The sequence below is a fragment of the Leucopleurus acutus genome (genome assembly GCF_964270905.1).
Source record: "Leucopleurus acutus genome assembly, chromosome: 6".
NCBI classification, from domain to species: Eukaryota; Metazoa; Chordata; class Mammalia; order Artiodactyla; family Delphinidae; genus Leucopleurus; species Leucopleurus acutus.
In genome coordinates, this window is record NC_139149.1 from 3,660,990 (window position 1) to 3,721,937 (window position 60,948).

At 45.5% G+C, this 60,948-nt stretch overlaps 3 protein-coding genes across 4 annotated transcripts; 1 reads left to right on the forward strand and 2 right to left on the reverse strand.

Moving 5' to 3' along the window:
- Positions 1-9,508: 9,508 nt before the first annotated feature.
- On the reverse strand, positions 9,509-33,514 carry PTPN18 (protein tyrosine phosphatase non-receptor type 18; the record flags this gene model as incomplete). 2 transcript variants are annotated; one of them, XM_082841403.1, is made up of 15 exons in its annotated part: positions 9,509-9,675; positions 9,901-9,975; positions 10,414-10,622; positions 11,296-11,384; positions 11,648-11,737; positions 11,836-11,913; positions 11,991-12,057; positions 12,449-12,591; positions 12,813-12,875; positions 13,614-13,682; positions 30,486-30,524; positions 30,638-30,733; positions 30,813-30,889; positions 31,177-31,285; positions 33,422-33,514. In XM_082841403.1, 15 exons carry the CDS (start codon positions 33,512-33,514, stop codon positions 9,608-9,610), a joined length of 1,365 nt encoding a protein of 454 aa, XP_082697529.1. In that variant the 3' UTR covers positions 9,509-9,607. The 2 variants fall into 2 exon arrangements, with proteins under 2 accessions (XP_082697529.1, XP_082697530.1); XM_082841404.1 differs by lacking the exons at positions 30,486-30,524; positions 30,638-30,733; positions 30,813-30,889; positions 31,177-31,285.
- Positions 33,515-37,209: 3,695 nt separating this feature from the next.
- IMP4 (IMP U3 small nucleolar ribonucleoprotein 4) lies at positions 37,210-43,654 on the reverse strand. Its single transcript, XM_082841303.1, has 11 exons — positions 43,560-43,654; positions 43,072-43,188; positions 42,818-42,926; positions 41,112-41,195; positions 40,288-40,397; positions 40,077-40,209; positions 39,836-39,990; positions 39,659-39,753; positions 39,466-39,539; positions 39,224-39,385; positions 37,210-37,426 (listed from the first exon to the last, which is right to left on the reverse strand). The coding sequence occupies exons 2-10, from the start codon at positions 43,072-43,074 to the stop codon at positions 39,273-39,275; spliced, it is 876 nt and encodes a 291-aa protein (XP_082697429.1). The 5' UTR covers positions 43,075-43,188; positions 43,560-43,654; the 3' UTR covers positions 37,210-37,426; positions 39,224-39,272.
- Positions 43,655-43,758: 104 nt separating this feature from the next.
- Positions 43,759-47,608, forward strand: VMA22 (vacuolar ATPase assembly factor VMA22). The gene is made up of 5 exons (XM_082841304.1): positions 43,759-43,974; positions 44,046-44,149; positions 44,237-44,319; positions 44,972-45,103; positions 46,646-47,608. Exons 1-5 carry the CDS (start codon positions 43,864-43,866, stop codon positions 46,756-46,758), a joined length of 543 nt encoding a protein of 180 aa, XP_082697430.1. The 5' UTR covers positions 43,759-43,863; the 3' UTR covers positions 46,759-47,608.
- Positions 47,609-60,948: the final 13,340 nt, after the last annotated feature.

Here is a 60,948-nt window from a genome sequence, read left to right on the forward strand (position 1 = left end):
TGTAGATGCCTCAGTTCAATCTGTCTCCATCTTCAATAGCCTTTTCTCTCTGTCTCTGTGTCTCAAATCTCCCTCCCCTTTCTCTTGTAAGGACATCAGTCAGTGGGTTTAGGGCGCATCCTAAATCCAGGATGATCTCAGGGCACTTAACTTAATTACACCTGCAAAGACCCTTTTTCCAAATAAGGTCACCTTCACACGTTCCCAGAGTTAGGATTTAGACATCTGGGACAGGGGAGGGGCAATATTCCACTCACAGCTAGCAAAGATGTTCAGGAAAGGAAGAGGCCCACAGAGGATGGCTCTCCCAATGCTGAGTACCTTCTCAACAAGAGGAGGGCTGTGTGTCAGCCTGAGGCAGTCACTAACATGGAAAGGCTAAGGGCACATTTGAAACAAAGTGTGATATTTTCCTAGAAATTGGGAAGCCTAGGAATAGTGTGACATAAATTAACTTGCACACCTACTAAGTGCTACACACTGTTCTAGGAACCAGGCATAGAGCTGTTAACAAAACAAAAATTCCTGTCCTCATGGAGTTTACATTCTGGTCAGGAGAGACAGATAGAAAACAACATAAAGAGGTAAAATTTCTAATATACTAGAAGTGGAACGTGAGAGAAAAGCTTCCCAGGCAAAGAGAATAGCCAGTGCAAACACCTGAGACAGGAGTGCGCTTGTGAACAGACAAGGAAGGAGGCCAGTGGTGAATCCATGAAGCCTCTGAGGGTGGCCCTTCCTTGCGAGCTATCAGGTTAGCTGCCCCAGTTTCATCTATATGTGACATCAGACCTCTGAATCAGAGAAAGAGCTTATCACTCGCAGTAAAAACAGCAGCCTGAATAAGCATCTTGAGTCAGTTTCCCACGCCCCTGCTCCCCACAAGGGGATGCCGGTGTCATCTGTGCATGCCAGGGGTTTGCATCACAGGACAGAAACCCTGAACTAAGGAGGCTTTGAGATTTTATCAAGAGGGCTGCTGCTGACCTGCCCATCCTCTCCCCCAAAAAGAACTCATTCACTGTCCTGTGATGTAAGTATCTTTGGGAAAGAGAGAAAAGGGTCTCTCAGCATATTACACTGGGATACATATATATTACCCAAGGAAAGAGGACTTCCCTCCTGGACAGCTGGGTGGAAGGTGGCAGGGTGGGGATTCACTCCAAGGCACTTTTTCTCCCCAAGGATGTGGGCAGGTAGAGGCAGGAAGGCCAGCCCTCACTCAGAACAGGGCATAACTGTGCTGGATGTGGGACCCTGGGGCACCGCAGCAGTGCCAGTAGGACCTGAGCCCACCATACACAAATACCTAAGCGTGGAAGGTCTGAGAACGTGAAAGGAAGGCAGAGTGGTGGGTGGGAGCACCTGGCCCCCAGACAGTCAGTCCTCTGTCAAGTTTCTTGTGCTTTTTTTCAATCATACTTTTTGCATATCCAAGGAAAACATATCTATATATAAAAATATACAAGTATTTTTTCCTTTTTTTAATGTAAGTTAAATTGCATACGCTTTTCTTTATTTTAAAAAAAATTATCGAGATTCGTTCAAGATGGCGGAGTAGAAGGACATGCTCTCACTCCCTCTATCACAACTAAATGCTGAACATTCATCGACAGGAAGACACTGGAACTCACCAAAAAAGCTATCCCACATCCAAAGACAAAGGAGAAGCCACAATGAGACGGTAGGAGGGGCGCAATCACAATAAAATCAAATCCCATAACTGTTGGGTGGGTGACTCACAAACTGAAGAACACTTATACCACAGAAGTCTACCGACTGGAGTGAAGGTTCTGAGCCCCACATCAGGCTTCTCAACCTGGGGTCCGGCAACGGGAGGAGGAATTCCTAGAGAATCAGACTTTGAAGCTTGTGGGATTTGATTGCAGGACTTCGACAGGACTGGGGGAAACAGAGACTCCACTCTTGGAGGGCACACACAAAGTAGTGAGTGCATTGGGACCAAGGGGAAGGAGGAGTGACCACACAGGACACTGAACCAGACCTACCTGCTAGTGCTGGAGGGTCTCCTGTAGAGGCGGAGGTGGCTGTGTCTCACCATGAGGACAAGGACAGTGGCAGCAGAAGTTCTGGGAAGTAATCCTTGGTGTGAGCCCTCCCAGAGTCTGCCATTAGCTCCATCAAAGAGCCGGAGTAGGCTCCAGTGTTGCATTGCCTCAGGCCAAAAAACCAACAGGGAGGGAGCCCAGCCCCACCCATCAGCAGATAAATGGATTAAACTTTTACTGAGCTCTGCCCAAGAGAGCAGCAGTCAGCTCTACCCACCACCAGTCCCTCCCATCAGGAAACTTGCACAAGTCTCTTAGACAGCCTCATCCACCAGAGGGCAGACAACAGAAGCAAGAAGAACTATAATCCTGCAGCCTGTGGAACAAAAAACACATTCACAGAAAGATAGACAAGATGAAAAGGAAGAGGGCTATGTACCAGATGAAGGAACAAGATAAAACCCAGGAAAAACAACTAAATGAAGTGGAGATAGGAAACTTTCCAGGAAAAGAATAAAGAATAATGATAGTGAAGATGACCCAGGACCTCGGAAAACTAATAGAGGCAAAGATCGAGAAGATGCAAGAAATGTTTAACAAAGACCTAGAAGAATTAAAGAACAAACAAACAGAGATGAACAATACAATAACTGAAATGAAAAATACACTAAAAGGACTCAATAGCAGAATAACTGAGGCAGAAGAACGGATAAGTGACCTGGAAGACAGAATGGTGGAATTCACTGCTGTGGAAAAGAATAAAGAAAAAAGAATGAAAAGAAATGAAGACAGACTAAGAGACCTCTGGGACAATATTAAACACAACAACACTCGCATTATAGGGGTCTCAGAAGGAGAAGAGAGAGAGAAAGGACCCGAGAAAATATTTGAAGAGATTATAGTCGAAAACTTCCCTAACATGGGAAAGGAAATAGCCACTCAAGTCCAGGAAGCGCAGAGAGTCCCATACAGGATAAACCCAAGGAGAAACACGCCAATACACGTAATAATCAAACTGGCAAAAATTAAAGACAAAGAAAAATTATTGAAAGCAGCAAGGGAAAAATGACAAATGGCATATGACAAATGACATAACCCATAAGGTTAACAGCTGATTTCTCAGCAGAAACCCTACAAGCCAGAATGGAGTTGCATGACATATTTAAAGTGATGAAGGAGAAAAACCTGCAACCAAGATTACTCTACCCAGCAAGGATCTCATTCAGATTTGATGGAGAAATTAAAAGCTTTACAGACAAGCAAAAGCTAAGAGAATTCAGCACCACCAAACCAGCTCTACAACAAATGCTAAAGGAACTTCTCTAAGTGGAAAACACAAGAGAAGAAAAGGACCTACAAAAACAAACCTGAAACAATTAAGAAAATGGTAACAGGAACATACATATCAATAATTACCTTAAACATGAATGGATTAAATGCTCCAACCAAAAGACACAGGCTCACTGAATGGATACGAAAACAAGACCCATATATATGCTGTCTACAAGAGACCCACTTCAGACCTAGGGACACATACAGACTGAAAGTGAGGGGATGGAAAAAGATATTCCATGCAAATGGAAATCAAAAGAAAGCTGGAGTAGCAATACTCATAGCTGATAAAATACACTTTAAAATAATGTTACAAGAGACAAGGAAGGACACTACATAATGATCAAGGGATCAATCCAAGAAGAAGATATAACAATTACAAATATATATGCACCCAACAGAGGAGCACCACAATACATAAGGCAACTGCTAACAGCTATAAAAGAGGAAACCAACAGTAACACAATAATAGTGGGGGACTTTAACACCTCACTTACACCAATGGACAGATCATCCAAAATGAAAATAAATAAGGAAACAGAAGCTTTAAATGACATAATAGACCAGATAGATTTAATTGATATTTATAGAACATTCCATCCAAAAACAGCAGATTACACTTTCTTCTCAAGTGCGCATGGAACATTCTGCAGGATAGATCACATCCTGGGTCACAAATCAAGCCTCAGTAAATTTAAGAAAATTGAAATCATATCAAACATCTTTCCTGACCACAACGCTATGAGATTAGAAATGAATTACAGGGAAAAAAATGTAAGAAAGACAAACACATGGAAGCTAAACAATATGTTACTAAATAACCAAGAGATCACTGAAGAAATCAAAGAGGAAATCAAAAAATACCTAGAGACAAATGACAATGAAAACACGATGATCCAAAACCTATGGAATGCAGCAAAAGCAGAACTAAGAGGGAAGTTTATAGCAATACAATCGTACCTCATGAAACAACAAACATCTCAAATAAACAATCTAACCTTACACCTAAAGGAACTAGAGAAAGAAGAACAAACAAAACTCAAAGTTAGTAGAAGGAAAGAAATCATAAAGATCAGAGCAGAAATAAATGAAATAGAAACAAAGAAAACAATAGCAAAGATCAATAAAACTAAAAGCTGGTTCTTTGAGAAGATAAACAAAAATGATAAACCATTAGCCAGACTCATCAAGAAAAAGAGGAAGAGGACTCAAATCAATAAAATTAGAACTGAAAAAGGAGAATTTATAACAGACACAGCAGAAATACAAAGCATCCTAAGAGGCTACTACAAACAACTCTATGCAAATAAAATGGACAACCTGGAAGAAATGGACAAATTCTTAGAAAGGTATAACCTTCCAAGACTGAACCAGGAATAAATAGAAAATATGATCAGACCAATCACAAGTAAAGAAATTGAAACTGTGATTAAAAATCTTCCAACAGGGCTTCCCTGGTGGCACAGTGGTTGAGAGCCCGCCTGCCGATGCAGGGGACATGGGTTTGTGCCCCAGTCCAGGAAGATCCCATATGCCGCGGAACGGCTGGGCCCTTGAGCCATGGCCGCTGAGCCCGCGTGTTCGGAGCCTGTGCTCCACAACGGGAGAGGCCACAACAGGGAGAGGCCCGCATACCGCAAAAAAATAAATAAATAAATAAAAATAGAATTACCATATGACCCAGCAATCCCACTACTGGGCATATACCCAGAGAAAACCATAATTCAAAAAGACACATGCACCCCAGTGTTCAGTGCAGCACTATTTACAATAGCCAGGTTGTGGAAGCAACCTAAATGCCCATTGACAGATGAATGGATAAAGAAGATGTGGCACATATATACTATGGAATATTACTCAGCCATAAAAAGAAACAAAACTGGGTCATTTGTAGAGACATGGATGGATCTAGAGACTGTCATACAGAGTGAAGTAAGTCAGAAAGAGAAAAACAAATATCGTATATCAATGCATATATGTGGAACCTAGATAAATGGTACAAATGAACTGGTTTGCAGGGCAGAAAATGAGACGCAGATGTAGAGAACAAATGTATGGGCACCGAGGGGGAAAAACGGCAGGGGTGTGTGTGTGTGTGTGTGTGTGTATGTGTGATGAACTGGGAGATTGGGATTGACATATATATACTAACATGTATAAAATAGATAACTAATAAGAACCTGCTGTCTAAAAAATAAATAAAATAAAATTCAAAAAATATATATTTATTTATTTTTTAGCTGCTTTGGGTTTTCATTGCTGTGCACAGGCTTTTTCTCTAGTTGTGGCGAGTGGGGTCTACTCTTCGTTCTGGTGCACGGGCTTCTCATTTTGGTGGCTTCTCTTGTTGCGGAGCACCAGCTCTAGATGCACAGGCTTCAGTAGTTATGGTGCGTGGGATCAGCAGTTGTGGCTCGCGGGCTCTAGAGCGCAGGCTCAGCAGTTGTGGTGCACAAGCTTAGTTGCTCCATGGCATGTGGGATCTTCCCGGACCAGGGATTGAACCCATGTCCCTTGCATTGGCAGGGGGATTCTTAACCACTGTGCCACCAGGTAAGTCCCTTTTTTTTCATTTTTCCATGTGATTTGGAGATTCTCCACACCAGTGCATAGAGGAGTTCTTCCTTTTTTAAACAGCTGCATAAGATTCCATCACAGCATTTATTTAACCAGGATCCCAGGGAGAACATTTAAAATGTTTCCAGGACTTCTCTGGTGGCGCAGTGATTAAGAATCCGCCTGCCAATGCAGGGGACATGGGTTCGAGCCCTGGTCTGGGAAGATCCCATCTGCCAAGGAGCAACTAAGCTCGTGTGCCACAACTACTGAGCCCACATGCCACAACTACTAAGGCCCGCACGCCTAGAGCCTGAAAAGAAGCCACCGCAATGAGAAGCCTGCGCACCACAACAAAGAGTAGCCCCCACTCGCCGCAACTAGAGAAAGCTCGCACAGAAATAAAGACACAATGCATCCATTAATTAATTAATTAATTAAATTTAATGTTTCCAGTCTTCTGCTACTACAGTGAATAACATGGTGTAACATGGGTTAATATTTTACATTTAAATCTTTGATGCATTTGGAAGTTATCTTGCTGTAAGGTATATGGCTCAAACTTCTTTTTTCCTAAATGACTACTTATCATCTCAATAACCTATGTTGAATAAAACATTTTTCTGCTCACTGATTTAAAATGCAACAGTAATCAAAGACTGGAGCCACTAGATTTTAAGCAGGAGAATGTATAATTAAATTTGCTTTCATTTATTTTTGTCTTGGGTAAAGGGTGCTTTTTTGTTTTGTTTTTTGTGGTTTTTTTGTTTGTCTGGTTGGCTTTCAGGTTTTTTTTCTGGAATCTTAGTTCCTCCACCAGGGATCAAACCTGTGCCCACTGCAGTGGAAGCATGGAGTCCTATCCTCTGGACAACCAGGGAAGTCCCATGTCTTAGTTAGAGCTTTTGATATAATTATTTCAACTATATGGAATTCTGTTTTATTCTGGGGATAAGCCCTGAAAAAATAAGAAGTCTTCCTTTCTATGTCCATTGTAAATATCCAGATTCACAGTCATATATGTGGCAACCCTATGATAAATATAACTTTATTGTCCCATTTTATAGACTGGAAAACTCAAGCAGTGAGAAATTAAGAAAGTTGCTCAATATCACACTAGTAAGTGACTGAGTCCAAGCTATTCACCATTATGATACAGACCTGCTTAAAGAAACATCAAATGATGGAAAGTTGCCTCTTCCTTCTACCATTAGCCCCCTCTACTCTGAGACACTACTGCTTTTCCCCTCTGGTCTCCGGAGTGCAATGACTTAATATTTCTGGCTTTCAGGTTGGTTTACACTCTAAATGACACCTTCAGCCTCCTCTGCTATCAGCAGCCCCGGGGCCTCCTTCCTGCCTCTTTCCATCAAGATCTGCTCCAACTTTCACCTGTTTCCCATTCAACTGGGGAATCTCTAGTTTCTCTGCAATTCCTGGTTTCTGCTGGTCGAACTGCTTCTTGTGCAGAGACTTTACATACTTGAAAAATTAAGTCACTGTCACCAAGCACTTTGTGGTCAGGGAAGGCAAGTTTCACCCTCCTTCTACCAACACTCAAAGGGCAAATGATTTGTCTCAGGACCTGTATTGAATGCAGGGCCCTGGAGCTAATTATGGCCGAACACTTATTGAGCAGATGGTAGGCTCTTTATATTCTCTTTCACTGAATTCTCACAGTAACTGTGTGAGGGATGTGGCCTGGCTGAGCAGGTGGAGGCCTTGGTGGTCCACACTCGTCACAGACACAGGCCAGCTTTCCAACAGCCTGGGGAAGGCACTGTGTTGGGGAGGAATGACTGGGAGTCCTCCTAGATAAACCTGACATTGTCAGACAGACACTGCCAGAAGGAAGATCACGTCGGGAGGGAGGCTTACAGAGCAGGATCAGGATTTTGAAGCATCAAGTGTAAATTTACTCATCTTTTTGTCTACCTGGCGTTCCATCTCATTTGAAGGTTATATGGCTAGGTGGCCCAGTGTCTGTCCAGCTGGAGATCTGTGTGGCTCACTGAGTATCTACCTGTCTAGATGGGGTCTGTCTGGCTGCTTTCTGGCTGGGGGTCTGCATGTCTGTCCAGTCATGGGTTTGTCTGAGGATCTTTTCAAGTTAGGAGTCGGTCTGTCCGGAGTTTATTTTTCCAGCTGAGTCTACTTGGAGGTTTACCAGTCTATCAGTATGAGGTCAGTCCATGTGACTGTGAGGCTAGAGGGCTGTCTTGCTGGCTCAGATTTGTCTGCCAAGCTGGTGGTCTGTGTGCATCTGCTGTCCAGCTCAAGGCTTGTCTGGCTAGAAGCCTGTGTGAACAGCTAGGGGTCTGACTTGTTGGGGTCCAGTCATCTGTCCAGATGGGGGTCTACGCGTTCATCTGGTTTGGGGGTCTGTTCATCCAACTTGGGATCTAGCTGGCCAGTTGGCTTGGGGCCCATTTATTTCTCTGGCTGAGGATGGTGTGTCATTGTGGCTGGGAATCTATCTGTCCGACTAGGAGTCCACCCATCCAATGGGGTCCTATGTATCTGAGGGCTAGGAGCCCATCTGGCTAGCAGGGATTCCATCTACCTGAAGATTTGCAGTGTGTGTCCAACTGGCAGATGGTCTGGGTAGTGGAGGATCTGTCTGGCTCATGATGCTTTTTCTATATGAGGGTCCATCTGCCTATGTGACCAGTCGACTGCCTGAGTGTCCACATGGGTGTCTTCCCAGCAGAAGATATATCAATTTCTCTGCCAAAATGGGGGGTCTGCCCACCTGTCTGCCTAGTTGGAAGTCTGGCTGGCTGGGTGGGGTGTCTGTGCAATCAAGGGTCCGTGTGGCTAGTATCTGCCTGGCTGGAGTCCAGTTGGCTAGTTGGGAGTCTGTGTGACTAGGTCTGTCAGGCTGTCTGCCCACATGGGGGTGGGTCTGTGTAGCTGGGAGGTCTGTCTAGCTGAGAGGACATCTGTGTCTATTCAGCTGGGGATCTCTTTACATCTGCCTGGGAGTCTGTCCAGCCAAGGGTTTATCTGGCTGATGTCCATCTAGCTGCTTAGCTGGGGGAAGTGGTCTGTCTTTTGGGTGGTCTGTTTTGCATGGAGTGGTCTGTTAGGCTGTCAGTGGGTCACTCTCTCTGGCTGGAGGTCCACCCATGGACTGTCCCTCTGAAGGTCTGGCTGTCTAAGGGAATTGCTATATGCCTGTCCAGGTTGGGATTCCATCTGTCTGCCTGCCCATCTGGGGATCTTTTCACCTGTCTGAAATCAGTCTGCTTGGCTGTTGTTATGCCTGGCTTCCATCTGTCTGAATGGTGGAGGTCAACGGGGGTCCATCCATCTCCCTGTGTTATAAGCTGAGTGTCTGAGTGAGGGAGGCTCAGATACTGAGATGAACCAGTCCTTCAAGTGGTGAAGGGGACAGTCTCCAGAAGCCTATCTGTCCATCCTTCCCTGCACAGCTGGGAGCCCTGCCCAGACTCTTGGGGTTGAATTTATTCTTGAATATGCTCAGTGTAACCTCACCAGCCATCGTCAACCAACTACCTCCCCAAGCCTCACGCCTTGAACGTTATGATCACTGAGGCAAAGCCCCCATATTTTCCACACTGAGAAACTTTTATTTTGATTCAGCCCAGCAACCCCATTCCCAGCACGTCACAGAGTAGAGCACGGCCCTCAGCAGTCCAGGAACCCACGTGGACCAGGCACCCAACAGGCAGGCAAGGGCGCTGCACTCACACGCGGGTCCACTCGGCAGGCGGGTCCCGGGGTCCTTTAGGCCTTCCAATGCGCAGGTTGAAGCCTGGAAAAGGAAGGGCACCGTAGGGATCACGGAGAAGCTGAGGTGCAGAGAGGTAGGCAACTCGTGGAAAGTCACCCCCAAGCCTCCAGGCCCTCACGGTTTGCTGCTGACACATCCACAGGACTCCGAGGGCGTGTGTTTTCCTAACACCATCTTAAAGCCCCAAATGCCTGGGATTCATTTAAAACTGTAGAGAGTCCCAGCGACCCAGGCTGTCTGACTTACCTAGCCCACCAGTCTGAGCTCCATCTACCACGTCCTCGTAGGCGCCAGGCCCTGCTGGGCTTTGGTCAACAGGAACTGCGGGCAGAAAACCACCTAACAGATCGGCTCAGGCCGCCCCTCGAAGCTCCGGAGAGCCACTCGGAGGCAAATGCGCATCCTCCCAGGCCAGAGAAGGCAGGCAGGGGGCCGGGCGCTGGGGCCCAGCAGGAGGGTGCGTGGCCAGGGGCGTGACCAAATCGGAGACCTCCGCCCAGACTAGGTGGTCGGGCCAGAGACCGCGGTTTGGCCCGGGACGCTTCCGGGCGTGACCAGAGGACTGGCGGTTGTCCCAGAGGCGTGGCCGGGGAAGCCAGGACGTCAGCCTCCGGGGCGTGACCGGGCCGGACTCGGTGGAGGGGGGGTGGGGGTCCTCGTGGCCTCCAGACCCTCCAGGCCGCAGCCACAGGGGGTCGGGAGAGGGAGCAGGTCGGGGACAGCCCTCCCCAGCCCCGCGCCCGGGCCGCGTCGACTTACCGCGGCCGGGCAGCGGCCCGCGCCCGTCCTCCGCGTGCGGCTGGGGCCGCCGGGCGCGCGGCGTCACTTGGCTGTAGAGGGGCGTCTCCTCCGCGCCGCGCGCCCGCGCGCCCGCCCCTGTCCCGGTGCCCGCGGGGGCCGTGCGCTTCTGCACCACAGCGTACGTGTCGGCCATGGCGAGGCCCGGGGGCCCGGGTACCGAGATGCGCCTGCGGGTGGGGAGGAAGTGAAGCGGCGGCGCCGAGGCTGGGGAGGGAGGGGGCAGCGCGCTCGGCGCGCAAACCACCGGTTTCCTTCCCGCCCGAGGCGGCGCGCAGTTACGGAGCGAGGAGGTGGAGGTGGTAGCGTCTCTGGGGAAAGGGGTCTCGTCTCTGTGTCCCTAGCGCCCAGCAGGTTGGGTGGATGAAGGAAGGAAGGGGCCAGCCTGGCAGGTGAATGGGGCAAGATATTGGTATTGAGGATTGGTCATTTCTGTGTAGTTGTCTGTTGAATAAATGAATGAGGAAGTGACATCTAAAGAGAAGCAAGGGAGAGTCTCAAAATGGAGGGCTGGTCTCAGGGACCAAGGGCTGAAGTCTCTGCTGCAGCCGACATGAGGCCTTACAGTTGGGTGGCCTCAAAAAATATCTGCTGAATTAATGAGTGGAAAAGCGAGGAGAGAACTAACATCGGGAGCTAGCCTGAGGGGCAGAGGCAATGGGATCTCTGGGATTAAAGAATCATCTTGTGGAGGGTTCCCAGAGGTCAGCTGCAAGAAAGGGCCAGTGAATATTTGGTGAACTGAACGGCAAGGAAGGGGCTGGTGTTTCAAGGGTGAGGAAAGGGCCAGCCTCCAAGGATGAGAAAGTGAAAATGGAAGACTGAGGGGAGGGGGCTGAGTACCTGAGGACCCCGCCGGATGGGCGGGCTGTGGCAGGAAGGGTGTGGGAAGTCCGGAGGGAGAAGGCATCATCGTAGAGTGGGGCACAATTCTGGGGAAAGGCAGGAGGGAAAGGCATGAGGCTTCGGAGGACGCTATCCAGGCTCCTAGTGGTGCGAGGTCACTGTGGGCTCTGTGGGGGAAGCTTAAGAGGGGACAGTGATAAGGGAGCAAGGAGGAGGACAAAGGTAGATATCATAGTGCGTCAGTCCCTGCTCCCGGAGGGAGTCCAAGGGCTGGATGCTGGCGCTGGTGGTGGCCATAGACCTCTGCTCTGGGTCCTGGTCTCTGAGGATTGGAAGGGGGCCTTGGTACCTCCTTGAGGTTCTGGTAGTGAGGGCTGGCATTTTGGAGCGCTGAGAGGAACATCTGAGCCACTGTGTGGTACAGGAACCTGTACTGCTCCTGAAGGGGTGGGGGAGGGAAGAGGGGTCATCGAGAAGGGAAGACCAGAACAGGAGGGATATGTCCTTGGAACTGGAACGAGGAGACCCGGCTCCCACCTCTGTCTGTATGGCTGCAGGCCGCTGCCTCCGAATCTCGAGGACCACACTGAAGAGGCTGAAGTTAGGTGGGATCATCTAGGGCAGAGAGATGGGCACTTGAGCAGGACCTCATAGGCACAGGACCCACACTGCACTGTATGCCCTCTTCATACCTGGGTCAGGAGCAGCTGTCTCACATAATCCAGGGTGCACAGGACACCTGTTCGCCCACAGCCCGCGCTGACAAGTGAGAATCAGAGTGAGCTTGGTCAGGGCCTGCCTGCAACCCCTTTTAAAGGGGGCATTTGGGGCTGGGGGTGAGGGCCTTAATGGAGTGTCCCCTGCCGCACTTTTTGATTCCCAGAATCCCAGATTATAATTTGAAAGGAAAACCTTTCTAATTGCTTATATTTGTTGAGCATCAACTGTGTACTTACTCCCTAGCAGACAGTCTGTGCTCAATAAATACTAACCATTTCAGCTGCAACTTGAGCAAGTGTGGCCTCAGGTTTCTTGAAACAGGCACTCAGACTGTAAGACTGGCTCCAAGCCCTGCGCTATCCTCCCTGTCCCCTCTCCACCACCATCCCCTCTGTCTCACCAGACCCCCATAAAGCCCATTTTCCTAAACCTGCAGTGGACACAGAGGGGGCTGGGGCCAGATCCCTGGAGGCGCCGGGCTTCCTCCACCATGGCGAGCACGTCGTCGGGATTGCCAGGGACCCCTCTGTCTGGCCAGGACATATACTGCAGCTGGTACACAGAGCGGGATTCCTGAAACACAGGAAATGAGGGGCAAAGAATGAAAAAAGAAAGAAATGCATTTATTGAGCCCCTGTTACATGTCAGCCCTAGTTCTCCACATCCTCCGTTTAAATGCAACAGATAATAACCGAAGAGATGGGTACTATTGTTAATGCACATTTTACAGATGAGAAAACAGAGACAGGAAACAGCTCTCCCTATGTAGGAGTCTCCTCCTCCCCTTTCAGTACCTTCTGGAAGGTGACCTGAAGAGTCCTGAGCGTGATGTCTGCATTCAGCCATGTCTCCCTTGTCTGTGGATATGGGGCATGTGAGAAGAGGGCAGAGAACAAAGATCACAGGTGCCAAAAGACATATTTACAAAAAACAAAGCGTTTCTGATTAAAAATCAAATACAGGGAGTTCCCTGGTGGCCTAGTGGTTAGAATTCTGGGCTTTCACTGCCATGGCCTGGGTTCACTCCCTGGTCAGGGAACTGAGATCCTGCAAGCCATGCAGCATGGCCCCCCCCAAAAAAAACAAAAGAAAAATCAAATACAAACAACATATTTTTAAAAATTAATTTAGCCCAAATATCTCCCATGGCTTTTGTGAAGGAAACATTTCACAAAGGGGAGAAAGAGGAACTATGATTAAATATCCAACAAGCTCATTTACAGTGAAACAAAGAAACGTCTTTTGTTCTAAAACAAGTTTCATTGTATTTATTTAATACCAATTGTATTTATGACTTATGAGAGATTTTCCTGAGTTCTTTTGAAAGGGTAAGGGAAATAAGAATTTTAAGAACCTAACCAGGCACATGAACATTTACAGAGATAACCATGATAGTAGTTAAAATGCAAAAACAGTGTATAATGAGTTCTGACTATTTGCAATGCTAATACCAGAGCGCTCCCTGCAGTGTGAGTGGGACTGTGGGAAAACTCTTCAGGCCCAGCCCAAAAGCTTTCCACTCAGAATCATCTGTGAAATCTTCCACAACATCCGAGACTTCATAAAGTGCTGTTCCCACCTCTGCCCCAGCTCACCAGAGTGATGCAGAAAAGCCCAATCTGCAGTGGCTCCTGTTCTTGGGCCCAATAACGCTCACACTTTTTCTGCAAAAGGCAAGGGGAAAAGGGCAGAGAGTGAAGAGGGGGAGTCTGCCTCAAAGTTCAGATCAACACGTGCACACCCCGCATGGAACAGCTCAGGTTGCTGGTGGAAGCACAGACAACTGAAACTTCAAAGGAGGCCAGGCAGCAGAACCTCATCAGAGTAAACACAGACAGACTCAATGGAGATGTGAGCTTCTGACTGTGCAGAAGGAAGACAGTCCAGAATATTCTACTTCTGTAAGCAACTGAAAACCTGGACAAAATATATGAGCCACTATTTTCAGACACTGGTCCACAACCTTGCAGGACTGTGATCACTGAACAATGGGAAACACATGAGTCAAACCTTATGACCTCCCCAGCTTACTGCCAAGAGGCAGTAACCAGGCTGCAGAACCTGGAGAGTTTGATGAGCCCACTGAGTTGAGGAACCAGAGATCTTGGCTCGGGGAGGCCAAGGCAGAGGTCTTGAGAGAACAGCACTATGCAAACAAAAGCAAAGAACTCCAGAAGTCTGCATAAGGGTCCCCTTAAGTCTTTAGCTGAATAATGATCTGGGCACATATGACACGAAACCCCATGAAGCTAGGAAGGAATAACTTCCCTTGAAGGAATAATAGCTAGGGAACTATAAGATGAACATTTCCTAGGGCTCACAGTGGGACAGAAATAATTTACATTTCCTCCAGCCACAGTGGAGAGACCTGAGTGATTAAAAGGGGCATTCAGTAGGGAACCTGAAGGATCAAACATTGAAAGTAGAAGAACTTAGTTCTAGAATAAAGGCTTCTCTAGACTCTCCCTACAAAAGCTTAGAAACAAACCTTAAAATGATCAAATATCTAAAAGTAACTTAACTGCCTTCCACAAAAAGTCCAACACTTTTTAAAGGAAGGTAAAAAATCCAAAATTTACTTTTGTAAAATTTAAAATATTGAGCATCCAATAAAAATTTACTAGACATACAAAGAAGCAAGAAAATATGACCTATACCCAGGAGAAAAAGCAGCAGAAAAGGACCCAATAGAGATGAGGAAACAAGCAGACAAAGACTTTGAGACAGCCTTTATAAATATTATAAATATGTTCAAAAATGAAAAGGGAACCACAAAAGGGATGAAAGTGAAATAAAAGATATAAAAAAGACCTAAATGGAACTTCTAGAGAGGAAAAATAAAATATATGAAATAAAAAATTCACTGTCTAAGACCCATGAAAAGATGTTCAACATCAGTAATTATTAGAGAAATGCAAATCAAAACTACAATGAGGTACCGCCTCACACTGGTCAGAATGGCCATCATGAAAATGTCTACAAATAACAAATGCTGGAGAGGGTATGGAGAAAAGAGAACCTCCCACATTGCTGGTGGGAATGTAAATTGATGCAGCCACTATGGAAAACAGTATGGAGGTTCCTCAAAAAACTAAAAATAGAGTTACCATATGATCCAGCAATCTCACTCCTGGGCATACATCCGGACAAAGCTATAATTTGAAGAGATACATGCACCCCTGTGTTCATAGCAGCACTACTCAAAATAGCTAAGACATGGAAACAACCTAAATGTCTATCGACAGATGAATGGGTAAAGAAGTTGAGGTATATATATACAATATACTCAGCCATAAAAAAGAATGAAATAATGCCATTTGCAGCAACATGGATGGACCTAGAGATTATCATACTAAGGGAAGTAAGTCAGAAAGAGAAAGACAAATACCATAGGATATCACTAAATATCTAACATATGACACAAATAAATTTATCTACAAAACAGAAACAGACTCACAGAGATACAGAACAGACTTGTAGTTGCTGTGGGCAAGGGGGTGGGGAGGGATGGACTGGAAGTTTGGGATTAGCAAATGCAAACTATTATATATAGAATGGATAAACAACAAGGTCCTACTGTATAGCGCAGGGAACTGTATTCAATATCCTGTGATAAACCATAATGGAAAAGAATATGAAAAAAAATTCACTCTCTAATAGCAGATTAGACACCAGAAGATCAGTGAACACAAAGGCATAGCAATAGAGACTATTCAAAATGAAAAAGAGAGAGAAAAACTGGGGAAAAAAACTAAGAGAGAGAATCAGATACCTGTGGAAATATATATCAAGTGGCCTAATGTACGTGTACCTGGAGTCCAGAAGGAGAGGAGAGGGGAGAATAGAAGCTATTTTTGAATAAACAATAGCTGGAAAATTTTCCAAATTTGATGAAACTATGAACCCACAGATCCAAGAAGGTCAATGAACCAGAGGGAGAATAATCATAAAGAAAGCCACACCAAGGTAGCTCATGATCAAATTGCTGAAAAACAATGATAAAGAAAAAAATCTTAAAAGCATCACACATAAAGAAGACACATTACATACTGAGGAATAAGGATGACAGCAGAATTTTGTTAGAAACTCTGCAAGCCAGAGATCAATGCTGTGACACCCTAAAAATGCTGAAATTAAAAAAACTTTCAGACAAAAGCTGAGAGACTTTGTCACAAGCAAAACTGCACTATGAGAAATGTTATAGTAAGCTTTTCATACAAAAGGAACCAGGTGGAATACAGACCCACACAAAGGGATGAAAAGTAAAGAAAAAGGTAAATATGTAGCTAAATGTAAAAGGTATTTCTCATTTTTAACATCTTTAAAAGACAATCTAGTGAATTTTACCAAAAAAGGAGGAATTAATAGCAATCCTTCGCAAACTTTTCCAAAAAATTGAAGGAACATTTGCCAACATATTTTATGAGACCAGTATTACTCTGCTACCAAAACCAGACAGATATGACAAGAAAAGAAAACTACAAAGCAGCGTCTCAAGAATATAGACAGAAGAATCCTCAACACAATATTAACAAAGGATTTTTACACAGGATCAGGTGGGATTAATCCCAGGAACACATATATGAAAATCAATACATGAAGGTCAATCAATATCATATACCATAATAATAGAAAATGAAACAAAAACACATGATCAACTTAATAGATGCAGAAAAAAAATCTGAACAAAATCCAATACATTTTCATATAAAAATATGAAAGGAACTAGACATAGAAAGGAAATTCCCCATCTTGATTTAAAAAGCAAAACCAACAACAACAAAAAATATCTACCAAAACCTACAGCTAACCTAATACTTAATGGTGAAAGACTGAATGTTTTGTGCTTAAGATCAGGAACAAGACAAGAATGTTTGCACTTTTTTGTACTGGAAGTTGTAGACAGTGCAATTAGGAAAAAAGAAATGAAGGAAGGAAAGGAGGGAAGGTAGGAGGGAGGAAGCAAGAGACAGAAAAAAGAAAAGGAAAGGAAAGGAAAGAAAAGAAAAAAAAAGATAGGGAGAGAAGGAAGAAGAAAGAAAGGAAGGGAGGTTACCCAGATTGGAAAGGAAGAAGCAAAAGTATGTCAACTTGCAGATAGCATGATATTATATATAGAAAACCCTAAAGAATGCACACACACACACACACACACACATACACACACACACACACACACACATACACACACACTATTAGAACTAATAAGCGAGTTCGGCAAGGTTGCAGGATACAAAGTCAATATAGAAAAATCAACTGTATTTTCATATTTAAAAAACTATTATTTGCAATACCTCCCACCCACCCCCAGAATTGATAGATTCAATGAAATCCTTATCAGAATCCTAGAAGGCTTTTTGAAGATATGGGCAAGCTGATCTTAACATTAATATATAATCAATATGTTAACATTAATAAATGTGTTATGGATTCCCAAGACTGCCCTCAGGTTTGATGACTCAATAGGAGGGCTCACAGGACTCAGCATAGAGTTGTACTTGTGGCTACAATTTATCGCAATGAAAGGTTACAGGATAAAACAGCAAAGGGAGAAGGCGCACAGGGTGAAGTCTGCAGGAAACAGAGTGCCAGCTTCCAAGGTTCTTCTCCCAGTGGAGTCACATAGAATGTGCTTAATTCCTCCAGAATGAGTTGTGACCACACATGTGAAATGTCCACAGGGACATTTAGGAATTCAGTGCCCAGGGTTTTTACTGGGGGACTCTATGTGGTATGTAGGCACCTCTGACTAGCATGTGACAAAACTTCAGACTCCCAGAGGGAAAGCAGATGTTCACATAAACCTACTGTCACATAGACACGTTGTTTGTATAAACAGTTTAGGCATGGTGAGCCACTCTTATTAGAAATCCAATTTCCAGTCAAGAGCCAACCTTGCAGGAAGTTCTTTTTAAGCATAAGCATTTATGCCTGATATGTTAACTCTTTTCTGCATGGCAAGTGACCCAGAATAGCCAAAACAATCTTGCAAAAAGAAGAACAAATTTGGAGGACTCACACTTCCTGATTTCAAAACTTACCACAGAGCCTGCGGGTAGCACGGCAGAAGACACCGGCCGCGGGTGATAACCTGAACGCCAGGCCGGACGCGGCGGATGCACGGTGGACTCCAGAAGGTTCTGTGACCCAGAGCATCCCGATACACCAGAAATACATCTACGCGTGGAACAACTCCTACGGAGCACCTACTGAACGCTGGCAGAAGACCTCAGACCTCCCAAAAGGCAAGGAACCCCCCACGTACCTGGTTAGGGCAAAAGAAAAAACTAAACAGAGACAAAAGAATAGGGACGGGTCCTGCACCAGCGGGAGAGAGCTGTGAAGGAGGAAAAGTGTCCACACACTAGGAGCCCCTTCGCGGGTGGAGACTTCGGGAGGCGGAGTGGGGGAGCTTGGGAGCCGCGGAGGAGAGCACAGCAACAGGGGTGCGGAGGGCAAAGCGGAGAGATTCCAGCGCAGAGGATCGGGCCGACCGGCACTCACCAGCCGAGAGGCTTGTCTGCTCGCCCGCCGGGGCGGGCGGGACTGGGAGCTGAGGCTCCGGCTTTTGTCGGAGCGCTGGGAGAGGACTGAGGTTGGTGGCGTGAACACAGCCTGCAGGGCGTTGGTGCGCCGCGGCTGGCCGGGAGAGAGTCTGGGGAGGGGTCTGGACCTGCCGAAGAGGCAAGAGACTTTTACGTCCCTCTTTGTTTCCTGGTGCACGAGGAGGGGGGATTGGGAACGCTGCTTGGGAGAGCTCCGGAGACGGGCGCGAGCCGCGGCTAAGAGTGCGGAGCCCAGAGACGGACATGGGACGCTAAGGCCGCTGCTGCCGCCGCCAGGAGGCCTGTGTGCGAGCGCAGGTCACTAGCCACACGCCCTTCCGGGGAGCCTGTGCAGCCCGCCGCTGCCGGGGTCCCGGGATCCGGGGACGGCTCCCCCGGGAGAGTGCACGGCGCGCCTCAGGCTGCAGCGTCACGCCGGCCTCTGCCGCTGCAGGCCCGCCCTGCACTCTGTGACCCTCCCTACCCCCCGGCCTGGGTGAGCCAGAGCCTCCGAATCAGCGGCTCCTTTAACCCTGTCCTGTCTGAGCAAAGAACAGACGCCCTCCGGCGACCTACACGCAGAGGCGGGGCCAAATCCACAGCTTAGCCCTGGGAGCTGTGAGAACAAAGAAGAGAAAGGGAAATCTCTTCCAGCAGCCTCAGAAGCAGCGGATTAAAGCTCCACAATCAACTTGATATACCCTGCATCTGTGGAATACCTGAATAGACAACGAATCATCCCAAATTAAGGAGCCCTGTGGATGAAAGGCTCTTGGTGCTGCAGCCAGGACTCAGTGCTGTGCCTCTGAGGTGGGAGAGCCAACTTCAGGACACTGGTCCACAAGAGGCCTCCCAGCTGCACATAATATCAAACAGCAAAAATCTCCAAGAGATCTCCATCTCAACGCCAGCACCCAGCTTCACTCAACGACCAGCAAGCTACAGTGCTGGACATCCTATGCCAAACAACTAGCAAGACAGGAACACAACCCCACCCATTAGCAGAGAGGCTGCCCAAAATCATAATAAGTCTACAGACACCCCAAAACACACCACCAGACGTGGACCTGCCCACCAGAAAGACAAGATCCAGCCTCATACACCAGAACACAGGCACTAGTACCCTCCACCAGGAAGCCTACACAACCCACTGAACCAACCTTAGCCACTGGGGACAGACTCAAAAAACAACAGGAACTACGAACCTTCAGCCTGCAAAAAAAAAAAAAAAAAGGAGACCCCAAACACAGTAAGATAAGCAAAATGAAAAGACAGAAAAACACACAGCAGATGAAGGAGCAAGATAAAAACCCACCAGACCTAACAAATGAAGAGGAAATAGGCAGTCTACCTGAAAAAGAATTCAGAATAATGATAGTAAGGTTGATCCGAAATCTTGGAGATAGAATGGACAATAGAATGGACAAATTGCAAGAATCAGTTAACAAGGACCTAGAAGAACTAAAGATGAAACAAGCAACGATGAACAACACAATAAATGAAATTAAAAGTACTCTAGATGGGATCAATAGCAGAATAACTGAGGCAGAAGAACGGATAAGTGACCTGGAAGATAAAATAGTGGAAATAACTACTGCAGAGCAGAATAAAGAAAAAAGAATGAAAAGAACTGAGGACAGTCTCAGAGACCTCTGGGACAACATTAAACGCACCAACATTCGAATTATAGGGGTTCCAGAAGAAGAAGAGAAAAAGAAAGGGACTGAGAAAATATTTGAAGAGATTATAGTTGAAAACTTCCCTAATATGGGAAAGGAAATAGTTAATCAAGTCCAGGAAGCACAGAGAGTCCCATACAGGATAAATCCAAGGAGAAATACGCCAAGACACATATTAATCAAACTGTCAAAAATTAAATACAAAGAAAACATATTAAAAGCAGCAAGGGAAAAACAACAAATAACACACAAGGGAATCCCCATAAGGTTAACAGCTGATCTTTCAGCAGAAACTCTGCAAGCCAGAAGGGAGTGGCAGGACATATTGAAAGTGTTGAAGGAGAAAAACCTGCAACCAAGATTACTCTACCCAGCAAGGATCTCATTCAGATTTGATGGAGAAATTAAAACCTTTACAGACAAGCAAAAGCTGAGAGAGTTCAGCACCACCAAACCACCTCTACAACAACTGCTAAAGGAACTTCTCTAGGCAAGAAACACAAAAGAAGGAAAGGACCTACAATAACAAACCCAAAACAATGAAGAAAATGGGAATAGGAACACACATATCGATAATTACCTTAAATGTAAATGGACTAAATGCTCCCACCAAAAGACACAGATTGGCTGAATGGATACAAAAACAAGACCCATATATTTGCTGTCTACAAGAGACCCACTTCAGACCTAGAGACACATACAGACTGAAAGTAAGGGGATGGAAAAAGGTATTTCATGCAAGTGGAAACCAAAAGAAAGCTGGAGTAGCAATTCTCATATCAGACAAAATAGACTTTAAAACAAAGACTATTAGAAGAGACAAAGAAGGACACTACATAATGATCAAGGGATCAATCCAAGAGGAAGATATAACAATTGTAAATATTTATGCACCCAACATAGGTGCACCTCAATACATAAGGCAAATACTGACAACCATAAAAGGGGAAATCGACAGTAACACATTCATAGTAGGGGACTTTAACACCCCACTTTCACCAATGGACAGATCATCCAAAATGAAAATAAATAAGGAAACACAAGCTTTAAATGATACATTAAACGAGATGGAGTTAATTGATATTTATAGGACATTCCATCCAAAAACAGCAGAATACACATTTTTCTCAAGTGCTCATGGAACATTCTCCAGGATAGATCATATCTTGGGTCACAAATCAAGCCTTGGTAAATTTAAGAAAATTGAAATTGTATCAAGTATCTTTTCTGACCACAACGCCATGAGACTAGATATCAATTACAGGAAAAGATCTGTAAAAAATACAAACACATGGAGGCTAAACAATACACTACTTAATAATGAAGATACCACTGAAGAAATCAAAGAGGAAATCAAAAAATACCTAGAAACAAATGACAATGGAGACACAACGACCCAAAACCTGTGGGATGCAGCAAAAGCAGTTCTAAGGGGGAAGTTTATAGCAATACAAGCCCACCTTAAGAAGCAGGAAGCATCTCGAATAAACAACCTAACCTTGCACCTCAAGCAATTAGAGAAAGAAGAACAAAAAAACCCCAAAGCTAGCAGAAGGAAAGAAATCATAAAAATCAGATCAGAAATAAATGAAAAAGAAATGAAGGAAACAATAGCAAAGATCAATAAAACTAAAAGCTGGTTCTTTGAGAAGATAAACAAAATAGATAAACCACTAGCCAGACTCATCAAGAAAAAAAGGGAGAAGACCCAAATCAATAGAATTAGAAATGAAAAAGGAGAGGTAACAACTGACACTGCAGAAATAAAAGAGATCATGAGAGATTACTACAAGCAACTCTATGCCAATAAAATGGACAATCTGGAAGAAATGGACAAATTCTTAGAAAGGCACAACCTGCCAAGACTGAATCAGGAAGAAATAGAAAATATGAACAGACCAATCACAAGCACTGAAATTGAAACTGTGATTAAAAATCTTCCAACAAAGAAAAGCCCAGGACCAGATGGCTTCACAGGCGAATTCTATCAAACATTTAGAGAAGAGCTAACACCTATCCTTCTCAAACCCTTCCAAAATATAGCAGAGGGAGGAACACTCCCAAACTCCTTCTACGAGGCCACCATCACCCTGATACCAAAACCAGACAAGGATGTCACAAAGAAAGAAAACTACAGGCCAATATCACTGATGAACATAGATGCAAAAATCCTCAACAAAATACTAGCAAACAGAATCCAACAGCACATTAAAAAGATCATACACCATGATCAAGTGGGGTTTATTCCAGGAATGCAAGGATTCTTCAATATACGCAAATCTATCAATGTGATAAACCATATTAACAAACTGAAGGAGAAAAACCATATGATCATCTCAATAGATGCAGAGAAAGCTTTTGACAAAATTCAACACCCATTTATGATAAAAACCCTGCAGAAAGTAGGCATAGAGGGAACTTTCCTCAACATAATAAAGGCCATATATGACAAGCCCACAGCAAACATCATCCTCAATGGTGAAAAACTGAAAGCATTTCCACTAAGATCAGGAACAAGACAAGGTTGCCCACTCTCACCACTCTTATTCAACATAGTTTTGGAAGTTTTAGCCACAGCAATCAGAGAAGAAAAGGAAATAAAAGGAATCCAAATCGGAAAAGAAGAAGTAAAGCTGTCACTGTTTGCAGATGACATGATCCTATACATAGAGAACCCTAAAGATGCTACCAGAAAACTACTAGAGCTAATCAATGAATTTGGTAAAGTGGCAGGATACAAAATTAATGCACAGAAATCTCTGGCATTCCTATATACTAATGATGAAAAATCTGAAAGTGAAATCAAGAAAACACTCCCATTTACCATTGCAACAAAAAGAATAAAATATCTAGGAATAAACCTACCTAAGGAGACAAAAGATCTGTATGCAGAAAATTATAAGACACTGATGAAAGAAATTAAAGATGATACAAATAGATGGAGAGATATACCATGTTCTTGGATTGGAAGAATCAACATTGTGAAAATGACTCTACTACCCAAAGCAATCTATAGATTCAATGCAATCCCTATCAAACTACCACTGGCATTTTTCACAGAACTAGAACAAAAAATTTTGCAATTTGTATGGAAACACAAAAGACCCCGAATAGCCAAAGCAATCTTGAGAACGAAAGAAGGAACTGGAGGAATCAGGCTCCCAGACTTCAGACTATACTATAAAGCTACAGTTATCAAGACGGTATGGTACTGGCACAAAAACAGAAAGATAGATCAATGGAACAGGATAGAAAGCCCAGAGATAAACCCACGCACATATGGTCACCTTATCTTTGACAAAGGAGGCAGAAATGTACAGTGGAGAAAGGACAGCCTATTCAATAAGTGGTGCTGGGAAAACTGGACAGCTACATGTAAAAGTATGAAATTAGATCACTCCCTAACACCGTACACAAAAATAAGCTCAAAATGGATTAAAGACCTAAATGTAAGGCCAGAAACTATCAAACTCTTAGAGGAAAACATAGGCAGAACACTCTATGACATAAATCACAGCAAGGTCCTTTTTGACCCACCTCCTAGAGAAATGGAAATAAAAACAAGAGTAAACAAATGGGACCTAATGAAACTTAAAAGCTTTTGCGCAGCAAAGGAAACCATAAAGAAGACCAAAAGACAACCCTCAGAATGGGAGAAAATATTTGCAAATGAAGCAACTGACAAAGGATTGATCTCCAAAATTTATAAGCAGCTCATGCAGCTTAATAACAAAAAAACAAACAACCCAATCCAAAAATGGGCAGAAGACCTAAATAGACATTTCTCCAAAGAAGATATACAGAGTGCCAACAAACACATGAAAGAATGCTCAACATCACTAATCATGAGAGAAATGCAAATCAAAACTACAATGAGATATCATCTCACACCAGTCAGAATGGCCATCATCAAAAAATCTAGAAACAATAAATGCTGGAGAGGGTGTGGAGAAAAGGGAACCCTCTTACACTGTTGGTGGGAATGTAAATTGATACAGCCACTGTGGAGAACAGTATGGAGGTTCCTTAAAAAGCTACAAATAGAACTACCATATGACCCAGCAATCCCACTACTGGGCATATACCCTGAGAAAACCATAATTCAAAAAGAGTCATGTTCCAAAATGTTCATTGCAGCTCTATTTACAATAGCCCAGAGATGGAAACAACCTAAGTGTCCATCATCGGATGAATGGATAAAGAAGATGTGGCACATATATACAATGGAATATTACTCAGCCATAAAAAGAGACGAAATTGAGCTATTTGTAATGAGGTGGATAGACCTAGAGTCTGTCATACAGAGTGAAGTAAGTCAGAAAGAGAGAGACAAATACCGTATGCTAACACATATATATGGAATTTAAAAAAAAAAAAATGTCATGAAAAACCTAGGGGTGAAACAGGAATAAAGACACAGACTTACTAGAGAATGGACTTGAGGCTATGGGGAGGGGGAAGGGTAAACGGTGACAAAGCGATAAAGAGGCATGGACATATATACACTACCAAACGTAAGGTAGATAGCTAGTGGGAAGCAGCCGCATAGCACAGGGAGATCAGCTCGGTGCTTTGTGACCGCCTGGAGGGGTGGGATAGGGAGGGTGGGAGGGAGGGAGACGCAAGCGGGAAGATATATGGGAATATATGTATATATATAACTGATTCATTTTGTTGTGAAGCTGAAACTAACATACCATTGTAAAGCAATTATACTCCAATAAAGATGTTAAAAAAAAAAAAAAAAAAAAAAAACTTACCACAAACCTACAATACCGTGTAGTACTGGCACAAAGATAGACATGTCGATCAATGGAATAGAATTGAGAGTCCAGAAATAAACCTTTACGTGTACACTCAATTGATTTTCAACAAAGTACCAAGACCATTCAATGGGGAAAGCACAGTCTTTTTAACAAATGGTGCTAGGACAACTGGGTATCTATAAACAAAAGAATGAATTTGGACCGCTGTCTTACACCATATACAAAAATTAACTCAAAATGAATCAGAGACCTAAACATAAGAGAGAAAACTATAAAACACTTAGAAGAAAACATAGGAGTAAATCTTTTTGACCTTTCGTTAGACAATGACTTGTTAGATACAACATCAAAAGCACATCAAAACAATAGATTGGAAGTCTTCAAAATTAAAAATTGTTTGTGCTTCAAAGGACACTATAAAGAAAATGAAAAGACACCCACACAATGGAAAAAAATATTTCTAAATCATATACTGATAAGGGACTTGTATTCAGAAGAATTCTTACAACCCAATAATAAAAAGACAAATAACCCAATTAAAAAATGGGCAAAGGACCGAAACAAATATTTCTCCAAAGAAGACATACAAATGGAAAAATAAGCACATGAAAAGATGTTTGGTAAATGTAAACCAAATCCACAAATCCACCTCATTAGGCAAATGCAAACCAAAACTGCAATGAGATACCACTTCCCATCCATTAGGATGGCTAATAAAAACAAAAGTGAAAACAGAAAATAACATGTCTTGGTGAGTGTTTGGAAAAATGGAACACTTGTGCATTGCTGGTGAGAATATAAGGTGGTCCAGCCACTGTGGAAAGCAACAACAACAAAATTAAACACAGAATTGCCATATGATCCAGTAATTAATTCTACTACCCAAAAGAATTGAAAACAAGGACTCAAAACAGATACTTATGTACTAATGTTCACAGCAGCACTATCACAGTAACCAAAAGGTAGAAACAACCCAAATGTCCATCAATAGGTGAATGGATAAACAAAATGTGGTACATACATACAATGAAATGTTATTCAGCCTTAAAAAGAATGAAATTCTGATACACTCTACAACATGGATGAACCTTGAAAACCTGATAAATGAAATAAGTCAGACACAAAAGAACAAGTATTGTATGACTCCACTGATATGAGGTACCTAGAAGAGGCAAATTAATAGAGACAGAAGTAGAATAAAGGCTACCAACAGCTGCAGGAAGGGGAAATGGGAAGAAACTGTTAAATGGATACAGAATTTCTGTTTGGGATGATGAACAAGTTCTGGAATTGGACAGTGGTAACGGTTTGCAACACTGTGAGTGTACTTAATGTTCCCAAATTGTATACTTGAGATCGTTAAAATGGCAAAATTTATGTTATGTATATTTTACCACAACTGAAAAAAAAAAAAGACCCAATGAGTACAACTTCACATCAAACAGGATAGCAAAAATGAAAAAGACAGACAATAACAAGTGTTGGTAAGAATGTGGAGAAATTGGAACCTTCATACATTGCTGCTTGAAATGTAAAATGATATAGCCACTGTGGAAAACAGTTTGGTAGTTCCTCAAAATGTTAAAAATAGAGTTTACCATATGACCCAGCAATTCCACTTCTAGGTATATATCCAAGAGAAATGAAAACATACTTCTACACAAAAACTTTCACATGAATGTTTATAGCAGCAATATTCATAATCACCAAAAAGTGGAAACAGCTCAAATTCTATGAAGTGATTAATGGATATATAAAATGTGGTAGATCCATTCAATGGAATGTTATTCAGCAATAAGAATGGGTGAAGTATTGATACATGCTACAATATACATTAGCCTTAAAACACAACCTTAGTGAAAGAAGCCAGTCATGAAAGACAACATATCATATGATTCCAGTTATAGGAAAAGTCCAGAGTGGGCAAATCTACAGAGACTAAAAATAGATTAGTAGTTGCCTAGGGTGGAGTTTGGTAGGAAATGCAGCATGACTGCTAATAGATACAAGGCTTCTTTATGGGGTGATGAAAAGCTTCTGAAATTCATTGTGGTGATGACTGTATAACTCAGGAATATATTAACAACAATTGAATTGCACACTGTAGATGGATGAATTGTATCTCAATAAAGTTGTTTTTTTTAAAGATAATCTGTAGGAAAAATAATAGCAGTGTGTTGTGTAGTATATTTTAAATTTGGAATCAAACCTAGGGCAACAATAGCTTGAAGCATGGAAAGAGAAAATTGAAATATGCTATTGTAAAGTTCTCACATTTTACATGAAATGATATAATATTATTTGAATATAGACTGTGATAAGTACACATTCCACTAAGAACACAAGCACATAATACAAAGAGGTATAACTAATAAGTGAATAATGACTGTGAGACAGAGTCATAAAAATTCGCAGTAAAAAAGAAGACAGAAAATAAGAAAGGAACAAAGAACCGATGGAACAAATAGAAAACAAATAGCAAAATCATAGATTTAGACACATTATTGGCACATTAAAGACTAAATACTCCAATTAAAGGCAGAGATTGTCAGACTGGATAAGAAAGTAAGTACCCACAATATGCCAGCTATAACAAACACAGTTTAAAAATAAAAATGGGGAATTCCCTGGAAGTCCAGTGGTTAGGACTCTGCACTTCCATTGCAGGGGGCATGGATTCAATCCCTGCTCAGGGAACTAAGAGGCTGCAAGCCCCGTGGTGCAGCCAAAAAAATAAATAAAATAAATAAAAATGAACACAGATAAAAAGTAAAAGAATTAAAATAGAGATATCATGCACACTCTAATCTAAAGAAGTTTAAATGGCTATATTAATATCAAAGTACACTTTAGAGAAAGGGATATTACCCTTTTCCTTTTAGAGATAAAAGGGACATTACATATTGAAAACAGGATTGATTCATCAGGAAGACATAATCCTAACTGTATAAGCACTCAATTATAGAGTTGTAAAATATCTGAAGCAAAAACTGACAGAACTGAAAGGAGAAGTAGATAAATCTAAAATCAGAGTTAGAGATTTCAACACTCCTCTTTCAGCAAATAATAGGACAAGTAGATGAAAAAAAGTAAGAATAGGGACTTCCCTGGTAGTCCAGTGGTTAAGACTCTGCCCTTCCACTGCAGGGGGCACCCTTCCAGTGCAGTGGGCACAGGTTCGGTCCCTGGTCAGGGGAACTATGATCCCACATGCCACATGGCCAAAAAGAAAAAAAAAAAGGTAAGAATAATAAGATTTGAATAATACTATTGAGAAACTTGTCCTAATTCACAGTTATAGAACAGCTGGAAGTTTCAACACTCCTCTCTTGGCAATTGATGGAACATTTAGAGAAAAGAAATCAGTAAGGATATAGAAGATACAGTAAAGATATAGAAGATATTAAAATGTCTTTCAAAAAGACACAATCAATTTGACCTAACTGATATTTATAGAACACTCCACTCAACAAAGCAGAATACACATTCTTTTCAAGTGCACACAAAACATTTACCAAGATAGATCACATTCATGGCCACAAAACAAGTTTCAGTACATTTGAATCATATAAAGTTGTTCTTTGACCACAATGGAACTGAAAATTAATAACAGGAAGATATATGGAAAAGCCCCCAAATATTTGGAATTTAAGCACAGCCATGGTCAAATGCCATTGGTCAAAGAAGAAATCACAAGGGAAAATAGAAAATATTTTGAGCTAACTGAAAAAAAAGACACTACATACCAGTTTGTGAGATGTAGCTAGAGCACTGCATAGAAAAAAATGAATGATATTAAATACTTATATGTGGGGACTTCCCTGGTGGTCCAGTGGTTAAGAATCCATTTTGCAATGCAGGGGATGCCGGTTTGATCCCTGGTCGGGGAACTAAAATCCCACATACCACAGGGCAACTAAGCCCACATGCCGCAACTAGAGAGCCCATGTACTGCAACTAGAGAGCCCATGTGCCACAACTACAGCCCACGCACTTTGGAGCCCGTGCGCCACAGCTACAGAGCCCACATGCTCCAGAACCCGCATGCCGCAACTACTGAGCCCGCGCACCACAACTAGAGAGAAGCTTGCGCACCGCAACTAAGAGCCCACGCACCGCAACAAAAAGATCCCCAATGCCGCAACTAAGACCCCATGCAGCCAAAAAGTAAATAAATATTTTTAAAAATACTTATATGTGAAAAAAAATCACAAATCTATTATCTAAGCTTAAGGAACTAGAAAAAAAAAGAGCAAGTTAAACCTAAACCAGAAGGAAGGAAATGATAAAGGGAAGAAATTAATGAAATAAACATGAAAAAAATAGAGAAAATGAATAAAACTCAAAGCTGCTTCTTTGAAAAAATAATAAAATTGATAAGCCTCTAGCCCAGAGATTGGCTAACTTTCTATAAATGGCCAGATAATAATAGTTTAGACTTTGTGAGCCATACAATGTACTTAACTTGCAACTACTGAACTTGGCCATTGTAGCATGAAAGCAGGTATACACACTATGTAAACAAATGAGCGTGGCTATGTTCTTATACATTTTTATTTACAAAAACAGGCAGCAGGACAGATTTAGTACAACAACTAAAGTTTGCTTGTCTTTATTCTTGCCAAACCAATGTAGGAGAGAGAGACAAACAGAGGACCAACTATCAAAATTAGGAATGAAGAAGGTACATCACTACAGATTGTACAGACTCCATGATCAGCCAGCCATCCCGGGGCAGTACTTACCCCACCCCCAGCCCTGTCCATGGAGCACACCAGGATGCAGATACCATGTGCCTTCATTGTTGACATACATTCTTTGAGTAACTAATTTATGCTAATGGGCAAAACAAAGATCCCTGCCCTCATGGAACTTTTCTTCTTATCAGGAAGACAGAATAAACAATATACATAACACATTTGTAGATTATCTTGTATGTTAGAAGTTGGTAAGAACTGTGAAGAAAAAAATGAAAGTAGGACAAGGGAAGGAGAGTGAGAGTGCTTGGAGTTCCAAATGGGTGAGATCCAGGAAGATCTCATTGAGGAAGTAGCATTTGAGCCAAGACCTGAAGGTGGTGATGGAGCAGGCCAAGGGGAAAATGTCCCAGGCAGTGGGAACAAAGCATAGGACCTGAGGCAGAACAAAGGCCAGGGTGGTTGGAGTGGAGTGAATAAAGGGGAGAAAGATGGAAAGAGAGGTCAGAGCTGTACTGGGGAAGCCACAGTTATAGGGCCTTATGGTCTATGGTATGGAATGGGGCGGGAAGATCAGCAGGAGAGGGGTTGAGCCCCATGAATAAAAGGTAAAAGATCAACAAAAAAATTAAAGATAGTAATAGTGGGCTTAGCAGAGGTACAGTGAGGGTCACACCAAGAACTGGGCCATTGAGTCATGGCATCAGGGAAGAGCTAGCAAGATTTCTCCTGTCTCCTCTCTGCACAAGGATATGCATTCTAGGGGCTGAGGACACCTACCTGCCCATTTTCAATCTCCTGACAGGCCATCAGGATCACCTAGACAAGAGGGGTAAGGGGAAAGGGAGGAGATTTGGTTTAGGGGGTGTGGTTATCAGGGCCAAGGGAGGACCCAGAATGTTGGACATACCTCACCCCCCCCCAAAGCTGACCTTGACCCCAAACTCCCAGATCAGGCGCCAGAAGTCTAGCAAGGTGTGAGGCAGGGGTCCTTGCGTGGTGATGTAGGCCTGGCTTCCATCTGTGCCCTGGTAAAGGCTAAGTTCACTATGGAGATCCCGCTGTCCCCTCCACCACCTCTGCCCCTTCCCTAACGCCCAGCCTGACCCTGATGAAGTTGCCATTGATGTAGTCTCCATGTCCCTCTTCCTGGAGCAGGGAAAGGATCACTCGTGTCTTATCGTCTGCCAGCGGGAGAGGTGAGAAACGTGGAGTTTGTGGGTGACAGGGGCCTTGACGGCCTCCCAGATGAAAGCCAGCAGGGGACAGCATACCTAGCAGGGATCCCATCGAGGTGCACTCACAGACTGCTGGAGAGAAATGCAGCCACAGCAAGGCCCTGGGAGGGAGAGTTCTGGGGGCCCAGTGGTGGCACGGGGATCCGGGCTAACACCTGCACTGCCTCGGGGTGCGGGCATGCAAAGCAGCACCGACTCCCTCCAGAAGGTCCCCACTCCCACCCCCAACTTACATGGCAGCACATCTTTGTAGCGGTTCTTCCTCACATTTTCTGGTCGACTGCCGGCCTCAGTGGAACACACGCTGTCTGTCTTCCAGGAGGCTGAGCGGGCCCGGATGTCCTGGTGGGAGGACAGAAAGAAGACCCGGGAGAGGGAGGAGAGAGCAAGAGAGGAGCCAGGTTAGGGTCCTGGACACTGAGACTCTCACAGGGATACACAGCACGTGGCCTGTGAGAGGTGAGTGCAGTGCCCAGATAGCACAGGGCCTGCTAATTATGATTCCATAATAGTAGCGACTCAGAGTGCCTTCTCTGTGCCAGGCTCTGTGTGAGGGCATTGAACCACCTGCAAGGTCCCTCCAAAGTGGGTACTATTATTGAAGTCCCCATCATGCCGGTGAGAAAGCTGAGGCACCACATGTTTGAGTGACTTGCTGAAAGTCCCACCCAGGAAGTGGCACAGTGAGTGAGTGAGTATTGAACTCAGACCTCTGAGCATCTACCCCCTGTACACTCAATGTGTATTTACATTGTATTGTGAACAATAATTGTAATATATTATGCATTTAAAATAACAAACATGGTGATACACAATATATAAGACAATATACAATGCATATGAATTATAATGAATAACATTACTTATGTAACTAGATACTATAGGTGCTTTACTACTGTTCCATTATTATAATTAGTGAATAGCATTACCATCATCAAGTATTCATAATCATGATGATAATAAGTAACACCTACCAAGCCCCTGATGAGTGCAAGCCACCATTCTAAGTGTTCTTATGCCCATCAAGTCATTTACATCCTCGTGGACACACTAGTGTAGTGGGTACCACTATTAATATTTTTACTATATAGATGAGGAAACCAAGGGCTAGAGAGGCCCAAAGACTCCTGTGAGTACAGGAGGCTGCCTGCAGGAGGGTGGCCTCCAGCAGCTGGCACTGCTTACTGTCCCAGACTGGACCCAGACCCGGATGGACATGATGTCCTGTACTACCTGGATATTATGTTTACATTTATTATGTACATTTTCATATTGAATAAATTATATATTTTGCATTTATTATGCATTTCTTATATATATTTATTTTTATATTTGTGTAAATTTAGATTTATCTTAAACTTCTTTTATCTATTTATTACATATTTTATTACTTAGGAACTTCAATAACTGCTTATTTGATAAATTATAATTCTATGTTGTATTTATGTGTATTCTACTGTTTTAAGAAGTTAACTAATGTTATTGTGTAAATTATAGTTTACAATCATATTTATACATATTCACTATATATTTTCTATTTATTAATAAAATTATTTCATAAATGTTTGTTATCTATTTTTATTATACTCAACGATATATAGTCATTTATTAGATACATACATATATTTACCAAACTTATTTCTAAATTTGAGATGTCACCATATATTGTATTTGCATAGCACGTTTCCATGTTATTATATTTAAAATACCTCAGTACATGTAGATGCGATGCCTACGACGCTGCTGCGTTAGCATTCTTTACATACAGCTTGCACTACCCCATTGTAAAGTTTAGAATATTTATAACTAGTGACAAAGGCGCCTACAAAGTGAGAGCTCAAGATGTGCTAAGCGCTTTTTACCCACACCGGTTGTTTTAATCCTCAGGCCAGTTGGGTCATCAATGTCCGCATTTCACCCAAGGAGAAACTGAGGCCAGAGGGACCGGATAAAGCGCCACAGGCCACAGCGCCTATTAGAGCCGGCGTCCACACACTCGCCGCAGCGGGGCCTCTTGGTTCCTCTTTCCCCAGCCCCTTCCTCCCCAGGACCACAGGAGTGACTGCCTGGTCGCCTGGAGCGGCCGGGCGTCGCGTGTCCAGCGCAGGTGAGCGCCTGCCCTGCTCAGCAACCGGACGATTCTGGGAGCGCGGCAAGGGCGCAGGGATCCGAGGGCGTGTGCGGCCCCGCCCGACCCGGCCGTGGACATAGCCCTCTGGGACCTACTGGCAGAGGGTGAAGACAGACAGGGAGAGAGGGCGACAGAGAGAGGTGCTGGGGAGAGAAAAACAGAGAGATCTCGAGGCGAGGAGATGCCCCTGGAGGCCGAGAGAGAGACAGAGAGACAGAGAGAAACAGAGAGAGAGAGACAGAGAGAGAGAGGCAAAGCGCAGCAGGGCGCACAGGAGAACAGACGTCTGGACCATCCAGGGCAAGGAGCCGAAGCGCGGCGCGCTGCCGGCCAACTCGGCCACTCACGCTGAACTCGTAGGCGAGGACCGCCCCCTCCCGGACTCCCCGTGCCTCCAGTTGCTCCAAGAAGCTCCTCGCCGCGTCCAAGCTGCAGCTCATGGCGCTGCCGGCTAGCGATGCCCAGTCCACCTGTGGCGCTCCGCGCTCCCACCTAGTGTAGACTCCGTGGGAGGCTGCCGAGGACCCGCCTCAGACCGCGCCAGCCAATGGAAGTGCGCAGCGGCGGACAGGGCGCTCCCCTCGGCCAATGACACTCAGAGCCCGCCCCAGCCTCACCTACAGGCTCCCGGACCGGGGCGGCTGCCTGAGCGCTTGGTTCACCCGGGGTGGGCCAGGGACGTGGATCCTGCGCTGGCTCTTCCCTTTTTTATGGCCTCCGCGTGAGCTGGCTGAGTCCGCACAGTCCCATGGCCACTTCCTCTCTCTTGGACCTGGGGTCCGCGCCCGGGCAGGGCGGATGGCTGCATGCCCTCGCCCGGCCTCCCCGGCTCTGTCTTCTGGGAGCTAGGCTGTGTCCAGATCCGAGCCGGGGTGGCGTGGCAGCTGTGAGTAAAGACGGTCGCCGAGACCGAGCTGCAACTCCTGCCTGGGGGACCCCGGGTGGGGACCATCCCGCGCTTTGCGCTTCGGCGGGGTCCGAGGGAGGTCGGGGGAGGTAGCCGCGGGGGAAAATGACACCCGGGCACCTGGGCTGTGAGAAAGACTGAATCCGTGTATTTCCTGAGGCTCCTTCTTTTTCTGGGTTGGGCTAGGATGAACTGGGGGCGCCAGCATCCAGTCCTAATTTGAGGATTTCAACCCGCATAAACCTTCTGGGAAACTGAGAATCGAGGCTCTGGGAGTGGGTTCCTAGGGACTAGGTGTTCTCAGTGCTTTTAAGGGGCTTATTTTCTTTCGTCCCCACACTCTTGTCTTCAGAAAATGTGGAGAAGACTGGAGGACAGCTGCTGTCCCAGCTCCCAGGGCTACCAAGGGGAGGCTGGAGAGAGCAGAGAAAAGCCTACGGCCCCTGCCAAGGATTGGCCAGTGTAGATGGGCTACCCCATCCTTCACCTCGGGGGTGAGGAATGTGGACCTAATTCATCAGTGTTAAGTCAAGAACAGGCAAACTGTTTCTTAAAGGGCTTGGGTCTCTGGTCCTTGTCCCAGCTACTCAATTCCGCTATGCAGGGTGAAAGCAACCATAGGCAACATGTAAAGGAATGAGCATGGCTTTGTCCCAAACTTCGTGGACTTTAAATTTTAATTTCATGTGTCACGATTTGTGTGTGTGTTTCCTGCAGGCTGTGGGTTGCTGACCCCAGTTTAAGTGACTGAGAGGTCAAAAAGCCAGTTAGTGGGGATGTTTCACTTATTGAGGGGTCACTGTTGACTCAGTGTTTATCACTGTCATCTTTGAGAGTTCAAAGGTGGTCAGCAGTGATCACTGAGGATGGACATTGATAGTGAATTCATTGGAGGCCAGTGAGAGTTCCTTGGATGTTCATGGAGACTGTCAGTAGATGTCAATGGCAGTCACTGGGAGGTCAGTGAGAGACTGAAAGTAACTGAGGAGCCATTGGGACTTGGAATGTTAGTTTACTAAATAACTGAGGGGTCAAAAGAGTCAGGGAAGGTCATTGAGGACCCCTAACCAGGGCTCAATAGTGAATGTCAGTGGAATCACTGAGATTTCTTGGATGGTCATGGGTTCTTGGAGACTCAGGGTGGCAGGATACAGAAGTATCAGTGAACTTTGAGAAAATATGGAGGCCCACTGGAGGAGTCACAGAGACTCAAGTCCCTGAGTAATCATGGATACTAATGGCAGTCATTTGGGTATAGTGGATACCAGAGTAAAGGGGGAACAGCCACTGTGGGATCAAGAAAGGGCTTTATGGACCCTGCTGGTAGTGAATGTCATTGGATGTCAATGATCACTGGAAACCAGTGCTACCTGGGGAGCAGAGGCAACATTGAGGGTCAGTGAGCCATCCATATCACCTATGGTGATGACTGGGAGGCAGGGCAACTAACCCAGCAACTGGGTTCTGGCACTCTGGGATCTTCTGTTCCACTAGGGGCTGAGGGTCTATTTGTCTGACAGGGTGGGGTGTATATGTCTATCTGTCCCCCTGGCTTAGGAGACATCTGTCTATCCTGAGGACCCACCTGCCTTCCTCATAGGCTGGGTCCTACTGGCAAAGAGTAAGTCTGTCAAGCTGAAGGTCTGGCTGGCTAGTTGACTGGGTAGTGGAATGTTTCTCCATTGAGTTAATGGTCTCTCTGTACAATTGTGGGGCTCTGTCTATCCTTGAGGAATTCTGTCTTTTGGTTGGCTGGAAGTGGGGTGGGAGGGGTGTCCATGTGTCTGGACACAGGTCTTTCTGGATGCCTGGCTGAGCACCTTCCCACCTGTCCAATAACCTGTCCATTTGTCTGGCTGTCCTGCTGTAGTCTCTCTCTCCCTGGGACTCTATCTAGAAGTCTGTCTTGCCAGGGATCTATGTGTCTGTTTGCCTGCCTGTTTGGGAATCTCTCTGCCTATCTGGCCTGTGAACAGAGTGGCTGAGACTTTAGTCCACCTGCCATGCTTCCACCAGGGTTGGGTGTCTGTCTTTCTAGCTGCACGTCCACCTCCTACTACACACCCTCCTCTTGTTTAACCGGACCACCATCCTGACACTGACCATCCCTCCATGTCTCTCCAACATCCAAATTCTCCTGGCTTTCCCTCTGCTCAGCTCAGGCTGGGTGTAGGGGATGGAAAGACCCCCCAAGACCTCCACCAGCAGCCCTGGCTCACCCCTCTCCATTGTCCCAGAGAACTGCAAGCTGTGTTCCTGCAGTGGGACTCACTGCTGCTGCTGGCCCTCTTGCGCACCCTACTGGCGGCAGTCCCAAGCAGTGGGAGCAGCTGGCACTGTCCTGAAGATCCTGAGCACCCCAGCGCCCACATGCCACATGCCAGTCTGCCACCTGCTTCCCAGCTCAGAGTGCTAGGCCACCCAACAGAGCCAAGTGGACAGGGTGCTGGAAGGTACTCGGAGAAGCTTTTGCAATACTGTGAAGAACCCAGCCTGCGCTCATGTTGCAAAGGGGAAATAGTAACTTTTAAACAGTGGAGAAACCTGGCCGACACCACCCTCACCTAGAAGGCCTATGCGGAGATAGTCTGAGACTACTGACATCCCTATTGAACAGTTCTTCTGACTTCCTTTTTTGCTAGGCCACAAAAGGGAACAAAAAATTTGAAAAAATTCTCCCACTGCTCCACTCTTACAAACTTTTGGATTGGGTGTGGGCTGACCTGTTGGCCCACCTACAAGTCTGGCATTTGGCAAAAAAGGAAAAATGCCAGTCTCTCCAGTTACAAGTGGCAGCTTGCATCCACCAGTGATTGGAGGTAGCTGCCTTTGGGAGGGCTTTTGTTCCAGACTCTGGAAGCTCCACAAGACAAACCAATTTCCTAACTGAATAAATTACAAAGAAAAAAAATTAAAAGGAGAGAATTCTATAGGATAAAAGAGACTTAGAACTTATACACAGATGCTCATAACAGCATTATCAAAATAGCCCAAAAGTGAAAAACAAACCAAATTTCATAAACTGATGGATAAATAAGGTATACACACGCAATAGAATACTGTTTAGCAATAAAAAAGGGAATGAAGTACTGACACATGCTACAACATGGATAAATTTTGAAAACAATGCTAAGTAACACCACATATCGTATGATTCCGTTCCAAGTTGAAGCTCATACTGCTCGCCGCACAACAGGCCAATAATCGAGAGACGAGTTGCTGGGGCAAGGAATAAGGGTTTTATTCGGAAAGCCAGCAAACCGAGAAGATGGTGGGCTCATGCCCCAAAGAAACATCTTGCCTGAGTTAGAATTCAGGCTCCTTTTATACTAAAAGAGGAGGAAGTAAAATCAAACACTTCCTGGTTCCCATCAGCCTCTGGAGAGGATGTGTTAATTTCTTCTTCCCTGCAGTCATTTACAGGTGGACCTGGTCAGGATGTTTCCTGTAGGTTAAACAAAGGTATTTTAGCTCATTACCTGGGAAGCAGGGTTCCCAGAGATGAGCCATTATGTTTAACTCAAGCTTATAGGCAACATCCCTTTAGTGATGAGCTTGTAATAGAATACAAAAGGTTCTTTCCTATTACAGTTCCTATGGAATGTCCAAAATAGGCAAGTCTATAGAAACCAAAAGTAGATTAGTGGCTACAAAGGGCTGGGGGCTGGGAGTTGGGAGATGGTTGGAGAGGAATGGGAAGTGACAGCTAAAGAGTACGGAGTCTCTTTTAGGAGGGACAAAAATGCTCTAAAGTTAGACTGTGGTGATGGTTGTACCACCCTGTGAATATGATAAAAAAATATTTAATTGTACACTTTAAACAGGTGAACTGTGTGGGACATGTGCATTATATCTCAATAAAGCTGTTTTTAAAAAGACAAGAGACCTGTCAATCATTTGCAATGAATGGACCCAAGTTGGATCCTAGTTCAAACAAACATAACGTAATCAGGGAAAACTGAACATTAACATGTAGAATTCGGAATAATTGTTGATTTTTTAGGTGCGACAGTGGTATTATTATTCCTGTTGAGTCTTATCTTTCAGAGATATATGGAAATATTTATGGATGAAATGATATGGTGTCTGGGATTTGCTTCAAAATAAACGAATGGAGTGGATAAAGGGAGTGGGTGGGGCTATGAAGGAAACCAGACTGGTCAACATTGAGATGAGCTCATGGACTCACTGTACAGTCCTCTCAGCTCTTATGTTTGGAATTCTCCACAATTAAAAGACTTAAAACAATCAATCAACATAGAGGTGAACAACTGTTTCTATAAAGAGCTAACAGGTCACAGAGAATACACATACACTAATAGTCAATGAGTATTTGAAGATGCATAACCTCTGTCATAATTAAAGAAATGCAAATTCAACTGAGGACCCATTTTGCACCTAGAGCTCGGGCAAGATGCAAAGTCTGACAGTTCACAGTGCCTACAAGGACACAGGAAACACTCAGATCTGATGATAGTGGCTGGGAGAGACAGCCTCCTGGAGGACAATTCTGCAGCATCTATAATCATTTTCAAGACACAATTCCACTTGCAGTAGTTTACTCATCAGATATACTCGCATAAATATGCACAGAGGTATGTTCAATGTTCTTGAAGCAACGTTTGTGGTAGTAAAAATAGGAAACAACTTGAGTGTGCGACCATCAAAGAGTGGTGAATCCACACATACCAGACATCCTAGATAACCTAGAAATATCCCTGGTAATCCAGGGAGAGCCTAAGGAGATCCTTAAAGGGAAAGATGGTCATTATAAAGCTTTCCACTGCTAGTGAGTCCAAGTGCACTGAGTTCTCTGAGGAACTTTAATTACACTCAAAGGAGGCCACAATGAAGTGAATAAATGGTTTGCCTCTTGTTTATTTTCTGTCTGTCTCTGGCTGAGAGCTGGCCCCAGCGCCAAGCCCTGCTCTAAGTGAGACTTCTGTGCTCACATTATTATCCCCACTCCCAGATGATGAAGTCACAGGCCCCGGACTCCTGAGTGACAGAGAGCAGCACCAAATCTCCCAGGGTAGCACCAAACCCTCTGTGGCCCAGGGGCAAGAAAGCACATCAGGCCTGCCTTGTCCTAGACACGATGTCACCACCAGGCCTGAGAATGTCCCAGAGCTATCAGGTTCCCAGCTGAGGGGACCCCGCATCCTTCACGCTCAGCCTGACAGCCCTGTCCTGGCCACTCAGAGGCTAGCAGGGTGCTGTGGCAAGCAGACTTTATTCTGACCTCTCCCCAGCTCCCGGGTCCAGGTCCACATCCTGACTGGTGAGTGGGCTCACTCAGCACTCAGGAAGACCCTCTTGCGCGCGGTGTTGGTGTAGGGGTGCCAGCGCCACTCCACGTCTGCTGTGGCCTCCTGCTCCAGCGTGCCCAGACGGATCATGTACACTGGCGAAGGGGGATGAGATATGGTCACTTACACAGCCAGCATGCCCCTCACCAGATGTGGGATAAAGCCGCAAACTCACACTTCAGCTCAAAGCGAGGCCCAACCTCGATCAGCTCCACATTGCGGTGGTCTGTCTTCTTGTACACATGGTGCCTGGGGCAAGGGGGGCAGGGCAGGAGTGAGGGGAGGCAGGGAGCAGCTTCGGGGTCAACAACAAACAGCACAGGGACACAAAGGTCAAGACCCCATTCGGGCCCAGCCCACTGACCCACCGGAAGGAGATGTAGTCGTCCTGGTTGGCGAAGGTGATGACCCGGCGGCTGTCATCTTTGGGCACAGGGAACAGGTAGCGGAGTATGTCAGAGACCTGGAGCAGAAGGAAGAAAAGTGGCAAATGCCCAGCCTGGCACTCCAGGCCCCCAGTCCTCACCCCACGGCCTCAGACTCACCCGCTTACCCAGGCGGGAGGAGAAGCCATGCATAATCAGGTGAGGCTTGGCCTCCGACGCGGTGCCCAGGTCGGGGATGTCATGCCGCATGACCACGTTGCACAGCGTGAAGTACGCGGTTGGGCCAAAGGGCAGGTGGCTGACAATGAGCCCCACTGGCAGGGCCAGGTAAGCCGTCAAGAGACCCTCTGCTCCCAGCCAGCCATCATGGCAGCACCCTGCTCCCTCCCTTCAGTCTTACCAGGTGTGCCTCGATGCTCATGGACAACCAGCAGGTCAGTGACCCCGTTGGCTTTGCAGGCTCGCACCAGCGCCCCTACCTCATGCCGGCCACGGTTCATGCGCTGGGCGCCTGGGAACACCAACTTTAGCTCCTGCATATGAACTCCCTCTGGTTAGGACTGGGGCTCCTGGGGCCTGAGCATCTCCCAATAACTCCCACCTACTGGTACCTTTGCAAACATCTTGAGGCGGGAACTGGGATCTCGGGAAGTAGTGATCATGATCTTGGGATCCTCAACCCCTGCCCATCGATACTCATCATCCATGTGGCTGGTCACACCTGTTAGGAGTGTGAGGCGCAAGAACATGACGTTGTCTAGAGAAGTGAAATGCTAACTTGGGGTGGCCAAATCCACCTAGAACAGCACTGACGATACCTTCAAGGATGGAAAGGCTCTCTACCTGCTCTGGGCCAACAGGGTGGCCCCCAGCCACACTGGCTACAAACACAAGTGTGACCAAGGAACTGAATCTTTATATTTGATTTAACTTTAGTTCATTGAAGCTGTAGTAATCACATGGAGCTAGTAGCTACCACGTTAGCACAAGTCCAGATTCTGTTAAGGCCAAAGGTATCAGGCTCCATTCTCTCATAACAAATATTTATAATGTTTGTGATTCCTTTCATATTTGTTGAATGATGCAGTGAATGAGACACCTGAGTGCCAATGAAGTGCTGACAGCTGAGGACACAGCAATGAACAAAATGGACACTGTTCTGCCCCAGCAGAGCCCACCGTCCTAGTAAGGGGGACAATCAACAGACAAAGCAATGCAGAAAGTGGGGTAATACTGTGTCATGTAAATGCAATTGGAAGCACTCAGGGAGAGGTCCCCTGAGGTGTCATCTGTACAGAGCCACGAGGGCACCTGGGGGACAGTTTCAGAAGTGGGAGCTGCACAACCTTTCTTCAAGGTGTCTGAGGAATGACATGGAAGCCAGTGGGCTCAGCGGCAGGGAGTGAGGCTGGCTCACAGGGTCAGGGAAGGTCACCTTCACCGCCGGCATCGTCAAACTCCAGGGAACCCTGTAAGGCCAGAGCCTCCCTGCGTAACTCGGTGGGAATCAGGCGGTTCTCTGCAGAGAGAAGACAGAGGGGCTAGTGAGACACATGCATGGAGCCTTCAGTTTATACACCACTGAACAAACTTGATGGAAAAATACCCCTTTTACTCCTTTCTGAGCAGAGAGGTAATATGTAACTGGTGGAGAGGGATGAAACTATTTTTGGCTACATGCCAACCTGCTAACAGTGGTTATAGGAGATTTCATTTACTATGGTTCCTGAGTCTCAAGACTTGAAGGGTTTCTAAAATACTTAATCACAAGTATGCACTCCCTTCGTAGTTAGAAAAAAACTAACAATTAATTTTTAAAGAATAAATGGAAACTGCTCTTTCTATACAAAGGTGGACCAGAAACCCTGAAACCCTCTTACAATAAAATCATTAATCGTGATGCTCTGGGTCAGAGGTTTCCTCTGTGAACTAATGCTAGACTTGGCAGAGGAGCTAGGCTGTGGGCATGCCCACTTTGGAGCATGCCCTTGAACCCAGCAGGTCCCTCCAACATGCCCTGGACTAACTCTTGCACATGGAAGAGAATGTTCACAGCAGCAGGCCTGCCCCAAACTAAAAATAAGCTCAACACCACCCACAGGGAAATGGATGAAGACCCCGTGGAATATTAACCTGCAGGAGCCCCACCTACACTCAATGGATCTTAGAAACAACACTGAACCAAAACAGAAAGCTGCAAAAGAATACACGCAACCTAATACTACCTTTACAACTAAAAATCGACCCATATGATTTAAGAATACAAACAAGCATGATAATCCTCAAAAAGAACAGCAAGGAAATGGTTCATTTTTAATCAATATTCAATACTGCATTTATCTAAATTGGGGGAAATATTTCTGAATTTAAATATATTGATCATTTTTCATTTCTTAACACGGGCAGATAGGTCACAGGTGTTTAACTTTATGCTTGACATAAGTACTACATACACATACCTCATATACTTTATATGTCTAAAACCTAACAAAATCAAAGTGAATCTAAAATAGAGATATGGAGTTGATGTACTATCAGATAGGAAACAGAGCTCCCCCAACATGAGAACCAACAAAATACAGATAAATACGGCATTTCCAATCAGGCATGTGTGACAGGCTCTTCATTAGTACGGCAAATGGAAAGCGGGGAAAATACTGCAAAGTTAAATTCCTAATTTACAACGCAAATAAAATTCAGTTCTACACGAGTGAACAGTTTTAAAATACAAGGGAGTCATAACAGCACTAAAAGACAATAAGATATTCTTGTTATCTTGTAGTGAAAAAAAGTAGCAAGAATAAAAACGACAGAGGGGAAATAAATATAGGACCACGTGAAATGTTTAAATTTGGGAAGACCTAGACACTGTAAATAAAATCACTACGCAAGTTGTAAAATCTGGATACTGCAGCATAAATGACAAGTAATTCACACCATCATGCAAGCGACATTTGCAACCCATCAGGAAGATCCAACAGGAAAGGAAAATGACCAGTAAATACTTGAAAAGATACTCACCATACTAACACAAGTAAATGCTAATTAAAAGCGTTTGACACCACTGGCCTTTTTCCCGTTGGGTTTTAACAGGAAAGCCCAAGGGTCTTTACCGTGACTGGGGGGCGGGGACAGACGTACCCTCGAGCGCACGCCGAACCTTGTCCTTCCTCTCCTGGGCTGTTCGCCGAGCCTCCTCACAGGCCTTGCGATACAGGTACTCGCGGCGAAGGCGGGCCTCGCGGCGCAGCTGGGAAACAGCAGATCCGCTCAGGCAAACCTTTTTCGCCGCGCAAGACCGGGCCCGGGAAACACCCGCCCCGAGCCCACAGGCCACATCCCCAGCCTCCGCGAGCCCCCGACCTCCAAAACAGGAGCTTAAACGTCCCTCCTACCATCCTGGGCGCAACTTCCACGTGAGTCCAGGAGTTCTCTTCTGGCGCCGCCGGCACCACGCAGTCGTCCCTTCCGCCCTCAACCGAGAAGGCCGCTAGAGGCCTCACTAGACTCTGCTGCTGCCGAGAATGCCCAAAGTTAAAATGGCTGGGAGTCGCAAGGCGATTGGCCAGCCCGAAGCTGGAGCAACCACTAGGCGGGGGGGGGGGGGGGGGGTTGTCAAGGTGCTGTCACGTGGCTTAGAACGGCCGTTAATAAAGGCGTCGGCCGTGGTTTCACTACCTAACGTGCGGAACGGGATGTTAATTAGAAGACGACGAACAGCTAAAATAATCATAATTGTAGGCTCGAAATAGTGCAGCAACTGTAAAAGCTGCACAGCGATTGACCGGATGATCGCCTAGCGGCCGGTTCTAGAAGCCGCTCCTCCCTTAAAATGGTTGCCGAACAGCTATGCCTCCTTCCACCGCCACTGCGACAGCCGTACTTTAAAAAACGGCCGATTCCAAAAGCGATTCGGAGACACCCACAGCTCTCGCCGACTGTCCGGGTGGCTGATCCCCTTCCGGTGCTCGCGTGACGAGGCGCTAATCACCTCCCCGGGCCGCTGCTCTGAGGGTGCTTATCCTGGAAGGAACTCAGCGAGTCGCCTCCACCCAGTGGGCGTCTCGGCCCAAGGTTGGGAACGCCCCCTCGGGGACGGACCTCACGCGCCTATTGGCTGTCCTTCTGGCACGGCGGACGCTGATTGGGCGACCTGGGGAGCCGGCTACTGACTGTGTGTGGAGCCCATGGCGGCGCGGGACCCGCGAGCCGAGTTGGACTCCCTTCTCCTGCAGCTGCTCGGGGACCTGGAGGAACTGGAGGCGAAGCGGGCGGCGCTGAACGCCCGGGTGGAGGAGGTGGGAGCCTGGGGCGGGCGGGCCGGCACGTGAAGGTTACTGAGTTTCACCGCTCTCCTCTCTCTTCCCAGGGCTGGCTCTCGCTCTCCAAAGCTCGCTACGCCATGGGTGCGAAGTCGGTAGGGCCTCTGCAGTATGCCTCCCGCATGGAGCCCCAGGTCCGCGTCTGCACCAGGTGAGGTCCCTTTCACGCTGCAGCGGGTGGGCAGGCAGGGGCCAGGTCGGGGCCGTCAAAGGTCTAGCCTCCCTTCTCGTTCTTTAGCGAGGCCCAGGACGGACCCCAGAAGTTCTGGATGGTGAGAGGCGGCACCCAGACTCCAGAGGAGGTGGGACCCCGCGAGGCAGGTGAGTTCCCCCGCCCCTTCTTCCCGTAGGGCCCCTTCCGATGTCAAAGACAAAAGGCATGGGACAACAGAGGAGATGATTTTATTTAGGCTGTTAACGATAGAGAGAGCACCCCAGACCTGAAGATCAGAATGTAGAATGTCTCAGCAGAGTGGTTTTTTGCCTTAGACTTTTACAGGGAGAGAGAGAAAGTTATAGGTGAGGTCCTTTACAGTTGGAATTGTTTTGCAATCAGAGGAAGTCTCAGCTGCGCAGAAGATATTTTTGTCTAGCTAGTTTCAGCGGGACAAGCTTCTAATCTCAGTTAATCATTCGTAAGACAAAGAACAGGGAGTTGAAGGGTCTGTCTGGCCTTTCAGCATGTTCAGGCGAAATGGGAAAAGTCAGTGTGTGGCTTTTTCACGGGTAAACAAGGGGTGTCATTTGCTGGTTTTATGATAGTCAAGAGAAAGAGTGGACAGATTCACATGAACCACAAGGGGAAGGGTGGTTCTTTGTAGTAAGCTGTTTTCCAGAACATAAAAGGTTGAGAGGATTTTCCAACTATCGGTATTTTCTAGGATCATGAGCTCAAATGAAGTTTAACATTGTGTCACTGAGAAAACAAAGGCCAGGTAACAATCCCCCCAACCTCCAGCCTTTCTTTTTACAGTTCTGCGCAGGCGCAAGGGTCTCACGAGGACCCCGGAGCCAGACCCCTCCCCAGCTCCCCAGGACCCTCTGAACTGGTTTGGAATCCTGGTTCCTCACAGTCTACGGCAAGCTCAAGCCAGCTTCCGGGAGGGTGAGTGGACCCCCTATCTACAGGGAGCACTTGAGCACTAATGCCAGGGCTGGGATTAGTCTGCAAAGGGCTTTGCAGGTTTTCTCCATTGCAGACTTTTGTTGCACACCTTCTGTTTTTTCAAAAAGCGTTTATTTGCTGTTGGCAGAGTTCCAGGTTCATATTAGGTGCTGGCAGTAAACAAAAGGGACAGACAGCTTCATGGGATGTTTATTTTATTGAGGGCAGAAAAACAACATGCAAACAAATAAGTAGGCCCTAAATATAATACCAGGTAATGAGACTTGCTATGAAAAAATAAGGTAGAGTATGGAGTGGGCTGGGGAAGCTGTTTTTTGAATGGTAGCCTGGAAAGGCCTCTGAAGAGATGAAGGAGAGAGCTTTGGTGATCTGGGGGGACAGTGTTCTAGGTGCAGGGACCAGCCAGGGCAGAGCTCTGAGGCAAGGTTGTATCTGGAATAGCAGAGAGGAGGCCAGTGATCTAGTGGAGGGGGGCGGGGGGAGGGCAGTGGAGGATCGGGTAAGTGGTGGAAAGCTGCATGTTTTTTCAAGTAAAAGCCACAGGATTTGCTGACAGATCAACTGGGCAGTAAGGGAAGGAGTGGAGTGAAGGATGAGCCCACAGTTTCTAGCTAGAATGCTTGAAAGGGTGGATGCCCTCACCTGGAGTGGGAGGGCTGCGGAGCAGCAACAGCCGAGGGGAAGTCAGGAGTGGTGTGGGGTGTGTTCCTGGTACTGTGTGGTGGAGATTCTGATCAGATGGTTGGCCACATGCATCTGGAGTTTGGAAGAGGACTGGGCTGAAGAGAGAGATTTGGGAACCCACTGCATAACACTGGTTTTAAATTCCCAAGTTGCTAACAGACACAGCATTAAAGTTGAAATGAGATAAGATCAGCAGAGGTCCTGGGAATGTGGACAGGAAGTAAGAGAAAAAAGAAGGGAAGAAACCAGTCGAGGAGACTTAGAAGCAACAGTGAGGCAGGAGCAACACCAAGAGGGTAAGATGTGCCCTGGAGGGAGGTGATCAGGTGTGTGGCCAGCTCTGCTGCCAGGCAGTTAGGCTGAAGACAGGACTGGCCAGTGGACTGGGTGGTGTGGATGGCCCAGAGGACTTGACAGCAGCTGTTCCAGGAGAAGCATCAGGTGAAAGCAACGTAGAGGTGGATCCAGAGTGTGGACCAATCTTGGGGGCAGAGAAAACAGGTAGAAGGAGAGAGGACAAGAGCAGTGAGGGGCTGTGATAATGGAGAAAACAAGGAAGGAAATAAGGGCATGAGACTATATTATGATCTGTGAATTTTAGTTCCTGGTGGGTGATATAAGGGGGTCAAGGAAGTATCCTGAGGAGGTGACATTTTAGCAATGACCTGAAGGACATGAGGGTATGGGTCCAGTGAGGTTCTCGAGGAGCCAATGCAAGGCTATACCTGGAATGTTTTAGGAAGAGTGTGAAGGCCAGAGAGGCCTGGGGATGTCCAGAGCCCCCTGAGTCATTTGTCACCACAGATACCATGGTGACAGTCTCTCCTCTTCTTCTAGGTCTGCAGCTGGCTGCAGACATGGCCAACCTTCAGATCCGCATCGACTGGGGTCGAAGCCAGCTCCAGGGGCTGCAGGAGAAACTCAAGCAGCTGGAGCCCGGGGCTCCCTGACCTGCCACCACAGAAGCAAGGCAGTGAGCACAGCTGTTCTTCAATGTGGCTGCATTATCTCAGGCCTTCTTCCTTCACAGATTGCACCCCACCCCAGCTATTCCTCCCTCCTTAATACTTCTCTGGTCTGCATGTTTCCAACTTTGTTAGGTGGGGAAGTTTGAAGGGACAAAGTGAGTAATGTTGAAAGCCACTACTCTGAAACCACTTCTAGACTTCTGTTGTCTCAGGATGTATTCATGTGGGGCAGGCACAAACACCTGTTAGGTTAGTTCGTATCACTGAACAACTGTAACAACCTGATGCATAAATCAGCTGTGGATTTTCATTAAAGGATGAAATATTGAACAGTTAATGGCAGGGAAGGACAAGAAGTAGGTGCTTCGGTTTCACTAGATCCTTAAAAGTGATTTTGGTGGAGGAATAAACCATACACAGCTAACAGATGAGGACAGAATGATTCCTCATCGATAAAACACACACACACCCAAGTAGATGGGCAGCGCTTGGCAGGTTTTAAGCCAGAAAGTAAAAAGGATCGGACCTAGATTTTCAAGGGAAATCTTTCAAGAGACCATTCAGGTTTTTAAAAACTTGCCTTTATCTTTCCAAGAGTGAGTCTTTTAATTTGTTGAAGGGCCAGGAACTCTGTGTCAATTCATATTCCTACTGGCTTGTTGATATTTTTAGCAGTTTCTAGGAGCTAATTGTTATGTTTGGTGGATGTTAGTTTTTTGTTCATAATATGAGATGTAAATTTTTTTTCCCAGTTTGTCTTTTAATTTTGCTTATGGTGGTTTAAAAAAAAAAACAAAACTTTTTATTATAAAATAAAACACATTACATTAAACTGCACAGACCAAATGAATAGCTCAAAGAGCAAGGTGAAAACTATCATGAGCATCTCTCAGCTCTTGTGTTTTTAAGTCAGTTTTCTTAGTACAGTTGAATTTATCACTCAGCTATTTTATGATTTCCTGCTTTGGGATTGTAGTTGATGTGACGGTAAGGGAATTCGCCAGTGTTTTCCTCAAGAACTTTTTGTGTTTTCAGGTGAGGTACGCAGTGAGTCCTGCACTCAACTTCCTATTTTCTACCACAGATCCACATACAGGGGACCACCCTTATCGCTGATTTGTGATGCCACCTTTTTCTTTCGATTAATCCCAGTGTTGTATACCCGTTACCATGTTCTGGCGGTTCCATTCTGTTTCATTGATCTTAATGTCAGACACAGGAACCACACCGTTTTAATTCTTGAGCCTTTAATACATACTTTAACCGCTGTAAGCGCACATTTTCTGGTTGGAGGGAATTTTTTTTTTTGGCCGGGCCGGGCCGGGGCTGGGCGGGGCACTACATTGAGCTTGAGTTGTCTGTGAAACAGCCTAATCGAAGCACTGAAAAGGAAACGATGTGACCGGAGGAAAAAAGGGCATCCCTCCATCCACACAAAAGGTTGAATTTCAGGCCAAAACCTGTTACCAACAAAGTGCCAACCTGTGAGATCTTCAAGCTTAAATGAGTTAAAGATAACACCCCGTTTTTGCTTTTTGAGGAAAAGATTTTTCACGGGGAACCCGGTATTGGGGCGGGGGGAGAAGAGGTGTCTTTTGTTTTAGATGTCAGTTGACATCGAAGGACAAGCAATAGCCCTCCGTTATTTACTGTTGAAGTTGGGTTTCGGTGGCGGCGCGGCCAGGGTGCCAGCGAGGTGTGCTAAGTGCGGACGGTGACGACGACTAGCGCCACCCTCGCTTCGGTTCTTGGGAACACTTCCGGGAGGAGGAGTTCCCGCTCCTGGGAGGGGCCCGGATGTGCCGGCCGGCGCTGCGTAGGCGGGCGGGTCCGTGAAGTCCGGGCTCGCGCAGCCGCAGTCAGCACAGATTTCTACCAGCCGGGGCAAGGCCTGAGGTGCGCAGATGTGGTGTGGTGGTGGTGACGACAAGCTGACGCAAATAATATATGTCGCATCGAGGAAGATAGACTTTCGGAAGTTCCCATATGGTCTAGCGGTTAGGATTCCTGGTTTTCACCCAGGCGGCCCGGGTTCGACTCCCGGTATGGGAACGTTGAGTTGTTTTTCTTACTTACTCTTTCAACTTGCCACAGTTTGGTTTTTTTCCACTAGCACACCTCACGTCAAATTAAATGTCTCTCTCCATTTAAACCTGGAGAAATTGAGGCCCGGGAAGCTCTGGGCCCCATCCGTCAGCGTATTAATCGGAAGTGTCGATTTTGCATCACGTCATTGACTAGTTCTACCAGTGAGTTACATGCGGTACCATATCCACTACAGGTGTGAGTAATAGTAGTAGTTACAGGTTAAATGTTTACTCCAGTATGTATTAGACCACCGCCGTGAAGGGCGCCCCGGGCCCGGCCCCTCCCTCGAGGGCGGCGCCGCCGCAGCCTGGCTCCCGGGCCTGCGGGGAGGGTGGGGCCGCCGCTGCGGAGCTGTGTCCGCGGAGGGGCGAGCGGCAGGCTGCGGAGGGGACCGGGACGTTCCCCGACGGTTTTAGCTCTCTTTGTCCCGGCGGCCGCTGTGTTTGCCCTGTGGTCCAGTGGTTAGGGGTCCTGGGTTCTCACGGGGGCAACGCGGGCTTGCGGGCCGGGCCCGCACGCCACGCCCTCTGCATCCCAGCCCGGGCACACTTCCCTTCGAAAGGGGAGCCAAAGCCACAAACATGAGTCAGAGAACGCCTTCCTCCGTTTTCCGTCCCTTTACCCTGTCGGATCAGTTAATCCAGGGAGTTTACGCGCAGGTCCGAGGCCCTGTCCCCAGTAGCGCACCACCACACGCGTGTATTCATTCACACTTCTGCGCGGGGGGGCGGGGATTATCTCTATAATCATATTAATTTTAAGCGTGGAAGTTACAGTAGGTTACAGTGGTTTCTGATCTGGCATGCAGAGAGCTTGGAAGCCATTTCTGTCCTCACAATAAGGAAAAAGCTGAGAAAACTACAGTTTAGCCACTCGTCTTGGATCATGAGGAAATTGAGGTCGCGGGGCCAACTGCTGCCTCGAAAACTGGAGAGAAGAGTGAGGACAGAGAGCCAGGCCTCACCAGCCTCAGAAGCGGCTGCCAGAGTCAGCAACTTGTAGGAAAACTTGGAGGCTCACTGAGCGTCACACTTGTGGGTTTTACTCCAGGAGCCCTACCAGGTGCTCCGGGTCAGGACTGGAGAAAAAGCCCCCGGTGCTTCTGGCAAGGGGAGGGGGAAAGGAACCGTTCGGAAACGAACCAGCGCAGCCTGTCCTCCTTAACAAAGGCCCATCCTCAGGGAAACTGTTACCAGAGCATACCCAACTTGGGGGAAGGGAGATACTGAACTCCAGCCCTCTCTCGTCGTAAAGGGAGGAACAGAAGCTCAGAAACACTTGTGAAGGTCACAGCCCAGGGGCAGATGCTCAGTAAAAGACTAAGCCCTAACCATAGGATTCTAGACACTTCCCCTCCGCCCAGCTCTTACCACCACATAACTAAAGCTCCTGCGTTACAATAATAGGGGACTATAGCCGAAGGAACTGCTAGGCTCAGAATCTGTGTAAGAGGTCTAATGGGAAAGCTAAAGACAACACAAGACACAAAAATAACACTGGAGGAAATTTTAGCCTCTGACACCTACAACTAGAGCAAACAATAAATACAGCCTGGTTCCTAGCCAGAAAAATACAAAAGCTCACACTAAAAGCCTATTTACCTCAGTTCTTTCTACCTGATACATCATGTGTAGCTCTTAACAAAAATTTAAAAGACAGATGATAAAACAGGGACCGTTTCTATGCCCTTGAGCCCCTGAAATTATTCAGACTAGCCAATCCTATATCCCGTTGCCCTGCCTCTGCCTCTTGACTTCCCCTTGGTCATTCTCTGTGTCCCATGCCTCCACATGCGTCCCTACTCCCTCTCTTGGGAATGTTGAGCACAATAAATTATGTTTTCAGTGGCAATTGTCTCCTGATCTGTTGGCCTTACAATACCTAAGTAATAATAATAAAACATTGAAACAATTGGTCCAGCAAGCAGAATGGCTTGATCTCAGACCGAATGACTGATCTTGACTTTCTAACAGGTCTTCCAGATAGCAGCAGCAGGCACGCTGCTGGCTGGCATGTTGTTGCTGTAGCCAAAGCTGCTTTTTTTTTTTTTTTTTTTTTTTGCGGTACGCGGGCCTCTCACTGCTGTGGCCTCTCCCATCCGCGCAGGCCCAGCGGCCACGGCTCACGGGCCCAGCCGCTCCGCGGCATGTGGGATCTTCCCGGACCGGAGCACGAACCCGCGTCCCCTGCATCGGTAGGCAGACTCTCAACCACTGCGCCACCAGGGAAGCCCCAAAGCTGCTTTTTGTTGCCTGTACCAGATGTTGCTGTGAATCCCGTTCATAAATTTTGGAACTTGTAAACAAAGTCCTCCCCTAGTTCCTATCTGGGTCAAGGTGTCAAGTGTCCAGGACAGAGTACCTGGGGGTAGTTCAAATTAATTGGCTACTTGTGACAGTTGAAAGGCTCCTCCAAGGAGAGTGAGGGATAACTCTTTCCAAGTGCCATAGGATGGATCTGAGCAGCCCACTGGGCAACACTGAGAAGCGGTGGGGCCATCAGAGTCATAATATTCTGTAACAGAGTTGGTTTCTTTGGCTTATTCCACATGATGGCAAGGGACTACTCTGAGACTACTGTGTCTCCATGGGGTCAGGGTGAGGGCATCCCAGCTACGATGACACCCCCAAGTGTTGCCCAGTGGGGTATTTGCCCTTCCAGAATTTGAAATGAAATCTTTCAAAAAATCTTCTTTTTTGCGGTACGCGGGCCTCTCACTGTTGCGGCCTCTCTCGTTGCAGAGCACAGGCTCCGGACGCGCAGGCTCAGCGGCCATGGCTCGCGGAGCGCCATGGCTCACGGGCCCAGCCGCTCCGCGGCATGTGGGGTCTTCCCAGTCCAGGGCACGAACCTGTGTCCCCTGCATCGGCAGGCGGACTCTCAACCACTGCGCCACCAGGGAAGCCCTAAAAAAAATTTTTATTGAGATAAAATATACTTCATAAAATTTACCATCATAACCATTTTTTTTCTGTTTTAAAAAATTTATTGAAATATAGTTGATTTTAGATGTTGTGTTAGTTTCTGGTGTACAGCAAAGTGATTCAGTTATACATATATAAAATATTTTTAAATATTTATTTATATTTTATTTGGCCGTGTGAGGTTTTAGTTGTGGCATGCGGGATCTTCGTTGTGGCATGCAGGATCTTTAGCTGCGGCATGCTAACTCTTAGTTGCGGCAGGTGGGATCTAGTTCCCTGATTAGGGATTGAACCTGGGCCCCCTGCATTGGAAGTGCAGAGTCTTAGACATTGGACCACCAGGGAAGTCCCTAGTTATACATATATATATTATAATAGTTTGCATCTGCTAATCCCAAACTCCCAATCCATCCCTCCCCCACCCCCCTTCCGCTTGGCAAACATAAGTCTGTTCTGAGTCTATTTCTGTTTTGTAGACACGTTCATTTATGTCATATTTTAGATTCCATATATAAGTGATATCACATGGTATTTGTCTTTCTGACTTACTTCACTTAGTATGATAATCTCTGGGTCCATCCATGTTGCTGCAAATGGCCTTATTTCATTCTTTTTTATGGCTGAGTAGTATTCCATTGTGTGTGTGTGTGTGTGTGTGTGTGTGTGTGTGTGTATGCCACATCTTCTTTATCCATTCATCTGTCAATGAACGTTTAGGTTGTTTCCATGTCTTGGCTATTGTAAATAGTGCTGCTATGAACATAGGGGTGCATGTATCTTTTCAAATTAGAGTTTGGACTTGTCCAGATATATGCCCAGGAGTGGGATTGCTGGATCACATGGTAACTCTATTTTTAGTTTTTTGAGGAACCTCCATACTGTTTTCCATAGGGGCTGCACCAGTTTACATTCCCACCAACAGTGCAGGAGGGTTCACTTTTCTCCAACACCCTCTCCAGCATTTGTTATTTGTAGACTTTTTAATGATGGCCATGCTGACCAGTGTGAGGTGGTACCTCATGGTAGTTTTGATTTGCATGTCTCTAATAATTAGCGATGTTGAGCATATTTTCATGTGCCTGTTGGCCATCTGTATGTCTTCTTTGGAGAAATGTCTAGTTAGGTCTTCTGCCCATTTTTTGATTGAGTTGTTTGGTTTTATGTTATTGAGTTGTATGAGCTGTTTGTATATTTTGGAAATTAAGCCCTTGTCAGTCACATTGTTTGCAAATATTTTTCTCCCAATCTGTAGGTTGTCTTTTCATTTTGTTTATGGTTTCCTTTGCTGTGCAAAAACTTGTAAGTTTGATTAGGTCCCACTTGTTTATTTCTGCTTTTATTTCTATTGCCTTCATAGACTGACCTAAGAAAACATTGGTATGATTTATGTCAGAGTGTTTTGCCTGTGTTCAGTTCCCTCAGCTTGGGTCTTTGCTTGAGTGGAAAGGACAGATGCCAGGACCCTAATGATCTTTCTAGCTCTAACAGCCTGTAATTCCAGTTAAATAAAAAGGAAGGAAATCATTTTGGCCCCCCCTCAATGTTAATTTTTTTAATAATTAGCAGGAAATCTTCAGGACCAGTCCCCAGAACTGGTGGGCTTGTCTTCTGTGGAGGTTTGGCGCTGTTCTGGGAGGGCCAAAACTTTCAGCCCAGCCTATGCTCCTAGAGAATGTATGCCGGGCTCAAGAGAATGAGATTAAGTGGGCAGTGAAGTTAGCTGGATCCTCTATAGAGGCATAGCAAACTCCTGGAGGGTGGCCCTTGGCACCTCAAAATCCTTACCAGACCTTGGTCCAGCATCTGGAAACTCTTGTTTCCAATTTTTTTTCAAAATTCAAAACTTTTTCTCCCTGTTTTCTACTAGCCTCTGAAATTTCTAAAGTAGAATTTGGACCCAGCTGGGGGGAAAATTTTTATTTTAAGGTACATCTACATCTTGCTTACCCAGAAATAACTTTTCACTTTCATTTCTACCCATCAGAAATATGGTTAAAAAAGAAAGTTCTGAATATGTTTGGAGAGGAGTGAGCAGTTTGGGGTGGAGGCATATTTTGGGCCAGCATGACCCAGGGGTCCCTGCATCTGAGAGTCCTACTTCATTACTGGAGAGACCAGCCAAATACTCATAGAACAACTAGAGAATGACCAAGTGCTAAACAGGCTTCCAGAGCAAGAGAAAGGCCTGGACTGGAAAGAGTTCACAGAGCTCCTTAGGTTTCAATAAGCCTCAAAGGGGAGTGAGAGTTCAGGCAGAGAAGGTTCTTGAAGAACAGCCTCTCAGAACACTGTGCAAGGACAGGTCGACAAGGTAACCCAGGGTATGTAAGGTCTGGGGTTGCTCATTCCTTCATCATTCAGTTCTGCCTGTTCTGGTGGAAAGAGAAGAAGGGAATGAAAAAGAAAAGTGGGGAAGGGCCCTAGAGCTGGGCAGTGCCCTCTGCGCCCTGCTGGCTCCAGGTGGGTTGGGGCAAGTGGCGCCCTGCAGTAGAGGCTGTCAGGGCTCTGGCTGGGCTGCATGACGGCCCGGCGGATACGACCAAGGGCCCAAGGCCCTGAAGTCCCTACCCCCTCAGCCCCAGCAGCTGGACCTCGTGAGCTCTCGGAACCCAGCAGGGCCGGATCTGGAGTATCCCATGATGGGAGGGCACGGAGGACACCAGGACCTCGAAATGCTTGAGGCCCTGGTCTCAGGCACACAGCAGGCTGGCCTGCCTGCTACTTTCCAGACGCAGCTAGTAGGAGGCATGGGCAGCAGAAGCGAGGCCTAGTGCCTGGGCCAGCTGGTGGTGCGCCCAGACCTGGCAAGCAGGGACCTCGCTGTGCCTGGTCCAGAGCCACGTGGGGAGCCAGAGTGGCCAGAGCAGGCCATGGGCTTCTGGGGCCCTGGCGTCAGAACATATCACCTGGAACCTGCCCAATCTCCCCTGACCTCAGGAGCAGGGTTACTGACCTGGTTATTACTTGGTTTGCAGACCTCCTGGGGACACCAGCTGCTGAAGGCTTTAGCCTTCCACCCCCTCCCTCTCCCGCAGCTCTTTCCAAAGACCCCCCCGTCCGTCCTCCCTCCCCGCCCTCCAGCCACTGCCCTCCCCATCCTAAAATCCCACCTGCCCGCTACATCCCAGTGGCCTTCGGTGGCCCCCTACGGCAACACTGGCAGGAGGCAGCATTCCAGCCCCTCAACCTCACAGCCCCACCCAGACTCAGGGCAATGGGGTGGGCGGGGGCACTGACTGAGGGGACCCCTAACGTGTGGGCAGCAGGCTCCCTATGTCCTTGAGTTCTTCCTATACTGGGAGCTCCAAGAAATTCACAAGGCAGGGGCTGCAGGCCACAGCCGACTCCAGCACAGTCATTCCCTTTCCCAAGGGAAAGATGTTCCCTTGGCAAGACAGGGACAAGCCAAGAGAACGAATGTCCTTTTGCACCTGGACCCCATAGTACAAACTTTGTGTGCCCTTAGGTCCCAAGGACATAAGACCTATCTGAGGCCTCAGGCCCCGCTGGCGTGCTCATGGATATTGCTCTTACAGAGCAGCGGGTTCGGCTGGCAGGCACCCTGCGAGGGGCAGCCACAACACTTCCTGGCCCAGCTAGAGCAGACAGCCCTCCCTCGGGGAGCTGCCCTCTCCCCCACAGCCTGCCCTCTCTCCCTCTCTCTCTCTCCCCTCCTCTCTCCTCTTTTGGCCACCTGTGGGCAGGGTTCTGGTCTGGGTGGGTTGCATGGTGGGTTTGCAGGAAAGGCTGGGCTACTGCCCTCTGGACTTCCTGGCTGGCTTCCATTGGGTGGAGCAAGTCTGAGCTGAACTGGAACACAGTACTCAATGCTAGCAAACTGTATCCTCAAAATGGACCAATGGCTGACATGAAATTTGGAATACTTCTTACAACTACCATTAAATATGTAGTTTCCATGTGCTGAAAGTGACCTCCATCCCACATCTTCAAATTAAGGGGAATAAAATGGTTCATATGTGACTCATATAATTGCAGTGATAAGTGCAGGCAATTTAGTCATGAAGGAGAATGACCCTGTGTGATTCTCTTTGTTTCAGTTCCATGAGTCTCTGAGGACTTTGTGAAGTGTCACACTTTAAGTATCATTACTGCAGTTCAAGAGATCATTTGAACTGCAATTTATAGATGAGTAAATGAAAGTGTGAGAGATGAGTCCAAGGTCAACAGATCCAGAATAAGAAACCAGCTAGTTATGGTTTTTTCAAAGGCATGCATCAGCCACTTGGATACTTGATATGCTAACACTGTCCACCTAGACTTTAAATCCAACCTCGCTGACCCATATATGAGGTGGTCGAGAAACATTCGGGTGCTTACTTGAATTCTTATTTAAAAAGTATCCTTAGGGCTTTCCAGGGCTTCCCTGGTGGCGCAGTGGTTGAGAGTCCGCTTGCCGATGCAGGGGACACGGGTTCATGCCCCGGTCCAGGAATATTCCGCGGCCCGTGTGCCGCGGAGCGGCTGGGCCCATGGGCCATGGCCGCTGGGCCTGTGCGTCCGGAGCCTGTGCTCTGCAGCGGGAGAGGCCGCGACATTGAGAGGCCCGCGTACCACAAAAAGTACCCTTTACTGCTGCAACAGTGAAGTACAGTTCCTTAGTACATAACACTCCTTTTTTTTCTGGTCTACATTCTGGTTCCTTGTCACTATCCTGGGTTCCAAGTGAATATGAAAACACAAGGGGAAATAGTTTCCTTAAAATCACTAGTTCAACTGGTTTAACCTATTTATAAAAACAGGAAGGTCTGTCAGAATGAGAAAGTTCTTAGAGACCAAGGAGTTGGTACATGGGCACTCCAGCAGGTGACCACTACACCAACCATTCTTTTTTCAGATCATTATTCCTAGGGGTTTATTGATTTTATAAATCAAGTTTGGGCTTTGTTAATTTTCTCTATGGTTATTCATTTTCTATTTAACTAATTTCTGCTCTTTTTATTTACTTCACTTACTTGGGTTTGATTTGCTCTTTTTTTTTTTCTAGCTTCTTAAGAGGAAACTTGGATAACTGGTTTTAAACTTACCTTTTTTCTTTTTCTAATGTAAGTATTTAAAGCTACACATTTCCCTCTAAGCACCACTGTAGCTACATCTTACCAAATTTGATATGTTACCTTTTTATTATCATTATTTGAAATATTATATAATTTCTTTGTTATTTCTTCTCTAAAGCATGGAGTTTTATGAAGTGTATTGTTCAATTTCCAAATATTTAGGGCTTTTCTAGACATCTTATTATTACTGTTTTCTAATTTAATTCCAGTGTGGTCAGAGAACATAATTTGTAATATTTTAATATATTGGTATACATTGACCCAGAATATCTCAGTGAATTTTCCATGTTTACTATGAAAAAATGTTATTTTTTTCTACAGTAGTTAGGTGGAATAGCCGATAAAAGTCAATTGTGTCAAGATTAATAGTGTCATTCAGAAACCTTCTATGTACATATTGATTTTTTGTGTAGATGTTCTACCAGCAAACTTTAATTATATATTTTATTCTTCCAACTTCTTTTCCAATATACACTTTTATATTCCATGTTAGTAGTTCACTAAAATTATATAACTCATCTTTGGAATTTCATAAGCAATTTTAAACTGTAAACAATACTTATTAAAATTCAATAAATACATATAGGTGGTAGCCAAACCAACTTAATTATTAATTAACTAATTCATAGTGATCATTAAATAGGTAATGTTTTAACATTACAATTCCCTTCTAAGTGTTTTTATTTCCAGGTAACCCAAGTCTTTATAATAAGTTTATGAAATTTCAGTTTCTCATTTGTTCAGTCAGTGTTTCTAACAGGGCATTTTTAATTACTATTAAGAAATAACAATAATAAAGTAATGAAGTTGCAAAGAAAAGAAATAACATAGCATAAATTGTTCACCAACTACTGTTTTACATCCAAAATATTGACCTTCTTTCAATCCAAAATATTGATAGCCTTTACTTTGTTTTTTCCCCTTTGCTTACTGATATATCTGAAAATTAGATTGAAGGATAGCTGAGTCCCTTACATTTGATCTCTTTTAGAACACTAAAGATAAGGCTTAAAAAGTCAACACTTAGGGCTTCCCTGGTGGCGCAGTGGTCGAGAGTCTGCCTGCCGATGCAGGCGACCCGGGTTCGTACCCCGGTCCAGGAAGACCCCACATGCCGCGGAGCAGCCGGGCCCGTGAGTCGTGGCCACGGAGCCTGTGCTCCGCAACGGGAGAGGCCACAACAGTGAGAGGCCCGCGTACCGCAAAAAAAAAAAAAGAAAATCTACACTTACATTTTCACTGAGTTCAGGTTTTCCTCTATGTCTATAGGGACTAATTTTCCAACAGAATGTCCATGTCTTTTATCCATTCAACTAACATCAGTCGAGCACCTAAACTGTGTCAGGCACTGAGGTGGAGGGAGGACCTGCACAGCTACCAGCTAAAAGGTCAGAGGCCATCCTGACTTCTCCATTTAAATTAGCCTCCTTTCCACATAAGGGGTGTGTACAAGTTCTCTTTGAGGGAATGATAACACCTGCAGGATGTGCAGGTGATGAGCAGGAAAAAGAGTATTCTAAGCAGAGAGGATAGTACCAGAGATAGGAAAGAACTTGGTGTGTTCAAGAAGCTGCAAGAAAGGTGGCATGATCAGAGGATAGTGAACGATGGTGAGAGGGTCAAAAGGTGAGATGCAGAGACAGGATACAAATCAGGCAGGGTATGATCAAGGATTTGTGGATAATGCATTCTCTTATCCCATGATATTCTTCTCATGCATTGGTTTGAAAAGAGACATTTATTTTCTACTGCTGAAAGACAGAGAGAAAACATAAACAGGGAAGAGAATATATATCTGTATGTATGCAAGAGAGATCATAGCATCTCTGTGCCTGAAACTAAGGGATGTGGTAAGAGTGAACCAGAAAATGAGAACATATCTCTGCCATCCCATCACAGAGAAAAAACAACTAGCAAGACCCTGCAAATAGACAGTTCAATAATTCAGTGCAACAAATATTTATGATTTCGTCTGAGCAGGTCCCTTTGTTAGACACTGTGTGAAATCCTGAAAAGAGTGGCCACAGCCCCTGTGCTCTGGTAAACATTTGTGAGGGGGGTTCAGTGGGAAAAGTCTAACAAGAGATGGATGGGAGAGACAAGAGAGGAAAACCCATTAGAATCTAGCATTGCTGATTGGAATACAGCCATTCAAATATAATGAAGTCTAGAGGAAGGATTCTTGGTGAGGATAGGAGAGGTTTGTGTCTGTGTGTTTATGTTTTGGAGACAGAAGGGACAAAGTAGAGATAACAAACATAGTTTTAAAAGTTGAGATCAGCTACACTTTTCTTATCCTCTCGCTCCGAGTTTAGTGGTTCTCATCCCTGTCTTCCCATTAGAATCACCCAGGGGAAGCTAACAAAAACAGACAAACAAACAAATAAAGCTTAATATAAGACTCCATCCCATCCCATCCCATCACATCCCATCAAATCACATCACATCACATTACAATTAGAGCAGTCTCCAGCAGTGTGGCTGGATAGCAGCATATTTAAATATTTACCCTGAGTATTTTAAATTGCAGCCAGAGTAGAGAACCATGAGCCTAGCCTCTACTTTGGAAGAAAGTCTAAAATGATGAAAGCCTCAATATTTGAATTACTTTCTGGATATTTTTTATTGTTTCTGGAATTTCAATAAATGGTCTCAAAATACACGATGTGACCAACTGAATGATTGCCTTAGAGACTAAAAGGCTTTCAATGCATATACACTTTACTAATGCTTTTCCCTTAATTTACAAAACTACTTTCTAATGGAAATAAAATCAATGTAGTTCAGATTAAAGTAGACACAAATCTTTCAGTTATGGTATGTATAAATGTTTTTTACAGTTAAAAAACCCTCCTGATTTTTTTTAAAAAACAGGATACTACAGAAGGAAATAAATTGCATAACACAACTTCATCAATTCTTTTCTTTTTCTCCCCTAAGAACTGGACAGTAATGGTAATAATCTGAAACCAGAAAGGAAAAGATAATTTACTTCTCTTAGACCTCTCAGAGCAAAACTCCATCCCATTAAGGTAATAAAACCAATTGAGATAATCACTAAAATAGTAATGATTATGATAATATTTATGGATTGAACACTTTGGGCCTCAAATTTACTTTTTTAAGTTAGTTTATCCCTTCACAAAACTATTAGTAACCTCCAATGTACATGAGTGTATGTGTATGAGTTGGAAGGGGGCAGGATCAGAGCTGGAGGATGAATAATGTATGCACAACCACAGGGAGCCTTTTCACACATGTAGATCTAAATATTGGATTACCCAGGTTGGGTGGGGAGTGGGGTCTTCTGCACTTTAAAAAGTTAGCTTATTAATTCTGGTACATTTTCCTTCTGTATGGTTGAAAACTACCATTTAAAACTACGAGCCATTCAAGATGAATAAAAATCAAATAACATAAAAATATTTAAAAGTTTTCATTTTAATAGTAAAACTGGGAAAGTCCCAAGCAAAGTGGAATGATCAGTCACTCTAGTATAATCATCTATGGTACATTTTAACCCATATGCACCTTGAGAAATTTCTACTGTGGAGTGATGTCAGCATCATGGCAGAATAAAATGTCTCATTTTTGTGCCCCTCTCAACAAGAATTATTTGGCATCTGTCCATGGATGCAAGTGCCTTTGAGGGAGCTGTGGAATTCAGCACCATATATCAAGAGACCTGGGAAGAATCTCACCCACCCATGAATCGGGTAATAGGCATACAGACCTCGGTCCTAGCTGTGGTCCTAGCCCATGGATCAGCTCTAACCGCTCTTGGCCATGGTCCAGTACCCTCTGGAAAACAATATTTTAGACAATGACCCAAGAATGAGAGAGCTTTTGTGGAAATCCAGGTTTCCAGAAGAGAAGTTCCAGCACACCACTGGAACAAAAACAAAAACATATGAGTTTGGGTGCAATGGAGAGGAGTACTGAATCATGAGCTGCAAGAATGGACGGTGGGAAAAGACTAGGAGAATGGCAGATGGCACTCTCTGAGAGAATTAAAGGGCCACCGATCCTACTAACTGCATCACAAGTTCTATCAAGAAGCCTGCCCACAAGCTTCTGGGAGCACC

What these genes read in the sequence shown, in the direction of transcription:
- VMA22 (XM_082841304.1), top strand. Translation starts at nt 43,864, where the DNA reads ATGGCGGCGCGGGACCCGCGAGCCGAGTTGGACTCCCTTCTCCTGCAG. An exon ending in CAGGTCCGCGTCTGCACCAG is followed by an intron (nt 44,150 to 44,236) that starts GTGAGGTCCCTT and finishes CTCGTTCTTTAG; the next exon opens with CGAGGCCCAGGACGGACCCC. An exon ending in TCAAGCCAGCTTCCGGGAGG is followed by an intron (nt 45,104 to 46,645) that starts GTGAGTGGACCC and finishes CTCTTCTTCTAG; the next exon opens with GTCTGCAGCTGGCTGCAGAC.
- IMP4 (XM_082841303.1), bottom strand. An exon ending in GGTTCGGCGTGCGCTCGAGG is followed by an intron (nt 41,196 to 42,817) that starts GTACGTCTGTCC and finishes TTCTCTCTGCAG; the next exon opens with AGAACCGCCTGATTCCCACC. An exon ending in GCCTCAAGATGTTTGCAAAG is followed by an intron (nt 40,210 to 40,287) that starts GTACCAGTAGGT and finishes GTTCATATGCAG; the next exon opens with GAGCTAAAGTTGGTGTTCCC.